Genomic DNA, 64,131 nt, shown 5'->3' with positions numbered 1-64,131 from the left:
CTCTTCAGATCTCACTTACGAGATTACATTGATTATATTATTATTATAAAATATTAAATTGCACGAATAATGATAAAGACTTTTAACACTAAACCACCTAAGATTAATTTTACTTGTCATGCCAAGTTGAGAACATCAATTTCATACACAGTTGGGGTGACTATATAGTAGTAATAATGTTTTTCATGGTTCGGTCCAGGCAATAGCAATAAAATAAAAATTTTATTTAACCAAACTTTATTTTTTTAGAAAACCAAATATTATCATGTCCAAGTTCATAAATATTTGTAGTTTTGACAAAAATTGATTAAATAAAGACAGTATTCAAGATTTGGAATTCATAAACTTTGATGATTCGTCATAAATTTTGCAATTAATTTTGATTTTACTGGATTTGCAATTCACTATATGTATATATTTAGTGGTTTCACTACGTATACGAAGATTGAATCAATTCTGAACTCGTACTATATATTGTGCATCCACCTTTTATCTTAAATTTTTTGTTCTTTAGAAAAGTGTCAACGCGTGTTAATAAGTAAGATGTTTAAGAGAGATAAATAGTACTTCTTTCGTTCACTTTTACTTGTCTATTATATTAAAATATATTTTTAATTTTACATCTCCACAATATTGGAAGTACATTATCACTTTTATTTATTATTTGAGCATATAAAACAATATATATTTTTCATGTTTTACCTTAAACATTAATTATTTATTTTCCAAATCATTTATCAAGTTTCGAGACTAAATATCAATTAATATATGTTGTGATAAAATATTTATATCAACTATTATTTTTTTAAAGAAAAAGTAAATTCCAAATTAAAATGAAAATAAAATAGGCTTAAGACCAATATTTTACATTTAATGCCATAAATAAGTTTTCCTCTCAAGTTGAGTAGCAACCACTCTTTATATTGATATGTATGTCCATAAATATGTATGGTTGGGACTCGGATCGTTTGGTTTGGAGTAAGTTATTTCGAAATAATTTATTTTGTGATAAATTAATTTATAATATATGTGAGATAATTTATTTCATTACAAAAACTAAAATAATGAGATAAATAATCTAAGGACTATCTAATACTTCTAACCAAATATGAGATAAAATAATTCTACATTTTATCATGTGATTATTATATTTTATAGGCATAATACATATATTGAACACTAAACTTGACTTCAATAGTAGAATATTCTATATTCTATTATTAATCTTTAATTTGATTGAAAAAGATATTATTAATCTTTTATTTGATTAAAAAACTATTATTATCTTCAGAAAATTTAAAGTTTATAAGTTCTTGTTGTTTCTCGTTTTGTAACTTCTATAATTAAGTTTGCAATTTATTTATTATATATATATATATATATATATATATATATATATATATATATATATATATAAAAACACATTTATATATATAAACACATTTTTTTGGGTCTAAGCGAGAGATACAAAGTTCAATCGAACTCGTATCATATATTAGATTTAAAAATTAAAAAAAAAACATTTTCAGAACTCTCATCCAATTTCAAATTATATATTATTTTATTTTGCAAAACATTAATTTTTAAAAAGTACTTCAATTTCAATTTTTCACCCCACCCCCAATCAGCCCCTTACCATCCCTACCCCTCCAAAAAAAAAAAATTCAATTTGTTTTTAAAAAATATTTTTAATTTCAAATTATTATTTTCACCCCAGCCTCTCCCCTCCCCGATCATCCCCCCTCCCCCAACACTCCCACCCAAAAAAAAATTAATTTTATTTTTAAAAAATATTTTCAACTTCAATTTTTTATTTTTCATGCCGACATCCCCCCCTACCATCACCCCCACCCAAAAAAAGAAATTGTTTTTAAAAATTATTTTCTATTCTAATAAATAAAAAATATTTCTTAAAAACATTATTCATTCATAAATCAAATACTAAAAATCATTAACGAAAAATATTTTCTACTCACAAATCAAAAATAAAAAAAATAAGTCAAAAATCTACTTGTTTTCTAGAAAAACCATTTTCCTAAAGTAGCATCAAGCTTCGCTTGGAAACCGACAAATTTCTAGTTTCCAAATAAGTGTTACCCTTTCTTTAGAGTCTGATAGGTCAATTAAGTTGCCTAAACCAAAAACACCCTTATTAAGTATTATTTTTAAAATCTAAAAAATCTCTCATTATCACATTATTGATGATGAAAAACACTTTCTCTACTCTAATTTAATTCTTTTTAATATAGTGAAAATTTTGACCCCAAAATATGATGTGTCTGTTTAGCACATGTTAATTGAGAGAGATATAAATATTGTTTGGCAAAAGTAGTAAAATATTTATTGCTATTAAATATGTGTACACTTTTGAAAGGACACATAATATTATGGGTTGAGCTAGAAGATAATTTATAGACTCACCTATTTTCAAACCTAAATTATATATTTGTATAGTAAAATTCATTAAATATATGTAATTTAAAATTTAGTTATTAGTATTGGAATTTATTTTTTTAAAATTTAAATTTTTAAATGTGTTTTTGGATAATATAAATTAGAAGTGTCTTTTTAAGGAGGCACGAAATATTTAAAGGACAGGATGAAGGAATGACAAAACTAACTCATAAAAATATGATCTCGCTAAAATGTCTAACACATTTTTATATTAAAAATAATTTAACTTTAGTCATGCCTCTTTTAGAAACATCTCTACTTCCACGAAATAGTAATAAAAATCAACATGTATTCAATCAGACTCCACTTGTGAGATTTCATTGAATATGTTGTATTTGTAATGATTTAACTTTAAAATATCAATTTTATCCTTAATAAGATGACTTGTAAACAAACAAATATTTATGATTTATTTTAGATTATAAATTTTTTTTTTCTTATATCAATCAAATGACCTTATAAATTGATGCAAGAGGAAGTATTTATTAACTCAACACATTTCGATTCATTCAAATTAAGCTTTACTCGTTCATTTTGACTCGTTCAAAATCATTCAAATTATTGGTTTTATGACTTTCTTTTTTATATATGGGAAATTCAAAATCTACATGTTCCATTTTATTTGATGAACAATTAATGTTGTCACCTACATCTTCATGAACATTAAATATTTCACAGCTAAGTTCAACATTCACCTGTTTCCAACTAACAACTAAATTAATTATACATTTTAATATTTTCGATCTTTAATTAATTGTCCATTTTTTTTTAATTATTTATTCATTTTAACAAATTAAAAAAGGACACGATACTTTACCTACTATATTTTCAATTAATTACTTTAAAAACATAACATTTTTTAAAAAATTTAATTTTTTAATTTATTCAGCTCATAATCAATAAAGGTAAAATGATAAATTTACTATGTCAATAATTGTTTTCTTAATAAATATTTCTAATTTTCAAAATAAACATGTAATTAAGGTTAGAGAAAAATAAAGATGTGTGTTGGACCCTCTTAGTACCAAGAATGGTGGGTTTTAAATAGCATTAAGTCAATCAAAGCTGACCCTGATAGGTCGTTTAATTGGCGAATAAGTTATATTTTCAATATAAAAATAACATATTGATGTGATATAAATAATTTTGAAATTACTAATCACGTAAACAAAAATTTAACCAAATTAAGTGAATGATCTTAACAATTATTTTAAAAATAATCCTGATAATTCAAAGCGAAGTTAAAAATCGTCTTTCTTTACTAAGAAAAAAGAAAGAAGAAGAAGCACATATTAGGAAATTATTTGGTTGATATACTATATATATAAGTAGATCAAAGGTTGAATAATTTATATAGAAAAGGATTGAATTTATCCTTTTATTATTCGAGTAAGGTTAATTGAACTAAAATAATATACACTTTGAATTAAAATTACTATATTAATTGAACATATACTTTACATACTAGCTCCATTTGCTTGTACAATTCATATTTTTGAAATAATCATGCATAATGCAATATAAAGATCCATAAAATAGATGTACTATACAGTACTATTTTCGTCTCATATTATAAGTCAATTTTTTTTAAAAAAATAATTGAATCACAATATATGTTATTTTATAAAATAACAAATTTTGCTTATTATAATCTTATTGATTAATTAATTAACTTTGAAAATATATTTACTTTGACTAACAATGAAAATCTACAGCAAATTAATTTCATTGTGAGAGTAATTCGTTTATTAATTAACTACTTTCTTTATTCATTACTTATTTTTATAAAATACGATTTTGAAAAAACATATCAACAAATAAATTGAAAATAATCTTGAAAGTTGAAGCTTTAACAAATTTTATCAAGCAAGATGACATCAAATGATTTGTCGAACTAGTAGGAAAATTGAGGTGGGAAAAACTTTTGAATTTTTAAAATTTTTTTTTGGATCAATTGGTGAAAAAACTTGGCTTCAAAAAGTAAATTTAAATAGTCATCCAAATGTATTTATATTTTTGAAATCTATCCTTTCATCATTTATTACAAAGTTGTCATAAACAAATATTAAATAAGAGCATAGGGTAAAATTATCTTATTTCTTAATGCAAGTGCAAATCAAAAAGATAATTTATAATATGGGACGGAGGGAGTACTATTTATGTCACTTTTAATTATTATAGTTTCTTTTTTTTTGAGTCAAACGATGATAATTTACAAATATTTTATAATATATTTTTTCATAGTATAGATATAAAATAAATAAAAATAAACAAAAGAAGTACTAAATTATATCAAAGAAACATTGTATTAAATGTTACAAAGTGCTCAATTTATGAAGAGACAACTACAATAACTAATGTTGTATAATTATTGCGAGGCGTTCGCAAAACAATAGTTGTATATTTATTTTTATTTTTTTAAAAAATATGAGTTTTAATTAACTATGTATAATAAGTTATTTGAAATAAGATGATTTTATTTTTTATTATCTTTTTGGTTTAAAAATATTTCCATCATAATGTTTTTACCTAACATATCCCCCAACTAACTAAATAACTAAAAATATTTTTCTAACAATTATTTTAAAAAAAGTATAATTTTTTTAGCTTTCGAAAAAAAGAAATAAAAGCTTAGGGTGCATTTGAACATGCAATTACATATATGTTTTGAAAAAATGATTTGAAATGCGTTTCGAAATAATGATTTCATATTTCAAACTTTTGGAAAAAGCTAATTTAGATTATAATTGTGATTTTAATTTCTTAAAATAATATTTAATTTGACTTACAAGTTTATATTATTGTATAAAAATACTTAATTTTTGCAATAAAAAAGTCATATTTGGTGAGAAAAAATTGTCTGTATCATTTAAACATACTATATTAAGGAATAACTATTGTTACCTAGAGATCTACATAAAATTATGTTTTTTAAAAATTTGTAAAAATAAATATTTAATTATAAAAAGGCACATAGAGAATTGTAATTTAACAATAGGGTGTTTTAGAATAGTTTGATATCTTGTTTATGAAGCACGATTCGCTCATTTATTAAGAGTGTATAATAATTAAAGAAATTTTGATAATTTTTACAACTTTAAACTTTTATTTTTGTGAAAAAATACAATCTAAAAATAATTTAAATTACATCCTAACACAATCTCAACTTTAAATCATAATTTCATTTAACACATGTTAAAAAAAAACTTGACCTAATTAACAAGCTACAAATATTATTACTACAATTATCTTTTGAGTAATTTAATTATATAAATAAATAATTTTACACTATTGCAACTTAGAATCCATTAAGTTGTTAAATAAATTATAACAAAACAAACAAAAAAAAAAATGTATTCGATTTTTAATTTATTTTCACATCTTCATGGTGAGTTTTATATTCAAAGTGGTGTGTCAAAATTATTATCTTATTTTTTTCTCCATAATAATTATTTTGTTTTACTTTTCCAGCACAACTTCTTAAATGATGTTAATTGTTAGGTACGAGAAAATAATTAATATATTTGTTCAAAATCTTTTGGATGATTCAATTTATGACAAAAAAAAAAAAAACAGGTTACCTACATTATTATCATTCACATTAATTTTATTTTATTTCTCTGTGTCTTTTCCCCATTCTTAAGAAAAAAAAATGAAAATTGTCCATTTATTAATTAATGATATTAGGTTAAGATAATTTACAAATTTCACACGTGTTAACACTTAAAACCATCATCTTTAAAAGTATTTTACTAATAATGATGTGTATTTTATATAAATTACTTATAAAAAATTTCATAACTTCATTTTTTTAAAAAAATTTAAAATTCATAAACTTTAAATTTCAATTTCCGCTTCAAAAATCAACGAACTCTCGTAAAACAGCAACGACATTATGCAAAGCTCAGACTCTTTTTACTTAAATAAAATTATTTACGCATATTAAATATTTTAAAATATATTTTAAATGCCAAATTTACATCAAAATCGACCCATAACTATAATGGTGAGTGGTGACTCTACCTGAGTTAAAATTTAACCAACTGTATTAACTATTTTTGGGTTACACAAAATATTAATATTAGATTAAAGAAAAACTATTTTTCTAAAAAAGTATCATACCTCATGTATATATTGAGCGTAGCACGAAAATTCACCACAAATAGAATGGAGATATTTTTTTTTAATTAATGATAAGCTTTTCCCTAGCTAGTATATCATCTTGTCTTATCACCATAAATATAGACGAAGGCAGGATAATGTGAAATTAGGTCTTACGTCTAACTAATTAATTATTAATGTGGACTTTTGTTATTCTTTAACATCTCACTTTACGCTTAGATTAACCACCGATGTGGAATTTTTGTCATTCTTTAACACTCCATCTCACGCTCAATCTTAGCATCTGGTGCGTGGACACTTTTGAACATCGGGTGAGTGAATCCTGCTATGATACCATGTGAAATTAGGTCAATTTTGAACATCGGGTGAGATGGGTCCTGCTATGATACCACGTGAAATTAGGTCTTACGCCTAACTCACACCTCAAAAGCTAGTTCAAAGGAAGAAGAATTGTTCAAGCCTTGTAAGGAGTCTACCCATCTCATTAACCACAGATGTGGAATTTTTGTCATTCTTTAACAGATAATCATTCATAATTAGAGGCTTCAAATTTGAGTATAAAATTTTATTATATCTAGCGTAAATTTGTAATCAAATAGATTTCAATACGAATATCAGATGATATCATATGTATATGGAAAACCAAAAAAAAGAAAAAAGAAAAAGAGAAAGGCAAGATAATCATTTATTTAGTGTGTCTCAATTTATGTGACACAATTTTTTTTATTTCATTAAAAAGAATATCACTTTTTTTTAATCAAAAGAAATTTAATTTTTAAAATTTAGCTATTATCCTTAATGAAATAATTATCAAGCCAAAAAGGATTTTTCCATATTTTATAACCACACAAAAATTTAAAATTTGTTTTAGTCCATAAATTTTAAAATTCATAAAGCCATAATTGTGTTTTTTTGGGGTGGGGGTGGGGGGTGTTGGTCCAATTTTCCTATATAAAGCCTAGTAATGTTACACAACAATATTCAAGTAATTTGAAAATGGCAACTAATTGCAATGGAAATGGAGCTCCATTTTTTTCTCCCAAGTTGCAAGTTGAAGCAATTCAAACTGTGATACCAATGAAGATAACCGATCCACGATTCTCGAGGCGAATCGCGATACCTGAGAATTTCCACTTAGGTAATTTGCAAAGGCGTTTTCACATGATTCTGTATTATAACAAGGCATCAGAAACAGATTCAGGATGGATAGTCGCTGGTTGGTTTAAGGAGTCATTGGGTAGTGCAATAGTTGAAAATCCAATATTTGCCGGAAGATTAAGAAAATTAGAGGATGATTATGAATTAGTTTCAAATGATTCTGGTGTTAGAATGCTTGAAGCTAATTTTCCAATGAATATGGTTGATTTTATTGATCACAAGAAGAATGAAAATATAGAAAATGAACTTGTTTATTGGGAAGATATTCATGAAACAAGTCCTCAATTTTCTCCCCTTTTCTTAATCCAGGTAAATACAAGAATAAAACTCAATATTTTTTTCGTTTCAATTTATGTAATATTTTTCACATTTCGAGATTTAAATAAATTTAATTTTTTTATTAGTAAATGATTTTTTTAATATTTTTTTAATTATAAATTACTGTGACTCATAATTATATTGTTTTATTCAGTTTTCAAATATATAATTTGTATTTTTGAAAACATAAAAGAAATTCACGAATTCATTTGATTCTCGAAATTTAAACAGGATCATATAAATTGGACAGAGGGAGTAATAATTTCTTGGAAAATATTCCTCATGTTTTAGTTTGTTTGCCTGATTTTGATTTGATACATAGTATAAATAAAATAATTTTTTATTTAAAAAAAAAAATTTGGTTTTAAACCAAGATATGTAAAATATAACCCAAATTACTTTTTATTTTTGACATTTTAAACATGTCATATGAAAAATTTAGATTAAATAATTATAAAAAACATGTTTTTTTTTTAAAAAAATCAGACCAATAAGGGCTTTCATTTGATTTAGGCCAATAGGACACACCACATATACGATAAGAATCACCCTTCTTTGAAAAAAAAATGATACTATGTAGATAGAATAATTAGAGTTTAGTGATCGAGCTAAAATTTTACTAATGACGTTTAAATATTTAAATATTTAATACACATACATATAATTTTACTAATGAAAATTCTGACTCGATTACTGTACTTTGATGACAAACTTTCCTATCTTAAAACTTTCTTTTCACTTACTTTTCAGGTAACAAATTTCAAGTGCGGAGGATACTCAATCGGAATAAGTTGTAGTCTATTTCTAGCAGACCCTTTTGCCATGACAAGTTTTTTAAAATCTTGGTCCAAAATCCACAACAACCTTGTCTCACAAATTGACTCACCAAAAATACCAGCATTTTACACACCAAATTTCACAAAAATTGGTTCTTCACCAACTCTATCTACTACTAGTCCAAAAACAAAAAATCAACTCACAAATACTTCAATTTTCAAGTATCCCAAAACCCCTTTGAAAATGAACAACAATGAATTCATCAAGAATCTTGCATCAAAATGTATTGGAGAAATAGAGGAAAAAATTGGTAAAAATATTTCTTCAAATTTCACTTTTTTAGTGAAAGAGAATTTTGAAAGTATTAAGGTGGAAAATTGTTCAAAAGAGGAGATAATTAAGGAGGAGAAAAGTGGATTATTATCTATAATTTCAACAAATTGGGGTGATTTGGGAGCTAATAAAGTAAGATTTACTGAAGGAAATGAGGCTATTCATATTTCATGTTGGATTATTAATGGAGAAAATAATCAAGATCTTGTGATGATTAGTCCAACTAATGATGAAGACAACTCTGAACTAAACATTATAATTACAATCTCTAATTAGATTCTTGAAAATTAAGGTCGATGAAAAATTTAAATTGTATTGATTTTTTCAATATGGTGCGATTCTTTTCTGAATCTCGTATGGAACTCTTTATTTTAATATATATATATATATATTCTTGGAAATGAAAACTAGCTTTTGTTTATTATGTATTTTATAAGCTTTTGTGAATTTGAATATCAATACATAAAAGTTAAACTTGTTTTTGGTATTATGAATTTGGGATGCATTTGACTTAATTTGTCTCAATCATGTACCTTTAAATGGATTAATGATCAATTCACTTATTAACTTATCTCATTTGATTTGTTCATATTTCAATTAGAGAGCTACTCATTTCACATTCTAATAGTTTTCATATTTGATATTCTAATTATTTGTATAAGAATTATATTATATATAAATTTGAAAAAAAATAATTTGATCTTAGCTCGAGATGAATCTTGATGAGATTAAGAATACCAATTAAAAGTGATAATAATAATAATAAATAAATAAATAAATAAATTGATTCTAGTCTTCATTTGTTAAATTTTTAATATGAGCTTATGATTAATTCATTTGTGGAGCTAAATATTGACTATGTCTATAGCAAAGATAATTCTGAAGGCTTCTTCTATGATTTCACTTCATAAGAGTAGTAACTTTTTTAATTTATCTATATATTTGAATTTTGAATTCATATTTAAATATTTAAAGTCATGTTATTTTTTAAAATTTGAATGTATATATAAATTCCATCTATATAAATATGAATTCTAATGAAACACTATATTAATCTGATAGTATATCAACAAAATATTATATTGATTAATGATACTTAGTAATAATTGAGGATAATCATTCAAGTGAAAGTTGAATGATATATATATAACGGTGATTATACTTTTGCACCAAATTGATACCAAGGTATTCCTTTACCTTAAAATTGTGAATTTTAAAATATTATCGAAAATTTATATAAGTCACAATTATAAAAATAAAATAAAATACGGACACAAGGAATTAAACCTAGGCATCATGTTCTAGGTGTCCAATAATAAGTGTTCAAATTAAATATAAGATTTAGGTAAGATTTAACCTAGATATAATGTAATTTTTCGAGACATTACTATAGCTCCACCTCTAATGATAGTAATAAGCAACGATGATCGTTATAGGTTATACATATCGATGATGATTATAATTGTTTAGTTGATAATGATGGGCGATAACAATAATTAAAATCGAATTAATTATACTTATTATAATTATAATCATTTGGTTGTGTTTGACAGATCAGCCCACTCCCTCCTAACTTCTCCTTTTGACTCGGACCTTTTTTTCTCTCTCCGCCACGTGTCACCTCTATAAAAACATCTCCACAACCGAAAATTTCATTTTTCGCTCTCTCTGCTCGGAAAATTTTGAGGTAATGCACTTTTTTTTCTTCCTAATTTCATTTACATTTCTCTGTAAATTTTTATTTGAAGCCTTTTTTTTGTTCTACTTTCGCGATTTTTCTGATCCTCAATTTTCGTTCAATTAAGGTGCATTTTTTTTTTAAATTTTGCGATTGATATCTGTGTTTGTTCGTTCGGAGATGCATTGTTGTGATTTAGTTATAGATTATTGATTTGATTGATTTAGTGATAAAAATTCTATTTCACTTCGGATAATTTGAAAATAAAAAAAATTCTCTGTTTTTGCTCGGGATATTGAATTTGAGGTAATGTATTTTTAACAGCCGAAGTTTCACTAAAAAGTTCTGTTAGTTTGATTCGTGGTTTCGTTATCTCCTTCCGCTGTTTGGTGATTATTCTGTTTAATGAATGTCTGATTTTTATTTTTTATTTTTTGCTTTTGATTAATGTTTTTGTTTGTTTTGAGATGCATTGTTGTGATTAATAGAGATGTTAGGGTTTGTGATTTGTATTGATTTGATTTGAGTGATTGGTTAGAATTTGGAGTCGGATTGGAAAATTTGACTATTTTAATTTGGTGTGAAGCTAAGTGAGTTTTGAGGTAATGCATTTTCACTTTAGTAAATTCAGAATGAGTTTGATTTTGAGTTTTTACCTCTCCTTATGCCATTCTCTGATACTGAGTTTTCGTTGGATTAAGGTCCAGTTTTTTTTGTTGCAATTGATATATGTTTTGTTTGTTTTGACATGCTTTGTTGTGATTAACATAGTTGTGCTAGAGTTATTGATTTGAGTGATTATCGTAGTGATTTGATATGATTGAGTGATTGATCAGGTTTTGGTTTCACAACGGAAATTTCTCTTTTTTTTTTCTCTGCTGAGAAATCGGAATAGCTAAGTGAGTTTTGAGGTAATGCATTTTCACCTATGAATTTCACTAGAAAAAATTCCATGAGTTTGATTTGACTTTTTTTTCCCTTGCACCCTTCCGTGATCATCAATTTTTGTTTAATCAAGATTCATTTTATCTTCTTTTTTCTTCGTGTGTGTGTTTTGTTATTGTGATTGATATCTGTTTGTTTGTTTGTTTTGAGATGCATTGTTCTGATTGATGTAGGTGCTAATGTTTGTGATTTGGTTATCGGTTTTTGTTGTAATTGATTTTGATTTGAGTGATTGATCAGGTTTCAGCTTTCATCATGAGTTCTGGTGCTACCAACCAGTTGATATCTGTTAGTCCTCCGGAGCTCAAATTCCAATGTAACCCCTCTCTCTCTCGTCATTGTTGATTTGTTGTTAAGAAAATGTGAATGTGTAAGAATTTCTGTTTAAGAATCTTGTTGTGTGGGTTTACAAGTTAAGATGTGTAAGTAGAACGGCGAAATGATTTTGCTTTCGGTTGGTCTTTTTCAAGATTAACCAGAAATGAGCTCTTTGGACAACTTATGAGAAAATCTTTTCGAGCCTGGTTTTTACAAACATTATTATATAATAGTATTTCTTTTGCGTGAAGATTTTGAGTGGGAAAACATTCTCAAACTCTTTAGTTCATTACAAAAAGAAAAGATTTTGCAGAATCTTAAGCAACCACATTTTGCAAGATTTTTGTATGATTTCAGTAACTTTCTGAAGGAAAAATGCTGCCTAGTATAATCTCTGTGCTATTTTTGTTATTCTCGTTAATAGGATTTTCTGTTATGTGGAAATTTGTAATTCTATTCATTTGATCGGAAGTGACTGCCTATTGCTTGAGAAGTTGGACAACTCTGATACTCACGGTGCTTAAGAGCTAATAGACATTGTGAAATAATCTCATTGTACAACATTAAGAATATGTTTGAGAAGTTGATATGGTGAAGGAACTGTTCAAAGTCATATTCTTTATCCTGTTTCATGCTATCTTGGCAATGTTGCTGTTTGGAGAATCAAGCGTCTTTGTCTCGCCTACAATTTTATCAAATACATTTTGAATGTTTTTACTCGTTATACACACTCATGTTTGGTTGTTGTTCTGGCATTTCCTGTCTCAGTTGAGTTGGACACAAAGCTACTACGATCTTAAAGACATAAACAGCACAGGTCTTAAATTGACTGCATATTGCTTGAGAAGTTGGATAATTCTGATACTCACTGTAGTTAAGAGTTAATAGACATTGTAAAATAATCTTATTTGTGCAAATTAAGAATATGATTGAGAAGTGAATATGGTGAAAGAACTGTTCAAAATTATATTTTTTATCCTGTTTCATTTTATATGGCAATGTTACTATTTGGAGAATCAAGCATCTTTGTCTTCACCTACAATTTTATCAAATACATTTTGAATATTTTTATTTGTCATACACACTCATGTTTGTTGTGGTTCTGCATTTCCTGTCTCAGTTGAGTTGGACAAACAAAGCTACTGTGATCTTAAAGTCACAAACAGCACAGATCAATGTGTTGCTTTTAAGGTTTGTTTCATCTCGATTGGAAGAAATTCCACAAATCCTTCATTTCTTCTGAAACTCATTCCCATGGTTCTATCTACCTATACTGCTTGTTTTTATTTGATAGGTGAAAACTACTTCTCCAAAGAAGTACTTTGTCCGACCAAACACTGGTATTATACAGCCATGGGATTCAGGTTTCATTCGAGGTGCCGTTCTTGAGCTTGAATGTCTTTGCAATTCACACATTTTTTTCTAAATTATAGATAGTGTTGTTTGTTGTAACAGAATATGTTTAAAGACACTGTTGGCCTTAAATTTTACAGAAACTGAACCAATGCATACCTCAATCCTAGAAATAAAGTGGGATATTGCATTAGATTATATACACCTAGAGTCTAGAGAAATGCCCAAATGTTGTGTGGTGGCTTAGATTTATTCATGTGAGTTGTTAATTGTCTCTCACTTAGGTAGACTACAAACCTTTATCTTTCAGGATTGTGACGAAGCGATGCTTCAATGGCTCTAAGTGTCACACTGCACAAGTTCTCTTTTGTAATATATTGATTTTCACAGAAATGTTACCATTATGGGGATTGTATACTAATTAACCAATAAAAAGGGAATGAATCAAGGATTATTTCACATACATTTTGTGCAGTGTGAAGTCATCTATAAAATGGGAAACATTATATGATATACCCCTCTTCGCTTTGACCAGATCAGTGCAGTTAGTCAAGAAGGGATGTCAACTAGACAGATCTTCTTTCACTGTCTGTGTCCTTTGGTCGTTTATTTTTTGGTAAAGTAACAGTTTTATTACAAAAAAGGGGATAGTTACAAAGTCAAATAGGGCTGACCACCTGTTTTTATAAGAACAGACTCAAACAATTTTATCGTGTTGTTTGTTACATCAAAATTGCTTCCGCAATCATCTACTATTGTAATCCTAAGATCGTTATCTTTTCAGTAGGTCGGATTGGCATTTTATATTTAGGTTAAGTTTTTGATGTGTCTGCAGTCACCCTTCAAGCTCAAAAGGAGTACCCAGCGGATATGCAATGCAAGGACAAATTCCTCCTACAGAGCGCAATTGTGAATAATGATACTGATGAACTTCCTCCTGATACTGTAAGTATTTTTTGTCGAGAGAATCTGTGTAATATGCTTACAGAGTGAATAACCTTCTTCCTATTGTATTATATTAGTATTATTTTATTTTTTATAAATGTTCTATACTTCTATTAATTTATCTTTCATGCATCCAGTTCAATAAGGATGGTGGAAGAACTGTAGAAGAGTGCAAGCTTAGGGTTGTTTACATGTCTTCTCATTCTTCTCCTGGACCTTATGAAGATGTATTTCGACAAAGTTCTGATTTCAGTTCAGTAAGTTCTAACTTTAGCTAGCATTTTTGTCTACCACTTCAAGTGCTTATTTGAACCTCACATTTTTCACTAGGGATAGGTATTTCTTACCAGATGTAATAATGCCGATCTTCTTGGGGCATGATGGCTAATGGCTGAGATTTATAAGCATGCAGCTAAAATTCTCTTAATTTTGGAAAACTAGGCTTATTTTGTGCACTGATAAATTTCTCATATTTGACTTTCTACTTTTCTCATCCTATATTGAAAAGCCAGAGACTGCTCACTTTTCTGATATAATTTGTGCTTTTTGTTGACTGTCAGTGTCTGGGAATTGATTTATAATGTAGAACACTTTCTTTAAGACCCATACGAAGATGTCCATACAAGACACATTGGGTAGCAAAAGGAGCACTATATAGGGCCCGTGCTTGAAGCAGGATTTATTTTTTGGAACATTTATCTAAGAAGTTCAGTCACTAAAAATTCCATTCACTCAGCTTACTTACTCTCTCATTCTCTCTCTCTCTCTCTGCCTCATTCGCAACAAAGAGTTTATCCTCTCTGAAGTCTGGGAAAACATGTGGAGCATGTAATGTATTGAGTAACTTTTCAAAAGAACCAGTTATTTATTTCCCCACTTATGCAATACAAAAACATAAAGAAGTACATTCAGTGACCTTTGTAAAGCAGTAATTACCTGATATCCTGATTTAATGATAAGATTCTGAAAACAGATGGTTTTGCCTCCCACTTTAAGGCAAATATGGAATACCATAGCCCAGAAACTGCTTACTTTAAGCACCGGTTATGTAATGTCATTGTGTTCAATTTTCCCCCACATATAGTCGGTCAACGAATATTCTGTTAGGCTTGATGAAATATCTAGATTGTGATGGTAGGGAAACTTTTATGCACATTTCTAGTTTGCAAGCACATGTCTGCGTCTTTTAATCATTTCTAATCATAACTGCGTATTCTAGTATGCTACAAGAGGATAAATTTAAGTGCCCTGGGTGTCTGACTGGGAAGAGTTCTGCTTGTATGCTAGTTCTATTCTGCAATGATCTCTTTTTTGTCAATATTCTGCAATGATCTTTTTTTGGTCAATATTCTGCAATGATCTATTACAACTATGTACATGAAGATAGAGGATAGACAGCAGCTAAGTGCCAATTAATGCTAAAAATTTCCCTTTGTTGGTATAGAATCAAGCGTTGCAGCGTATCAAAGATGAAAGGGATGCAGCTGTCCGACAAACACAACAGCTGATCCAGGATCTGGTTAGTTTACTTATTTATGTTTTCCCTTTAATTTGTATAGTTGCAACTTAATTCTTATAGGGCGTATGCTAGTCTAAATCAATAAATAATAGAACATAAGCTGGCTCAATCTGCAGAGCTTAACGACTTAGAGTAATCCTCATTAATACACGGTAAGTGGTCAATAATATATTCAAAGTTCTTTTGTTTGACTCAGTAATAGTTCATGTAAGCCACCTTATTTTGCAGTTAATAGGATTTCAAATGGTAAAAAAGATACGATAGTTTAATCTCGAAGTTGTGCTTTTAGCAGGGAAAGCATGATAGGTCTGGTGAATAGGAACTTTCTTATAGATACTTCTTTCTTTATTAGGAGCAGGCAGTAAATATATAAAAAAGAAGGGGATAGGAAATTAACTTGGCCACTAATTTATATAGGTATACAATAGTAAAAAAGTATCTAACGTTTTGATATTTCGTGTCTCTCGGGAAGCGAGAATGATGATGACTTGCACGTGCTTCAATTTTGAACTCATACCATCTTCAACGCGTTGCATGAATGTGGTGTAAAATAGGAAAGTCTACCCGCGTTATGGATGGATGAGGATAAAGAAGCTAGTCCATGAGAGTCTGGTTCGGATAGATGTAATTTGGAACATAAGCTCTTTGAGAAGAAAATGATGAATCAGTGAACAGTGAGGATACATAAAGTCTACCCAATCTCGCCTGGGTTGAGGCGTAGTTGTTGTATCAACTTCTACAGACGAATCTATCGCCCCCACCTTTCTCATATTTTTCTGCTTCTGTAACTTGCAGGAAATGATGAAGAGACGAAGAAGTCGGAATGATCCAGGCTTCTCTCTGAGGTTTGCAATTGTTGTGGGAGTCATTGGCCTAATGGTTGGCTTTCTGCTGAAATTGTTGTCTTCACCTTCCGTAGAATAGCTTGCATTTGGATAAGCTGTCTACATCATTACCCCTCGGGTACGTCTCCTGGCCCCTGCTAACGTGGGATTGCTTTGTGAACCGGACTGCCCTTTTTTTTTACCTTAGTAGAATATCTCAAGTTTCTTCGTTCTCGGATTTAACTGTATAATTTTCTATTTTTTGATGAAGCCTGAGAGGAAAAAAGCTTGCGTAGCTCTATGAATTTTGTGTAAATTGATTAATTTATAATTTACTTATAATCCTTTCCCCATTATATATTTTGTATATATATACTAGGGTGGCTCGAGGGCGAAGCTAGTAGTAAACCATTGGTTTATATTGAAGATTGTAAGTAAGTTCAAAATATTGTATCATATCGTATATTATTAAAAGTGGGAACAAAAAAAATTAAAAAATTGAAATACCATTTTGCCCCTTAACTTGATTAAAATATTATAAATATTTAGTTAATTACGTGTTTAAATATTAGTGATAATCAATTATTACATTGAGTAAATGGAGAGTTCAAAGGAGGATTATATACTCTTCTAGATTTTAATGGAGGTTCATTGCATATATTTAATATTCTTTAAGTTGTTCTCTTTTAGTATCTATTTTGGCGAGTTAATATGTTAAAAGGTCACTCAATTTTGAGAATCTATCTAGCAAAGTTATTAAACTTTGTTTTAGGCATAATACATATATTGGATTCTAAACTTGACTTCAAATTTTAACTTTGACTTTCAACTTTCATAATGCACAAACAGACACTTTAACTATCCAAATTTTAAATAAATAAACACATGAGTCCTATATGACAAAATACACGTAAGACACCACGTAGGACAAAAATGACATGTAGGATATGTGTCTATTTGTTCAACTTTATACAAGTTTAAGTGTCTACTTGTGCACACCCAAAGTTGAAGGGCATAAATGTGATTCGAAGCAAAGTTAAAGGATATATTTATGTATTATACGATATTTAAATGTGTCTTTTAACTTGGCTTCAAATTACATTTATGTCCTTCAACTTTGGATGTGCACAAATAGACACTTAAACTCACACTTCATGATTGTTGAGTAATAAAATCTTGACCGTGAAAGGTGTTCCATTTTTACTCAAATATATTGATGAAACAATTATTTAAGAGGAGAACAAATAATTTTGTGATAATTTATCATACGATTTTATGATTTTGTGTTTATTTGATAATATTGAATAAACAATTAGAGTTATTTTACTAGTTTAGAAGTTATGTGATTTTTATGTTTATGAGAAAATATACAACACCAGAATTACATATCGGATGTCCAAACAAAACTTCAATTTCATCTCATGATTCCATATACCATATCACGATACCATATCGCATGGTCAAACGGGCCCTTGGTGGAGTGATTTTAATGATATAAATGCATAAATTGACTGATTTTATTGATACAAAACAAATTTTAATGATTTTACTAGATAAATTCTCAAAGTTGAGTAATCTTTTAAGATATTAACTCCTATTTTAACCTTTAAAACCTTCAAATAGTATTCTTTTCATTTTAGGAAAAATTGTATATAATAGCAAACTATTAATTTACATTAAATGCTATAAATATACTTTAATTTAATTGTACCTATAGCAAACTTTTGCTATTTTCGCCACTCTCCCTGGTGGAATCTCGCTCCGCCACTCTTGTTTGGTGGAAGTCTCGCTCTCGTTTTTATACAAATGCAAATATATAAAATGCATTTATGTTTGTATAAAGCGAGAGAAAATTGTATGTATACATATACTTTCATTCCCCTCTCGCTCGCCACCCTCGCCTCTCTCGCTTATACAAATAAAAACAAAATTTATAAATTGCGTTTCTGTTTCTATAAAGCGAGAGAAAATTGTATATACACATACAAATACATATGTCTTCGTCCTATATACTTATAATTATACAATACAAATATTTTCTGCCCAATTTTCTTTTGTCTTCCTCCTTTTTCGTTTTATACATTTTTACAAATTATACAATTGATCTATTTATATATTATTATAAATAAATATTCACCATGTCTTTCATGGAGATAGAGTGGTTCTATTGTAAGTGTTAAGACTAATATAACTATATTGTCTAAATAAATTCACCTAGGCTTAGACAAGAGGGCATATCTGATATCTCTTACCTCTCATTAGCATATATATCAAAAGTTGTTTTATCAAATCTTTAGATATATGAAAAAAAAATCTCCCATCTATGTTGGGATTTTATTATTCATCTTTTATCCTGATATAAAATATTAAAATTTGTATATTTAATTTCAGATTTCTTGTTGACATTATAAAAAATCTCATGTCAGGTTTAATATCATAAATTAAATTTTATTATCATTCAAACAATATGTTCATATAAATTAAAACAAATAAAATATTACTCAAGTTAGTTATTTATCTTGTTTAAGTTTCATGACATGGAAAATGGATGTGTGAGTGAGTTTTAAAACCACTTGTTATAAAAATCGATTCGATTTTTTTAAATTGTTTCTCATTATTAAGAAAAGATAACAAAAATAAAAGTACGGATTTATTTTATAACAAGAATAATCAATTGTTGTTATTTAAAAATCAATCTTTTCACACGTTTTAATAATATTTTTCCTTATTTACTAATAAATCAACTAATTAAACCCATATTCCTATAATCACAATTCGATCTCCCATTGAATTTGGATTTGAGATTTCTAAAATAGTTTTTTTTTGTTAGGAGTGTTTAACCAAAAAAAAAAAGTTTTTATAAAAATTTTAATCGAACTTCAATACAGATATTAAACATCAAATCAAATGAAAAAAAAAATTCCGCCACAAACTTATGTCTTTTCATTGGTTTTCAATTAAAATTTCAATTATTCTAGCAACCCACTAATTAAGAAATTAGAGACATTTTTAGCCTAATAACTTATATTGTCCTTTTTCTACTACTTTGATATTTTGAATATAATTCAACACACAATAAGCTCGTCTCCATTATTTCCCCCAAAAAAATTCATTAGTCGTTTGAAAAATTATTTATGTAATATATTTTAAGATAATTATATTTAACTTTCTAAGAAAAATATTAAATATTAAATAACTTACACCAACATATTAACAAATTAAAAATACTTTATTTGTATAGTATTCTGGATTTATTGATATTGCACTTAAATTTTATATTTATTAAATTTAAAATGAGAAAAAATCATATATATTTTGATAATGGAATTGATTATTCTTAATTTCTTTAAGCCTTTGGGGTTAAGCAAACGTGTTTTACTTCAAACATTAATGGGGTACCCTTTTTTGACTTTAATTAATTATTATCTTCTTTACATACACGTCATGAGATATTGAAATGGCTATTTCATGACTTTTATAATTAATTAACACAAAATAAAAATAAAAATACCCATCTGGTTTTAAAGTTTATTTTAAATGTTTACAAAGTTTTAATATAGTTAAAATATTGTTTATTCCGTCAAACACACAATTATCATTTAACTTGGTGGTTCAAAAATCGATAACCCGAATTGAAAAAAAGTTAAATGATTTATCATTAATGAGTAGTTGCTTTAGCAGTTTTTGATTTTATAATTCTTATCGGGTTATCAGTTCTTAACAGTTTGAAATATTTTCTTAACGGGTTAATCGATAATCAGATATTAAATAATTATATATATATATATATATATATACTATTTTGTATATAATGTCCTTGCCAGAGTTTGGTCTCCCAAACTCTTGGTTATTCTACAATATCATATAAAGTGTTAGTTTTTTAGCAAGACGTAACTTATGAACTCATCTGCATAGTTTATTGGTGTGTCACTTTGTTTTTAAGTGATTTTCAATAATTTTTCTATGTCAAATCTAAATGGTTAAATCGAAACCGAACTGATAACAATCAATAATCTATAAGCCAGTATCTTAATGATTCTATAACAATTTAATATCTCTATAAATCAATAACCAAATAAGTCAAACTAGTAAACAAAATTAATATTTTTAGATGTTTATAGAATAAATCATCTCAAATATTTACTATTTATATTTCAATATGGAGTAATATCTTAATATTTGAAATATATCTTTAGATCCACGCATCATAATTTTAATATTTAAATATTTTTTTGAATTTAAACATCTTAACAAAAAAAACAATTAACCTTCCGATACTTAATTTTGGAAATAAATAAATAAATGAATGAGACAAACTAGTATAGTATATCTATCAGTGGTCTAATGTAAATTGTAATGAAAGTGAGATTTTAACAAATATAAATGATATAGAGAAAACCAATAATGCCACCTCCATGACTATTTTTATTTTCGGTGTATACGCGAAATTTGATTTATTTAAATTTATGTCTATTTTGAAAGTTATTATTCTTTTCGAGAATTTTTTACATCTAAAGTTCAAAATCAAAATATCTAATTAAGAAAAAGAAACAAATTATCCGTACTTCTACTCTTCCATAACCTTATTCATTACTCTCTCCGTTCGAAATTGTTTGTCATGTTACGCTCATCAAAAGTCAATTTTATTAATTTTCAAAGGTAAATTAGATCACATTAATTCGATATTTTAAACAAAAAAATTAGATATTCTAAAATTATATGAAAAATACTATAAATTACAATCTTTTGCATATTAATATGATGAAAAATACATCTTAAATTATTAATCAAAGTTTTTATAATTTGACTCTAAAAATAAAAACCATGACAAACGATCCCGGACGGAGGAAGTATATTTAAGTTAATATGAACATTATTCTAATGCTCGGATGATATTTCATCCATCTTATATTAGTTAATAATATTATTACAAATACTCGTCTTAAAAAAATATTTTGGATGCTCCGGCGCCACATCAAAAGGCTAAAACACACGAAAAATAAAGAAATTTGAGCGATTCTTAAAAAAAGACTTGTAAATACGAAAATGGGTGTGACAAAATAGTGAGAGTATATATAAAGGTCCCCAACCTCATTATGGAGGTCCTTATTAAGTTTTTTCAGAATTTTTTTTTGGGTTCTACGAGCACCAAATCCAATAAGCATGAAATATCGAGGAATTTGACAAATCTTAAGAAAGGCTTTAAATGCGGAAATAGACATTAAAAATGGTGAAGGTCCCAAATCATTATGGATGTCCTCATAAAGTTTTTTGAAAAAATTATTTTGAATGCTCCGTGCACCAGATTAATCTATTAATACACACGAAAAATTGAAAAAATTTGGCAATTCTTAAAAAAGTGTTTGTAAACGCGAAATGGGAATTAGAGAAATGGTGTGAGTATATGTGAAGGTTCCCCAACTCATTACATAGGTACTCGTAAAGTTTTTTGAGAAATTTTTTTGAGTGCTCTGGGCGTCAGATCAATGGCTAATGCTCATGAAAAAATATAAAATTTGAGATATTCATAAAAAAAGGATTTGCAAATGCAAAAATTGACACTAAAAATTGTATAAATATACATGAAGATTCCCTTACTTAATATAGAGGTACTCATAAAGTTTTGGAGAAAATTTTGTGGGTGCTTCGGGCGTAAGATCGATGGGCTAATACATACGAAAAAAAATCATAATTTAGACGATTATTAAAAAGGGCTTGTAAATGCGGAAATGAGTGTTAAAAAAATTGTGTGAATATACATGAAGGTTTTCCTACTCATTTCGGAGGTTCTCATAAAGTTTTTTGAGAAAAAAAATTTGAGTGCTCCGGCTCCAGATTCATTGGCTAATACACGACAAATCCAAAAATTTGAGGAATTTTTTTTAAAAAAACTGGTAAATTAGGAAACGGACGCTAAAAATAATGTGAATATACGTGAAGGTTCCCAACTCATCACGATGGTCATCATAAAATTTTCTAAATTTTTTTTTTGAATGCTCCGGGCGCCATATCCATGGGCTTATACAAAGGAAAACTTGAGAAATTTGGGCAATTTTTCTCAAAGGGCTTGTAAATTCAGAAATGTGCGTTAAAAATAATATGAATATACATGAAAATTACCAACTCATTATATCGGTCCCTTTAATAGTTTTTGAGAAAAAAAATTTAGGTGCTCTGGACGACAAATCCATGGGCTAGCTAATACACATAAAAAATTAGGGAATCATGACGATTCTTAAAAAAATGCTTGTAAATTTCAGAAATGGTCGTTAAAAAAATTGTGTAAGTATACGTGAAAGTTTTTCGACTCATTAGGAGATCCTCAATAAAAAATTTTAAGAAAATTATTTTAGATGCTAAGGGCGCCAAATCCATATACACAAGAAAATTAAATCGAGGATTTGAATGATACTTAAAAGATGACTTGTAAATGCGAAAATTGGTGTTAGAAGAATTGTCTGAGTATATGTTCAAATTCCCTAACACATTATAGAGGTCCTTGTGAAGTTTTTTTGAGAAAAAAATTGGGTGCTCTGAGTGTCATATACTAATCACACGAAAAATCGGAGAATAGAAGTGATTCTTAAAAAAGGAGCGTAAATGTGGAAATGGGCCTTAAAATGGTCTGAATATTCGTGAAGGTTCCCTTACTCATTATGTTCTTTATGAAATTATTTTCTGGTGCTTCGGGCACTAGATCCATAGCTTAATACACGCGACAAATTAGGAAATTTGAACGATTCTAAAAAAATGACATGTAAATACAAAAATTGACGTTGAAAAAATGATGTGAGTGTACATAAAGATTCTCCAACTCATTTCACAGGTCCTCATAAACTTTTTTGAGAATTTTTTTTAGATTCTCCAGGCGCCTGATCCATGGGCTATAGTACATACCAAAAATCAAAGAATTCAGGCAATTCTTAAAAAAATTCTTTGTAGATGTAGAATTGAGCATAAAAATTGAGTGAGTATACACAAGAGGAATCTCCGACCCATTAGGGAGGTCTTCATAAATTTTTTTGAGAATTTTTTTTTTAATGCTCCGAGTACCATATCAATATGCTAATACACAAGAAAAATCAAGAAATTCGAGTGATTCTTAAAAAAGGCTAGTAAATACAAAAATAGGCGTTAAAAATGGTGTGAGTATACGTGAAGGTTGTCCAACTCATTATGGAAGTACTCATAGAATTTTTTTTTTGAATTTTTTTTTTGGGTTCCCCGGGGCGTAAATTCCATGGGCTAATATACAGAAAAAATTAGGGAATTTGGGCAATTTCTTAAAATGGCTTACAAATGCGTTAATGAACATTAAAATAATGGCGTGAGTATACGTGAAAGTTCCTAAACTCATTATGGAGGTACTCATAACATTTATTTGAGAAAAAATATTGGATGCTCCTGGTGCCAATCCATAGGTTAATACACATGAAAAATCAGAAAATTTGAAAGATACTTAAAAAATGCATGTAAATGCGAAAATTGGCGTAAAAAATGATGTGATTATACGTGAAGGTTCCCCAAATCACTACATAGTCTTCATAAAAAATTTGAGAAATATTTTTGGGTGCACCAGGCGCTAAATCAATGCGATAATACGAACGAAAAATTGAGAAATTTGGGCGACTCTTAATAAAAAAACTTGTAAATTCGAAAATGGGCATTAAAAAAATGGTGTGAGTATACGTAAAGGTTCTCCAAGTCATTACAAAGGTCCTCATAAAGTTTTTTTTAAAAAAAATTTAGGTACTCCGGATACGAGATCCATAGGCACATACATACACACAAAAAATTGGAGAATTTGGGCGATTTTTAAAAAAGGGCTTGTAAATATGGAAATGAACGTTTAAAATGGTGTGCGTATACGTGAAAGTTTCCCAACTCATATGGAGTTCCTCATAAAGTTTTTTGAGAAAATTATTTTAGGTGCTCCGGGAGCGTGATCTATGGGTTAATATACACAAAAAAAATTGAGAAATTAGAGCGATTTTAAAAAAAGGCTTGTAAATGCATAAATGTGCATTAAAAAAATGGTGTAACTAGACGTGATGGTTCCTCAATTCATTACGGAGGTCCTCATCGCGCAAAGCGCGAACAAGTTTACTAGTTGGGAAATATTCCTGAAAGAAATAGCGGGAATGCATGTAACGCTTCCCCAACTCATTACGAAGGTCCGCATAAAGGTTTTTTTAGAAAAAAAATTGGGTGCTCCGAGACGCTAGATTCATGGGCTATTACACAGGAAAGACCTAGAAAGTCATTTAATTCCTAAAGTGGGTTTATAAAATGCAAAAATATGCATGTAAGAAATGGTGGGGTTGTATGTAACGCTTCCCGAACTCCTTACAGAAGTCCTCATAATGTTTTTTTTAGAAAAAAAATTGAGTGCTCCGAAAGGCCTGATTCATTGACCAATACACCCGAAACCAACAAAGTTGTGTAATTCCTAAAAGTGGCGTATATATGCGAAAATAAATTGTGGGACTGTATGTATCGTTTATCAACTTATTACTGAGGTTCTTACAAAACTTTTTCAAAAAAAATAAAATTGGGTGCTCTAAGGCGCCAGATCATGGGCTAATACACTCGAAAATCAAGAAAGTCGCGTAATTTTTAAAAGTTGGCTTGTAAATGCAAAAATATACTTAAAATGATGTGATTGTACATAACATTTTCCCAACTCATCACGATATCCTCATAAAGTTTTTTTTTAAAAAATATTGGGGTGCTCCGAGGTGCTAGATCCATAAGTTAATATACACGAAACAGAAAAGTCATGTAATTTCTAAAAATTGCTTATAAATGCAAAAATATTCCTTAAAAATAGTGAAAATATACATAATACTTCCCAAACTTATTAAAGCGATCCACATTAAGATTTTCTCGATTTTTTTTAATGCTCCTTGGCACACTATTATTCAGAGTATAAATAAATATAGTTTAAAACATTTTTGATCCCTCAGTTATTAGTAAAATCTAATTCTAGTCATTGTTTTAAAGCACATATTTTTTTGAATGTTATGTTATTGAATCATATATCATAAGAATCACAATAAAAATATTTCAATAATTGAAGGATCAAAGGTTCCATTATGATCCCATATTAAAAAAAAAAAAACCAATATTTTTGTATACATTATACCACATAAAAAAACTCTAGTATAAAAAATAATTAAAAAATCTCAAAAACATTAAGCAAGAGTGAATAAATATACTAACACGAGTATATCATATGGTCAATGAAAAATGCACAAGTACCTCCTCAATCTACGCCAGAATTCTCAGAGACATACTTATACAATGCTAAGGTTCTATTACTCCTGAACTTATTTTATAAATAATTTTCTACCTTTTTTCGACCTACGTGATACTAGCTTGAAAAAAAAAAGTCAATCAGCATTGGACCCACAAGATAGTGTCACGTAGGTTGAAAGAGGATAGAAAATTATTAATAAAATAAGTTTAAAAGGTAATAGGACCTTAGTATAGTATAAGTGTGTCTTTGAGATTCCGGACATAGATTTGTGCATTATCCTATGTTCAATCATAAATTGCATAATATTCTTTTTTTAGTAATTAAAAAAGATTAAATTCCAAAAATATATAAACATTTTGAGATAAACTTTTATTACAGATTAAATTAATTCCATGACACAAGTGATGTTGTTATGGAGACAAATGCCCCATGATCTATTCATCTACCACTCTTGACCACGTAGTAATCGTATTTTATTTTTTTTCTCTTTCTTTTTGTTCTATTTTTTTATTTGAAAATTTCTAGTTCAAAGTTTTTGAGAATGATGTTTATTTTGGTAGAGGGTGGTCCCTTTTTCGATGCGCTTTATGTAACATGATGTTTCTAATAAATTTTAAAGTGATGGAAAATAAATTATAATTTCAAAAAAATATGAAGAAACATAATTTTATTCATCTCGATACAATCTATTTCTCGTTTGATTCTACTCTCGTAATATTTATCCATGATTCGAGGGTCGTTACTGGCACGTATTTCTTAAACTAGGATGATTTGAATTTGACGTCTATATCTATATAAATATTCCATTAATTTGCGGAATATTCGGCATGTCTTTTAAGGAAATTTAGTGCCCTTCATATGGGCGTGAATTAGGGTTTAGGGTTGAGTAGCCTCCAAAAATTCTAATTGAACATGTCTTATAGAGTCCCACAAATTTCTACGCCTACAAAAGACCCCTACTTCAAAGTTTGCTAGAGTGTAGAGTCGATGAAACTCAAAGACGAGGCTTCAAGTACTCATTCCTCCACCTTTGCAGCTTTATATTTTCAAATTCAATTTATGAGAGAGGAGATGAAGGCAAATTTGGTCCCACTGGCGTGCCAGTTTGTTTGCAACAAATTTTAAAGTGACAGAAAAATAAATTGCAATCACAATAAAATAATAAGAAATATAACTTTATTCATCAAGATTGTGGTACAATACTGTTCCTCCTTTGATTCTCCTCTCATACGATTTATCCATAATTCAGAGATTGTTAATGGCGTATTTCTCGAATTAGGATGATTTAGATTTGAACTCTATATGAATAGAGCTGGAGTTTTGTGGAATATTCAAAATGTTGATCCTTAAAAATATCCAAGAGTTTATGGGTTATTTTGAAATGTCTTTTAAGGACTTTAGTACCATTTATATAGCTATACATGAATTAGGTTTTAAGATTGAGTAACCTCCATGAATTCTAGTTGAAACTGAACACACATTTTGTAGTGTCCCAAGTCGAATTGAACATGACTTGTAGAGTCTACAAAATTTTAATGTCTAAACACGAATTTAGATTATTCAAAGGTCTGAAATTGATATAGCACGTAAAGTGAATTTGAAGTCTATAAATTCTATTACTCCCTTCTTATCATTGAATCCATAACCTATTTATAATATTTTATTCACGATTTACTAGTATATGTAAATATTTATACAATATATGAAATAAAATTATTAAATTACGTTAAATTCATATTATATGAGAAATTTATGCGTTAATCAAAGCATTTGATGTATATGTTATGATAATTGCTAAAACACAAAATAGTGCAAAATCATTTATTTGGAATTTGGTTAATGAAGGATTTTTTAAGTATAAAGTTTTTTAAATTCTCGACAAATAAAAACATTTTACTCTCTGTAAAACACAAATACAATTAATCAAAGTAATAAATTTCAAATTTTACTACAAACTAGATAGAATTTTTAAAAGTTTCCACTATATAAGAAAAGTTTAAAGAGACTAATAATAATATTGAATTTAACATATGAAAAAATGCATTTGGTACTATTTTAAATTACTCTTTTAATATTTATAGATATTAAGTAAATTTTTTTAAATATATAAGGTGTTTGAATAAATATTACTAATTGTTTTTTTTTATAAATTTATAGACTGTGCTTTAGATTTGCCATGAATTATATAAATATATTTGCGCGATATTTGATTAGTTAAAGATTTATATAATCCTTTTTTCATAAAATATTACGAAGATAAAAATAGTACAAAATATAATAAAAAAAGACATAATCTTTTTGTATTTTTTTTCCAACTGACTCAATTTGTTTAAATCCCATATGATGTGTTTTAAGTGAAAATGACCAATACCATGATGAGAAGTAGGTGAATTTGTGCCACGTGGCACAATATAATTAAGTGATGAGATAAATAATTTTTTTTTGATGAAATTTAGTTAATTTTACTATTTTAGTACAAAACAATTCACAGAATTAATTGTCATCAATAATCAAATGCGAATAAAATATAATGATATTGTATTGTATCTCAAAATTATTAAATCTTGGTTCACCAACCAAATAACCCTTTTAAGGCACTAATCATCCAATCTAATAAAAAAAAATGTCTTTCTTTTTTCTCTTATTACAAGATCAAATATGTTTTTTTTTATTTTACAATAAGTTTAATTTTAGAATTACAATTCTCCTCATTTTATATTTATCTTCCAAAAAAATCTTGTAAAATCAAAGCTTAAATAATTGGAAACATGGCAATTATATTGGACATATGGAGTATCTCTTCATTTAAATTGCCCATTTATTTTACCATGGATATTGTACTTTACATAAATACATTTTTTTTGGCTAAACGTGAAGAAGTCGTAAATAAAATTTCTCAATTTCATTTAATACTCTGATGTATATTAATTAAATATATATAAAAATAAATGCACACAATATGAGCGTGAAATAAGGTGGCGTAAGAAACATATCTTGAATCTAATTTAACCTTCAATATCAGCTCACGAGGGATTGTCCAACGTTATTAAGGAGATCACTCGTTTCTTTTTTATTCGATATGAAATTCTTCAGTATGCCACCTTACGCTCAAAACTAGATATCTGAACTTTGAACAATTTAATATGGAGACCTAACCTCGATAAACAATAATTGGAATGAGTTGTGCTCTATAAATAAATAAATGAATCTTCAACGAAACGCAATCTTAAAAGATAGCTCACGAGGGAAAGATTGTTCAATATCATATAAGGAGACCAGTCACTCTTTCTTCATCGTATGTGAGACCCTTCATTATGTGGGGAATTGAGGAGGTTCGGTGGTGAGACGATCAAGAGGTGGGGACTGGGGTTGGTAGGTGGGTGGAAGGAGACAATTATTTTGAAATGTCTAAATTTATTTTACGCACTTCCACTTAGAAAGTCGTTTTTTTCATTATTAAATAAATTATTTTCGTAGAAAAAATATTTTGACCAACCAAATATACAGAAAAAAATATTATTATAATTTTTTTCATTTTTCCTTCCTATCAAACAAATCTATTGTATAAAGTATATAGATATTTATTTATTAATTTATACACTATATTTTCAACAAAGATATGTCAACATACTTGATGGAAAAAAATGTCTTTTGAGGAAGAAACCACTAAGGATAAAAATAAAAATAATCAAACATCATGTCATCATAATGCCTAAAAATTGGAAGTAGATCTACTCTTTAAATTAATTGATTTTATTTAGTTTTGATTTAATGCAAATTTAAGAAAAGTATTTAACACTAAATATAAATAAACTCAAATTTGGATCGTGGAAAGAGGAAAGGGTAAAATTGGAAATAATGCAATATTAGATGTGAAGAAAAAAAAAATGCCTCAAGTCAACAACAATATTAAGCAATAAAATAATAAATCTTTTAAAAAGTAAATAAATTTTTATATATGAATTCTTAATAAATTAGGACTTGGAACATTTCAAAATCTTTCAACAAAGAAAAAGAGAGAAACTCTATTATTTAGTTGAGATTAAAGAAAAGAAATTTTAAAATTCACATTTAAATTTAAAATAACTAAATTTTTTAAATTTTTTTTTTTAAATGTCATTTCAACTTTTGAAATCACATATTGTAAATAGACAAATCAAACAGAGCGTTATCTCCCTTAATGAGTATGAATCCGAATTAGTATATGAATTCTATGACATACCAATACGAACTCGTTAATAAATCCTAATATATAAATTCAGACTAATAAGATAATAAAATATCAACGTGATGCAATGAAGTGATTATTATATATTATATATTTTCCGATTGAATTACATATTTCTTTAAAAAACTTTTTATCATAAATAGAAAAATCAAATAGAGCATTATTTCCCTTAATGAGTATGAAACTGAATTAGTATATGGATCCTATGACACGTCAATGTGAACTCGTTAATAAACCCTAATATGATACGAATTAAGACTAATAAGATAATAAAATATCAAATTACGAACTGTGATGCAATAAAGTGATTATTATATATTATAATTTATATTTTCCTATTGAATTACATATTATTTTTTTAAAGAAAAAACTTTTTTTTAAATTTTTTTTTGAAAAGCATTAGTAAACAAATTTTACAATAGAACAAAGAAGGTCATACAGAAACAACTCCATCCTTTCCTTTTATTTTTCAACCATTTATTAGATTCCTTCAATGGGTCTTTCATTTGCCAATTAAAAAAAAAATATTGTACAAAATTTTCAGCTGATTTCTTCACAAAAAAAAAAAAAAGTAGAAAAAAGAAACCCCATCTCAATTTCTTGATAAATTTGTTCATATATTTTTGCTGTTTTTCAGTGGGGGGTTTTCTGGGACTTTAAGATACAGACTCCTCTGTGTTTTTTTAGAGTTTTTGTGTGTTTTCTGCAGAAGTTTATTTTGGGTCTGTTGCAGAAAAAAGTGTATAAATTTTGCTATTAAAAGAGTGAAGAGAATAATCAAAAACTTGTAAAGATTGTATTTTTATACTATTTTTTTTAAAAATTATTTTCTAAGGAAGACAAAAAAAAAAGTTTTTTTCTTCACAAGACTGGTTTTTTTTCCCTTCCCTTTTCAATTTAATTGTTTTTGTGAAATTTTAAGGAAAAAAATAGATTGGGAAGATGGGAAAGGAAGGACCTTGCTATCACTGTGGTGTTACAAGTGAGTTCTTTGTTCTTCAAATGTACTTTTTTTGTGAATTTTCAAGAAAGGTGGAGTCTTTTTTTTTTTGTGTGTGTGTCTGTAGAATTCTTGTTGTTTTATTCAAAAAAAGAAAATTCTAAGATGAGTTGTTTAATAATGAAACTGGATATCCATATGGTTGTTGCTTCAAAAATGAACAAACACCAACTCATTGAACAAATAAAGATTGATGTGTACTATTATGCATCCAGTGCATTTAGTTTTGAATTTTGTTTTGTTTGTACTGTTAGTGAAATCTCTGAATTTCAATACTGGGGTTTTGAGTTAGAATTCATTTCTGAAAATAGTCACTTTTTGCTTTAATTCAACCATTGACTCTCTTATAGTTTATTTGTGTGTAGGAATCTTGCTAAAACATCTAGGAGTTCATGTTATTCCCTTATTGTTTCCAACAGAATTTGGGATATTTTGATTGTGTAGAATTCTTGATTTCCCCTCTAAACTATGTGTGATGGATCCTTCATTTGCCTTGATATCAAACGGATTTCTTCGAATGCGTTAGACATGGTTATAGGGTACGCAAGCCCTTCAAAATATACTTAAAACTAGAAATGTTGTGCATACCAATACCATATGCTTACACACATACATATGGGATTCCTATAAGTAGTCCATGTAAGGTAGCTTCCTAAAGTTGAAATGTACTTCGTTAGGTGCTTGTATTTTAAGTTGCTATTGGTGGAAGCTGAATTCTTGCTCAATGTGGCATTGATATGGTCCTTTAGGGAGAAAATACCGCACAAAGATGAGAAGACTCATCTATTTCATGTTCCCTGAACTTTCTAATATGTAAAGTTCCTTCCTGGAACTAAAGTGCTTGATTACTAATTCATGCTTCCGTTACAGTAATTGAACCAAATAAGTTGTATGATGCACTTCCTTTGTCAGTGTCTCACTAAGCAAAACCTGAAGTTTTATCTTATATTTTTTGAATCATGTGATCAAGTTGCTTGTTTCCAGCTCCTGCTTGAGCTGGTTTCGAAATTGTGATAGGTGGCCCATTGTGACAAATTTTTAGGTTGCCTTTGAATTGGATACTCTCTCCAACATGTTATTACTTAAAGTCATCTTGGATATTGGAAATGCTTGTTTGCTTGATGTTGACTTGTGTGGCAAATTGTTCATGCACACAGAGGTGATAAACTGGTTTGTGCTGTAAAATGGCTCGAGTTCAAGTAGGTTTACAGGAGGTTGTTAAAGATATCATGTTGCCCCTTGGATTGAGGCTCTTCCTCGTATTTTATGTGAATGTGTGATGCTTCATGCGCCAGATGGCCCTTTTATTGTTCTTAGGAGTATAACTCTCTAAGCTTGGCTTTTTAAGTCATCCAATGCACGACTTCTGATGGAAAATTCTATGGAGTTCGTTGCTCCTTTATTTTATCCTACTCTTAGCTTAGTTGTTGAGTGGATGGCTTTCTTTTGCTTGTCTGATTGCTCCACTGGATAATAACTTCCTCAGCTTTCTCATGACAATGATTAATGAGTTACTTTCTTTAGCGGTGTACTTAATTTGTTATACTTCTATCATTTGTAGATCTTTCGTCTATTTTAGCTGCCAGTATTCTTTTACCTTCTGCAACTGAAAAGATGAGAAAGAAAGCTGGTGTATCATTTCGTTAATTTGCATAAGAAGTGACCATCATTGGCCAATCTTACTTCTTTCTATCTTTCGGTTCTCCTTACACATGAAATGTCAGCCTGCTAGTTAGTTTCTTCTTTCTTTTTCTTCGATGCTTCCATTGTGTCCAAAGTTTCAGGATTTTAGGTACCATTCATTCTTCCCGAGATCATTTACTTTGAGTACATTCTTAACCCTCAAAACCGTGCTGCAGGTACTCCACTTTGGCGTAATGGACCTCCAGAAAAGCCAATACTGTGCAACGCATGTGGATCTCGGTGGAGAACAAAAGGGACTTTGGCGAACTATACTCCTCTGCATGCAAGAGCAGAACCTTGTGACTTTGAGGAACACAGGGTTTCACGGTTCAAAAACATTTCAATGAAGAACAAAGAGGCAAAGATTTTGAAACGAAAGCAAAGTCATCATGATGCTGAAGTTGGAACTCCTGATTATAGTCTAGGTTTCCGTAAGGTCTTAGATGAAGATACTAGCAATAGATCAAGTTCTGGCTCTGCTATCTCAAACTCTGAGAGCTGTGCACAGTTTGGTAGTGCTGAAGCTAGTGATTTGACAGGTAAACAAAAGTCAAGAACTGCAAACATTAAACTGTGAACTACATTTCCCTTCTCCAGAAGAGGCGGGATTATTGTGTTACAGTTGAGGTCATTCTCTTTGATATTGAAACTGAGTTAGTTGTTAATCGAAGATACAGATATTACATGAGTAGATATTCTAATAGCTACTTGATAAATTGAACAGGGACTCATATTTGTTGATGCCTACTGTTTCTGTTTGACGTCTATTATTTGGTATGGAGGTAGCGGATTAGGGTAGATAGTTGAGTGTTGTCTTGCTTCTCAACGGGTTTAGAATTGGTGGTAGTCTAAAACCCGTCTCTGTCGTAGTAGTAGTTTTCTTGGTTTTGTTATCTGTTATTATGTTTAGGTGATCGCTCTATATTGCTGATGTTACTGTTCCTTGCTTGTATGCCCTGCACTACTTTTCTATTAGTTGTCATGTTTTCTTCACCGTCATTTTCCCTTTTCATTACTACTTTGATTTCATACACTCCACGAGGTAGGGGTAAGGTCTGAGTACTACCCCAGTTTGAGAGATTTCATTAAGTATGTCGTTGTTGTTCTCAGAATTATTTCACATTCTCCAATCTCCAGTATAGATATTTTTGGATAATAACTGGCCCTTCTCTAATATTACGGCTGCATTTTCTTCTAAAACTGAAAATTTTGGTGCCAAATCTTGAGCTTGATAGAGTATTTTGTTCTTAGCGTTTTCTTGTGTTTTAAGTTACTGTTTTGGAGTTCTCTTGCTCTCCATCCCTTTTGATTTCAATAGCTGCATGAAATATTTACACGTTATTTTGTTTTCAGGTCCAGCGCAATCCAATATATGGGATTCAACGGTGCCTTCAAGGAAGAGAACCTGTTTCAATCGTCCAAAGCCATCTTCAGTAGAAAAGCTCACTAAAGACCTATATACCATTTTACATGAACAACAAAGTTCATACTTGTCTGCATCCTCTGAGGAGGAGTTGCTTTTTGAGAGTGACAAGCCTATGGTTTCTGTTGAAATAGGACATGGAAGTGTACTAATGCGGTATCCTAGTACAATAGGTAGAGAAGAAGAATCGGAAGCCAGCTCTCTTTCCGTTGACAACAAGCACCGTTCTGTCAGTGATGCTTATTCACGATTGACTACCCCTCCTGTAAATATTAGTAAGGGTGTCAATTCACCAAATATGGGTACGGAGAGAATCAAGAAACCTACTGGTCCAGCTATAGAACAAGACCAGATTAAAAGGTGCTTTCTCTATTAGTCTTGATAGCATATAAAGTTCCTTTGAGAAAGGAAAATATGTGCTGCGCGTGTTCAGACAGAATATGAGGTGTTAAATGCATCATATCTGCTTAATTATCTTTCTGATTGTTTTATTTTATAATTCTTTTTTGTAGAAACAAGGATCACCTTGAGAAACTACAAATTCTTGGACATCATAATTCACCCCTTCGCTATTTAGACCTGAAGGTATTTTATTCTCTGTTGTATTCCTATGAAGAAATTTTGTTTTGCTTTCTATTAATACAACCAAAGCATGTCCCGACAATGCCAACTTGTCCGTGCTGCATGACTCCGTATCCACAATATGTCTCTATGTTCCAGTCCTTTTAGTTGAGTGTTCTTGTAGACTTAAACTGAACTTTATCTTTTGTGAACAACTTTGACCTGTGTGGGTTTGCTTCCTCTTCAACAATACATATCTTGGCCATTTCCAAAATTGATTCAGTTTTAGATGTTACTCGTATTAATCATAAGTTGAAAGATTATGTGAATACTTGGGTACAGGATGTACTTAATTATGAAGAATTCACGACTCATTTGTCAAGTGATGAACAACAGCAACTACTGAAGTACTTACCACCTGTTGATTCTTTTGCGCCTCCAGATAGGTTTGTGTGTCTTCTCTGTTGTTCAGTTTCTCCGTCATGTTTTGGCTTTATGTTGAACTCGAACAAGAAAGAAAATTCGATATAGGTGGCTCAACCAGCTAATTGTTTTTGTGTTCTTTTCTCTCTCTTTAGTCTTAGAAGCGTGTTCGAGAGCTCTCAATTCGAGGAGAACCTCTGTTCCTTCCAGAAACTTCTTGCAGAAGGTGTTTTTGATAACTCTTTTCCAGGAGTGACATTAGAAGATTGTAGAAACTTGAAGAGATTTATATTATGCTATTTAACAAAGTCAAAGTGGGTGCAACAATATAATTTACTCAAGGTTTGATTACTAACGATTCGCTGCATAGATATTGAACATGTCATTTTTTATGTGATATCTCCTAAATGTAAAGTGCAACTTTATTGAAGCTAATTTTGTTCTTTGGCAGGACACAAAATGTAAGAATAGTAGCAGCGGTTCTGAAGTTGCCGGAGAGCCAAATGCTGTTGGTACATGTCATTCAGCTAATGTGAAGAAACCACGGGAGGGGCAATATCCGAAGTGTTCAGGTTAGTTGTGTTCCTCGTTTACTTTTCCCGTTATGACATTTGACAATTATTCTGCCGTACACTTGTTTCTGTTGTAGACAATTTAACTTTGCATTTCAGCATTCACAACTAAATTTTTTTACTTGTTATTTGCTGAGCAATATAACTCGTAAGAATTAGAAAATGTTCCTAACGATGCAATGGCTTATTTCTTCACAAATGAGCAACCATGTAGCTTGACTTGTGATTTATAATGTGTTAGTGTAAATTGGCTTAAGAAGAGAGATGTTAGAAGCAAGGGATTCGTATGATAACAATCTACCTATATATATCTGTCTTCTATTTTTTCTACGTACAAGCCCCCTCCCTACTAGCGGATAGGCCAGTATACACGAAAATCATGGCTGTTTCAATAGGCAACCTGTAAGTGTAAGCATCACAACTTGTTTGCTAGGTAGATCGATAACCTTTGGCTTTCGACTAAATATTATATCCCACCCCTCCTCCCACCACCGCAAAAGGGTAAATTATTAAATGTGATGAAGGATAGGACATTCTAGTTTCTTGTAGTACATCAATTCTGTCTATCTGATATATTCTCAATAGACCTTTCTCAAATTAAACCATTGTTCAGATTATGGGCAAATATACATGAATCTCCTCCCATAGAGGCGGAGCCAAGATTTGAAGTTTATGGATCCGGATTCTAGCCCTTTTAAGTTATCGGGTTCTAAATTAATAATTTGTACATATTAAATGGTTTCCTAAGACAAGCATTGTTTGGATCAAAGTTACTAGGTTTGGCTGCACCTGTACCTTGAACTCTAGCTTTGCCCCTGCTTCCCCCCCACCTAGAAAGAATGAAAAAGTAACAAAAAGCTTTTACTCCATGTCCATGTGCAATGTGTTCTTTGATTATATATTTGCTAACTCCGACAAATTAAGATTTACGAGCTATTTTGCTTCAGGTGCAAAGACGACAATGAAGAGCCCCAAAAGGGTGGTGATGAAAAGCATCTATGAGCAGAAGGAACTAGTAGACAACGATGGCTCTTGCTTCAGTCCAAGAAGCTCGTTTGCCTTGCCTTCTGAGAATAGTTCTCTCGTTCTGGATTCTCTCCGTTCTGCAAATGAGAACTCCCATCAGGACTTGCTGCTGGACGTGCCATCCAATAGCTATTGTCCTCAGGCGGAACTACTCTTACCTACATCAAGTTTTACTACTCAAGCAAGTACCAGTAGTAGCTCAATGTACCCTCCACATTTCATCCGTCCCTAACAATACCATCATTACTTTGCTTGCTTTCAGGAGGATATCAGCAAGCTAGTTAGAAGTCAAAACAACATGGTAGTGTTGCATATCCCATGCAAACTTTATACTGGAAGTTGTCAAAGGGGTTCGGATGGTTTACCTATTACCTTTTCGCGGTTGACCTATATTGAAACCGGATTTTTTTAAATTACCATATGGATATGGTTGTTTTCCCCTTGATGAACACTGTATAATATAAGTTTGAATGAAGAGGTGATAATGAGTGGTTTAGAAATATTGTATGTTAGTGAAATTCATGGCTTATAGTGTGTTAGTTCTATAGGGGGTGAATTCTATCCTCTTAAAGACTTCATCAACTCTCCAAATGGAAGGAGTGGAGTTCCTTACTAATTTTAGGGGTGACAATGGGACGGGGTGGGTTAAGCATGAACTCGTAAAAAATTGTTTCAGACTCATCTTGCACTCGCCCTAGTAAGGTTAGAGCAAACCTAACCTTGCCTTGTTCATGTTGCTATCCTTACCTTCGGAACAATGACAAATTGACTTAACCAAAGGAGACCGAAAAGAAGGGGATTATCAAAGAAATAGTGCAAGGATATTAAGTAGACAGTTGATGTATCATACTCGATCCTTGTGTCGCAAATGATTACACCCAATCTCATCTTGTATAAGGTCATACTGACTCAATCATACTCAATCTCATCATGCATAAGGGCATGTCGGTTCTGATCAAACCCAATCTAATCTTGCATAAGATCATACCGGCTCTACTAGTCTTGTCCTGTTGTTATCCCTACCCTGATAGAACAATGGACTTGTGTAAAGTAAAAGATCGATCATAAGAATGGGATTGCTTAAGGAATCATACAACGATATTGAGTAGACAATTTATGTTTCAGACTCTTATCATATTTCTTGTAGCATGCATTTTTATTTGTGTCGCAACTGATTAGACCCAACATCACCATGTATAAGATTAAGCAAGCTTCGATGGATGTTTTAGTTTAATGGTCAATAAAGCGGGTGAAAGTCATAGAAAGGATTACACTATCAACAAAGAGATGTGGAGTGGTAAGTGTTGAGTCTTGAAAAATGATACTATGAAAATAGTATTTAATTCTAACGGACCGTTTGGTTTGAATACAAGTTTTTCTGAGATTAGTTAAGTTGGGATAAGTTATGGTGGAATAAGTTATACGGGGATTAGTTATGCTAGAAGCAGTTTTTAGTGCTTGTTTGGTTTGTCATATTCAAACTTATATCCATTGCTTAATTTTTAACGATAAGTTATTTTTTTTACAAAAATGTCCTCCGCCTTATTTAGTTTGTTTTTTTCTTTTACATTTTCTTTGCAAACTTTAGTTATTCATCCTCAAAAATCAAACTTTCATATTATTTAGCTTAAATATTTTTTTTATTTGCATTTCCATAATTGTGCAGAGTGATTTTAAAATTAAACTTACATCTTATTTAACTTAAAAATAAATTCCATCTTATTTAACTTAAAAATAAAATTTTTATCTTATTTAGATTAAAAATTAAACTTTCATCTTATTTAGCTTAAAAATAAAACTTTCGATCTTATTTAGATTAAAAATAAAACTTTCATTTTAAATTTATCAAAGTAAAAGAAATTTTATTATTAAAGTTATCTACATTTTAATGGATAGATAGAAAATAATTTTTAAGTGAGTAATAAACTATGTAATTCGAAATATGTAATTTAATAGTGGAGTAAATTTTTTAAGAGAAATCAAAATATAAATAAACATAAAACTAGGGGAAAAAATATACGTATAATATATTCATAAATAAAAAGTATATTTATAAAATGTAATTTTTTAATAGAAAAATATATCATTAAAATAACAATTAAGTAAGGTTGTGAATGTTATTCTAGTTGTTTAAAATTATATTACTTGAATGTTTAAGTGGTTTATAAAAGAAATTTATTGGGTAATTTTGTTAATTTACATACTTTATCACAAAATAAGTTATTATGAGATTACTATCTCACCGTTAGGGAGGGATAAATTATCCCAATACTATCTGTTAATTCTGAGATAAGTTATCACATTTGTCTAACCAAATAACGGATTAAGACACACAAAATTATTATTCCAGAATAACTTTTTCTCGTTCATCACACTAAATGATCCCTTAGAGTAAAAATCATTGAAAAAATAATTGTCTTTTCTTTATATATCAAATATGACAAATAAAAATAAAAACCTATTTTAAAAATAAGTGACAAGTAAAAATAAACAAACTAAGTAATATAATTAATCAATCCATTAATAATTTCTTAATCATATGTAAAGTGATTTCTTAATCGTGTATAAAATAAAAAGTGTTCTTCTAACATGAGATATATAGAGTAATTATTAAAAGTATATAATACGACAATCATATTAATAATTATTTTCCTTAATATTATAAATCAATATACATCAAATAAAAACAAAGAAGAGAAATATTTTTAATTTAACAACATTCGATATAAAAATGTCTCACTTTCTTAAAATCCGTGTCAAAACGAAAATAAGAGAAAAATAGTGTATACTTACAAAAGCTTATACAAAGTTCCCATTTTTGAGGCTGAGTTAAGTTCTTCTTCTTCTCTATCAAATTCACAGCTCCAACAACAATGTCTATGGCCTTGTTCTCATCTCCTCCACTCCATTTCCCATCTCTCTCTCCTCCAAAACCCCATTTAACCCATAAGCCATTTCTCCCTTTACCTCTCAAAAAACCCTTTTTTATTTCCCCTAAATCCATTGATGATGCTTCTTCTTCTGCTGCTGTCAGTATAGAGCAAGAAAAGGATGAGGGATCTAATGGGGTGCTGTTAAACTCAAATGGGTCGTCGCCAGCGGTGGTCGCCGGAGCTCCGGTGACGGAGACTGAGGAGGTGAGGAAGTTTCAGGATGCTAGATGGGTTGGAGGAACTTGGGATTTGAAGAAATTTGAGAAAGATGGGAAGGTTCATTGGGATTCTGTAATTGATGCAGGTGAGATAAGAGTTTTGTACATCATCTCCAATTTGATTCATTTTTATGACCAAGTAGAAGTAACTAAAAGTTCTAACATTTATTTTTTGGCCAATTTCAAGCTATGTTCTTGGTTGTTGGTACTAATTAACTCTACTTGCTTGACTTATTATCCTGTTAGGCCAAGCTCTAGGAAGTATTCGATTATTTGAGTTTTGTACCTGTACTATCAAATGTGAGATTTGAGTCTTGTTCATCTCCAATTTGATTTCTTTTGTTAAGTTTTTTCTTAAAGTTGATTCATTTATGACTAAGTATCTGCAAAACATAGGCATGTGTAGTTTTTAAAGTTACTGATAGGCTTCTAGGCTAGGAAACATCTGAAAAAGCGGTGCATACGATAATTTAAATGAATCCTACTTCGAAATGAGAGAAGAAAGTGAGGAGGTATATAAGGGGCACACAAGTTCACATATGCATGCTTTTAGTCTCAATGATGGCGTAGCTCAAGGGTCAAAAGTTTGTAAGTTTGTTTAGCTTGCAATCAACTAAACTATTTTGCCGAGTACCTAAAAAAGAAAGAGTGTCATTTAAAATGAAACAAAGAAATATATGTAAGTACTATAATTGGATTGTTTGGAACTGGGTGTGCATGCCATCCAGTATATATGACTTGATCATTTTCAATTTGATGTCATCCAGTGTTTCTGGAGATGGTGTAATGCTGAGTCTTGGTCTCCAAATGAAGAAGTCCAAAGGCATTAGTCCCTCCGTTTCATTTTAGGTGTCTTAGTTTGACTAGGCAAAGTTAAAGAAAATGAGGGGTATTTTTTGATCTTGTGGTCTTACCAAAGACTTGTCTAATATACTAATTTATCTTTGTCTAATATACTAATTTATTTTTTGGATCTTGTAGCCTTAAACATGTCATGTCAGATACGGAAACGTAAGAGTTACTAGATAGAGAAAGAGGCAGTCATTTTCAAAGAAAACTAAGAAGGAAAGTAAGACACAAAAATTGAACGAAAGGAGTAGTATTTTGTAAGAGAAGTGTCTCTTAAATGCTTTTGAACCTTAAGCAGGGTTAGAGATGAACTTTAAAAGATTGAAATGAGCATGAAATAAAGCAACTAAGAAATTGTGGAGCAGAATTGTTTATGAAGTTTGCTTGTGAAGGATTTGCGGCACACAACATGGGGGAGCCATGGACTAGAAGGTATTCATAGATGTGCTTTCTTGCACTTTGGCTGGATCAAACTCTTGAACTAAAATTATCTGTAAGTTTGATGTAATTTCAGACAGTACGAGAAGATGTTCATCGAAGATGCCTCTCAATCCAAAATATTACTCACATGAAATGATGACTTTCTTGAATTGATGGATTATGTTAGCTTATATGCAGTTGTTAGTTTTTAACTACGTGTTGTTGATCCCTTTCCTCCGCTATACTCATTTGCTAATACACTTCAAAAAGTTGCAACTTTCATCCTTCCTTGCAGTCATTTACCTACATTTGATGCCTTCTTGATAATTCATTGGCTCGCTTGATTTTAAGATTTAATCGGTTGTGCCTAGTGGTAGTAGACATTTTCAACAGTCTCCTTTTTTGGAAATAACCGCAATATAACAATTGATGGCTATTCATTTGCAGAGGTTAGGAGAAGGAAGTGGTTAGAAGATAACCCCGAGTCATCAAGTAATGAAGATCCTGTGCTTTTCGACACCTCAATTATTCCTTGGTGGGCATGGATGAAGAGGTTCCATCTTCCTGAAGCAGAACGTCTCAATGGTTTGCTTCATGTCCCTTTTCCTTTTTCTTGATAAGTAATTGAAGTTCCATTATTTGCGCCGAGCTGGTTGTGAATATGTAAAGCAAAAAGACTTGTCCCCTCAAATAGGCAGGGAATCCAAAAAGTTGATGAATTTACATCCAAAAGGAACTGCATATTACTCCAATATTAGAATATAACATTTTCAAGATCCTACTTTTTAAAACATACTCTGCTGACGACTTGTTTTCAAATTATCTTTTATTTCTTTCATGCCACAAGGACCAAAATATACATAACAACAACATACCTAGTATAATCGCACAAACTGAGGTCTAGGAAGGGTAGAGTGCGTAAACTTTAGCCCAACCGTAGGGGTAGAGAGGCTGTTTCTGATAGACCCTCAGCTCAAGGGAAAAATAGTCTTAAGCAGTCCAAAGAAAGAAGTAAAAGAAGTACAAGAAAATAGCAGATAGTAACAGGACTGTAGCAACAAAAATATACATTGATGGACACTATTTTAGTAATCATTACAACTGTTACTTTGTTTTCTGACCGTTCCAGCTTTGAACTGTCTCTTTTAGAGTTTAAGGAGGTCCATATCCTTTTTGCTCACTATTGTATCCTGTTCTCACACACAAAGCAGTACGTATATTAGGATTAAGCTGATCAACTAAGGGGTGACGTGAATCCTGTACAGGTCGTGCTGCAATGATTGGTTTCTTTATGGCCTACTTTGTGGATAGCTTGACCGATATAGGCCTCGTCGACCAAATGGGGAATTTCTTTTGCAAAACACTATTGTTTGTAGCCGTGGCTGGTGTCCTCCTAATCCGCAAGAATGAGGATTTAGAAACTATCAAAAAGTTGTTGGAAGAGACTACTTTCTATGACAAGCAATGGCAAGCATCTTGGAAAGATGAGACCTCAAGCAGTTCGAAGGATTCTTGAGATTGTTCCTCGTATAACATTAGTTTTTCATACTTACAGGAAGATGTAATCCAGGTAGTTCTTCTATGCTAATCGAAGGAGAATTCGTATTCTCCATTTTGTTGTAGTGCTTGGTCTGCCATGTAATTTTTATTTTTTTGGCCTTTTTCTGTTTCTGGGAAATGATTTTATATTTAGTTCTTTTGCCATTGTTGTAAAGTCTTTTTGCTGATCATGAGTATTGTTTTTCTAATCCTTTTAGTGCAAAAATAACTTCACAACTTTACTTGCTAGTGATGCTTTGATTTTCCAGGATCGAAGTCGAAAAATGGCCAGATTTACTCCATGTTGTTCAGACTCCAATATTGCCAAAATAATGTGTTTCTTTAAAAGCTATGCGTTTTTGATGGATTAGACACATAGTACAACAACATTATTGGAAAGTCCGAGCACAGAATTCACTAGTAGTTTAATTCCTATGATTATGGGTTACTATAAGATTATTGGTAGTCTAAGAGACTATGGTTTCAAGTCTGGCAACAGCCGTATCTGGATAGAAGTTATCACATTAACATTATTTGAGACTTATTAAACTAAATTAAGACCTTGACTATTCATCCAGTTGGCCTTCACGGCCATTCCGACCCATTTTAAAGGTCAAACAAGCTTCGAAGCGCATACTCCATCTCGACGATTTTCGTGTGTTATATAGCAACCTATTTTTTGGGTTATTCGGATTTCGACGTAAAAAATGACTAACTTTTTGGTGGACGTCCGTCAAGACCTTGGCTATGCAGCCGGTTGGCCCTCACGGCCAGTCCGACCCATTTTGAAGGTCAAACGAGCCCAAAAGCGAGCAAACCTCCCATTTCGACAATTTTCGTGTGCTATAGCAAACCATTTTTTGGGTGATCCGGATTAAGACGTCGAGAAATCCAAAAAAAATTGTGGACGTCCGTCACTACCTTTGCTATGCAGCCAGTTGGCCATCACGGTCAAATGAGCCCCGAAGCGCGCATACCCCCCATTTAGACGATTTTCGTGTTCTATAGCAAACCATTTTTTGGGTGATCCGGATTTCGACGTCAAAAATATCAAAAACTTTTGTGGACGTCCGTCAAGACCTTGGCTATGCATCTAATTGGCCTTCACAGCCAGTTCGACCAATTTTCAAGGTCAAACGAGCCCCGAAGCGCGCATACCATTTAGATGATTTTCGTGTGCTATAGCAAATCATTTTTTGGATTATCCACATTCCGACGTCAAAAATGTCAAACTTTTTTCTGGACGTCCGTCAAGACCTTCGCTATGCATCCGGTTGGCCTTCACGGCCAGTCCGACCGATTTTCAATGTCAAACGAGCTCCGAAGCGCGCATACCCCCATTTAGATGATTTTTGTGTGCTATAGCAAACCATTTTTTCGGTTATCCGGATTTTTACGTCAAAAATGCCAAACATTTTTGTGGACGTCCGTCAAGACCTTGTATTAGCAACCGGTTGGCCCTCACGGCCTGTCCGACCCATTTTGAAGGTCAAACAAGCCCCAATGCGAGCATACCCCCCATTTCGACGATTTTCATGTGCTATAGCAAATCATTTTTTGGGTTATCCGAATTAAGACGTCAAAAAATCCAAAAATTTTTGTGGACGTCCGTCAATACCTTGGCCATGCAGCCAGTTGGTCATCACGGCCAATCCGACCCATTTTCAAGGTCAAACGAGCCCCGAAGCACGCATACCCTCCATTTAGACGATTTTCGTGTTCTATAGTAAACAATTTTTTGGGTTATCCGGATCCTGACGTCAAAAATACCAAATTTTTTTGTGGACGTCCGTCCATAATCTCTCACATTAAGGATAACATGAGAGTTTAAAAGTGAACATTTGTAAGAATAGAAAGGTTCCATTACTTTTTAGCCAAAGCTTTGCTCAATTAATGAAGTGGGAGCTTTTAATTAATAAAATCTTGAAACTAGTTTAGTATAATGCACTTGTTTTTCCTTATTTGAAGCAAAGGATATTTTTCCTTATGAAAGTTTTTTTCCAAATAATAATTTCATCAGAAGCAAAGCAGTTAACCAATTAATTCGTAAATTATACCTTGCATTCATTATTTTTTCTTAATGGGCGTGGAATGAGCTAAAACACCACTTATTTTAGAACGGAGAGAGATATAAAACTAGTAGCTGTACACAATACTACATGTTATATATTGCCTGGAAAATGCCAACATACCTAAAAGGCTAAAACTTTGATCAATTATGATAATCACACAAAGTCAGAAATAGGCAACAAATGTAAAACACAGACAAAAATCAAGAACCTTCAGAACCAACATGATCCGACTTGTTTGGGATTGAAGCGTTTTCGTATTTGTTCAAATGCCCTCCAGAAGCAATGGAAATCAACATAAACTCACATCAAGTTCCACAAAGCCATAGTTTCAGACGACTAAATAAAATAACCGAGCAAATTTAAGGGTCCGCATATGAATATACAAAGCAAATACCAACAAAAGTGAAGTAGTCAAGCAATTGATAAAAGGCAAAAGAGTTGTAACATTTCTTTAAGAATCAGATCAACATGAATCCCTCATCACTTCTCATAATCCTACTACAACACAATACAATATTAATAACAACTACTACTACTAAAACTAGTAGCTGTACACATTACTATATGCTACAGATTGCCTGGAAAATGCAAACAGATCTAAAAGACTAAAACTTTGATGAACTATGATGATAACACAAGTCAGAAATAGACAGCAAATGTAAAGCAAAGAGCATACAAATCAAGAATCATCAAAACGAGCGTACTCCAACTTGTTTGGGATTGAGTTGTCGTCGTTGTTGTCAACATAAGGCCTTAGAGAGAGAGAGCTATGATTCAGGCTTTGCATTCTTGTTCTTGTGAACCTCGCCTAAGACCTTCACGAATGCTTCCACAATCTGCTTCTGTGATTCGAGTATCATCTCGTTACGTTTCATCTCCATCTCCATTCTCATTTGCTCTACTTCCTTTGCCATTTCCATCTTCATTTTCTCCATTTTCATGAACCCTTCGCCTAATAACTTAATCGATAAAACCATCTCTTCCACCGGATCCCTCCCCCTCTTCATCCCTAAACCACCACCACCTCCTCCCTTCTTCCCGAATTTCGACAAACCAGGACTGAACCTAGAATCAAGATTGGGTTGTTGTTCAACATTCCCGCTATTATAACTTCTTCTTGAGCTGGAAACACCCATATTCCTAATATGGAAACCATCACTAGCATTACTTCCATTATATTCACTTCCTTCATCACAATCAAAATTAGGATTCATTACAAAATTCCCCCCACCTCGATCAAATCCATTTACATCTCCAATAATCCTCCCTGTTCGCTTCGCTTTCATTGAAATTCCATTTTTCATCCTATACCCACTTGAAAACTCAACATCATGTGGAGGTTCTTGTTTGTTAGATCCCATATCCATGTATGAACAATACCCATTTGGAATCCTAGTAGCAAAGTTTATCTTTTCGGATTTTGTCGCAGCTAAAGCATGATTAAACATGAAATTTGGGGGTGAATCTATACCATTCTTTTGATTGATCTTCAATTTCAAAAAATTCTGATCCATCATTGTTTTTAAAGCATACCCATCACCAGAAACAGCAGTAACCGCTTGTTGTTTCTCGGCGATTTGTTGATTATTAGATCTGATTGCTGCAACAGTAGTACCATTTTCCATGGCGTCCATGTTATCAAAGAAGAACCAAGATGAGAAAAACCTACCGGTAGGACAGGAAAGGGATCTCTGTTTCTCAGCACGGTAGCGTTGCCGGAGTTTTTCCATTTTGTGTCGGCACTGAGCTGATGTTTTCGCCGGAGAAGCATCTGGGCAGCGGCTGGTCACGGTAGCTGCCACCGCATCCCAATCCGCCGTCCGTAGGTACCCGCGGCGGAGCGCGTACCATCGTTCACGGTAGGCTTCAATAAGAGCTAAAGTCTCTTCTTGGGTCCAACACGGCGGTGGAAATCTCCTCACCGGCGGCGGTGGCTTCTCCTCCGGGACGGCATCTTCTGCTACTACGACGGTAGAATCAACGTTAGACGACATCCTTTAATGGTGTGAGTGTGGTTTTGTTTATAGCAAAATTGAGTGGCTTTTAAATAAAAAAAAAAAAGGGGTGGAGGAATGGGTAGAACTAGAGTGGTGCAAGATAGCAAAGGTGGTGGGGTGGTGGAGATTGTTGTTGTATTGATGATATTGAGTGAAATATAAAAGTAGAGGAAAATAGGGTGGTGAGTGGTGATGGTGGGTGGGAAATGGGTGGGTAGTGCTAGATAGGTGCAAGATAGCATAGGTGGTGGGGTTGGTTGAGGTTGTTGTATGATTGATGTTGAGACATAAAGGGTGGTGTGAATGGTAGGGGTTGGGGGATGGGTTAGTGGCGCAAGTTAGCAAAAAATAATGAGGTGGTGGAGGTTGTATGATATAATGATGATGATGTCGAGTGAGATGTAAAATGAGTAAGGTGGGTAATAGGTAGTGTTAGAGAGGCTCAAGATAGCAAAGGTGGTAGGGTGGTTGATTTCGAGACATAATAAGTGATGTGAATAATGAGTAAATAATTTTTTAACTAACTTATCGTCCCTTGCAAATAAAAATATTCACATGTTATCTATCGACTAATGAATAAAAACGAGGCGATAAATGTTATTATATGATGATGTTGAATGAGTAGGAAAATAAGGTGGGGGAAATGGGTAGTGCTAGAGAGGCGCAAGATAGCAAAAGTTAAGGGGTGGTTGAGGTTGTTGTACTTGTACTTGTATATGATGATGTTCAGACATGGTGGGTAGGGGGGAGGAAGGTTGAGGTAGTTGAATGATGATGTTGAGAGGTAGGGGGGGTGGACATTGAATTTTGAGCAAGTTGTTTGGGTGGGGATTATGATGAATGATGACACACAAAAGGATAAGGGGGAGAGAGAGAGAGATAAAGAGTCTTTGATAATGCTAACATGCACATCCTACACCTACTCCACTAATCCTCCACCACCACCACCCCTACTAACTTTTCTAGATATTTTAGTGACCCAACCACCACCTTAACCCTACCCCTAGTGTTTTGAGGGTCTAGCAATTGTTGTGTGTCATTAAAAACAAGCCCATGAGGCCATGACACATAGCTTAGTGAAATGTCCAATATCACTCTAATACATGACTAATAGTATGGTGGGCAAATGAAGGTACCACAACCAATAAGATGGGTGGCTTCATTGACCAAAATTGCCCACATCTCATTATTCATTGTGTCCACACCTACTCCACCACTTCACCACCATTACACTTCACCACATCATATGCAACTTTTAAGTTGTGAAATAAGAAAAAATATACTAGTTTAGAGATTTCGAATTTGAATTTTGATAATAACAAGAATTATAATAGAAGTTGATCGAAGAAATATAGGGTGAAAGTGATTAATTAAACAAGATATAACATATTTTGATTTTATTGACGGTATGACTTTAGATAAGAGGGTTTGAAGATTTCGAATCAAAATAGAAGGTTGATTAGTTGCTGAGCGTTCTCTCACTTCCTTGCGAAATACGCTTGGTGGTTATATTTGGAATTTCCTTTATATAAGTAATATTAACATTATTCTTGAAGTTTCTAATTTTGCATTTTGGCTATCATTGGTGTTTTTTGTTCTTCGATTATTGTATTATTTTGTTGTTGTTATTGTTCTTTTTTCCTATTTGTTATGTAATAGTCTTCATTTCACATTATCTTCTTGTATTGTTTGATATATATATCTCAATTTTCAAATTGTTTGACAGACTTTATTTAAATTGAGAGTCTATCAAAATAATTTTTTTATTTCTACAAAATAGAAAATAAGATTTGTGTAGACCTCACTAATGGAATTATATTAAGTATGTTATTGAAAAAAATAGAAATTATATAACTAATTTTTTTTAAAATATAGGTTTTTAGAAAAAGAAGAAAACAAATTAATGTCCACATGGACCTTACTTGCAATTCCATGAAAAGAGAAATGAATACGATTTTTCTTATTTTATAGGAAATATTTAATAAGAAATTTTTAAATTTGAATTTTGTGAGTAAACAATTTATTTATGAAAAAGTGTTTTCTCCTTAAATGACTCCGAGTTAATCAAGAACCGGTATGACTATGTGAATCGAATGGAAAAAAATAATAATTAAAATAGTGGCGTGAGAATAACGTAATATTGATTTTATTTATAAACAAGTTAAAACAATGAATAATGTTAGAAAAAATATACTCGGACCGAGTGTTTACATAATGTTTCATGAATAAAGCACCGCACCTAATTTATGGACTTCTTTTCTTAAGAAAAAAAAACAATTTTGATATAAAATATTTATTAATCTGATTAATCTAAATTTATATCAATGACAACACCTGAATAATAAGAAATTCCCAACTCGCCTCTTAGCAATGATGTGTGTCTAGAGCTACTTTCTAAATAGATAAAATACTTTCAATTCAGATATTTAATTTTAGTCACGAGATTGCTTTTAAATACTTTTTTTTTTTTTGTGTGTTTATCAACTTTTACTATCAAAATATTCATTTTTGGATGCTATCAAATATGTTTAGATTAAAAGAGATTTTCTTTTATTTGAAATTATGAGATTCCTCTAATTTTCTAATATTGGTTTGATAATTTATTTATATACTTTGACTTTAAATAAGAACACATCAATTGATTTTCTAAATAAGCAAATTAGTAAATCGGATGTAACCAACGGATCCGTAACGCAATGGTAGCGTCTGACTCCAGATCAGAAGGTTGCGTGTTTGATTCACGTCGGGTTCAATCCCCCGGTCAAGTGGGTCCTTCTTTTTTTTTGTTTAATTTTTTAAAATTTTTAAATTAATTATTCTATTTGTGAAAGTGAGAATAAATATTTTTTTAATTTTGAAATTAACTATTCTATAAGTGAAAAAAAGTGAGATTAATATGTATTAAGAGGGTAATTCAAGTATCTTGGATATATACTCTTGGTATAAGGAGATTAATGTTTATAAATTTAACTTTTGTGTTTGACTTGTTATTATCCTATAAATGAAAGTGAGATTAATACACAAGTTATATTTAAGAGATATAGTTCAAGTATCGTGAGTGTATAATCTTAGAACGTAGGGAGATTAATGTTCATGTCGCATATCATATTAGAGCAGGCTGGATGAATTATTGACGACTTGCTTTGGGATACTGTGATAAGAATGTGTCACAGTTTTCTTATAGTGATATGATACTCCAATTATTTGAGTTCCAATATTGACTTCCAAGTAATATGTAAAATCAATAACTTTTGTAAATTTGTGATATTTTCATTTGTTAACAGCACATTATTATAATTATCATGACTAGTAGATTGATTTTTGGGGAAAGAGTCTGATATATTCCTAAACTTTGTTATTTAGAGTTGATATACCCCTTGTTATGAAAGTGACTCATATATATCCCTACATGTAAACAAATGTCTTACATATACCCTTTTCCTCTAACGGAAATGAAAAAAAAATTACTCTAAATTTTTATTTTTTTTCTAAAAAATATAATCCCATATGAGTAAATTTAATCTTCATAAAATATATTTTTTTGACTTTTTTTATTTTAATGACTAATTTATAATTATTATTTTGATAATGAAACTTATTTATGTTTCACTAATATTCTTGTAAAACTTATTGTAGATGACTAAATTTTTTCTTCGAATACGAAATTAAATTACAATTCACACAAAAAAAATAGTTTAAATTTTTTTCCTGTAAACTAAGGAATGAAAGAAAAAAACAAAATAAGAATAAGAAACTCAAATAATTATAATAAAAGAAGTCAAAAAATAATTTATGTATGAATAAAATTAAAATATACCTTGAACTTTGATAGAAAAATCATATATACCCCTAAATGTTTTTTTTAAAAAAAATTACAAGTAATAAATATAAATTTAAAACTAATTTTTTAACTTCCGTTAAATGAAGGGTATATATGATCCATTTTGTAACATCAGGGGTATATGTGAGCCGTTTGTATAACGGCAAGGGTATATATGTGTCACTTTTATAACGAGTAATATATCAGCTTCAAATGTCAACTTTTCAATCAATGAATATGAATTAATTTGACCAATAATTATAGATTTTTCATTTTGTTTTTTCTATATTGATTAAATGCATATTTTTAAGTATAATACTCACCATGATAAAATAAAAAGAATATTGTAATCTATACATTAATTTTTATGAAATAAAAAATATTATGAACCAATTATTTATAAGAAATACCGAAGTGATGATTGATTAATAATTTTAATAACTTGTCCTTTCGAAGATGGTGGGCCAACACTATGAGCGGCGTACCAAACATTTTGTAGGACATTACACTTTAATTTATTTTGTTTGATTTAAAATTTAACATTAAATTTTAAAATTTAAGAAAATAATAAGATTTTCAAATATTATATGTATTTTAATTTGGAGTATGTATATTTAGATATTTTTTTAAAATAGATACTTTCTAATTCTACAAACTTATATATTCTTTCTTTAATTTATTCAATTTATTCCTTTCCCTTTTGTTTTTTTATCTTGTATTTCTTTTTCTTTTCAAGCCAATTACTCGATTTCTTAGCTAACTATCCCTTTTAATCACATATCTTTAAATACGAAAGGCTTGTGAGTTATCGAGTTTTAAGGATGAAAAACAAGTGCATATGACCAAATATTTTTTTTTTGAATATTTGGTCGAAATAAATTAGCTGAGAATGTCCTCATTGATTTGCTTAGTTAAAAAAATTCATCGTTAAGTAAGATTAACGAAATTTGTCCACCGCTAAATTTTATTATTTTTTAACAATGATTTTCGAACCAAAATTTCAAAAAAAATTAATTAAAAGAAAATGAACCAAAGCATGACTTATCACATGGATTATTTCTCATGGGCCTTTATTTTGGAGTAATTGGGCTGCTACTTGTTGGGTTAAGATTGAACATGTAGCCCATATCTTAATCTGTTTTCTTATTTTAATTTTGCATATTCTTTGACTTTTAAGATTAATTGGCCTATAAAACATTAATGGATAATTACCTTTTGGGGTGTGACTAAAAAAATTAGGAATTTTTGTATTTGTATAAAATTCAAATATTCGAAAACAGGATGAAGATGAACTGTATAAAATGAAAGCATAATAGTTTCATACATGATATCAACGAATCTCATATCACATATACAATTTCAAGCACAAAAATTACTGTGAAATTAGCAAATCTTAGATCACAATTCGGTTTTTTGAACTGAATACAATGGATTTCTTTCGGTTGAAGGAGAGGAAGAAGGAACGAAATTCTACTGAAACATAGTCCGCGTGATTTATGGGATTTTTTTCCTTATTTGTTTGACATAAATTACCGCCCTTTTTAAATGTAAACAATAAAACGTATAAAATATACAAAACATCACATCCGTAGTAAACTACAATTTTTCTACAGAATGCACTTTTGACAAGTTTGTCATCGCATAAAATAAGAATTTTATATTTGCCATATACATGAAATTTACTCAAAAACTAATAGACGGAAAATGTATATTTTGAAAAAATTTGCTAAATATACATCTTATTTGACATAATCTTTAAAACTAACTGTTACTTTTAAAGTTCTAAAATTTCTCTCTCGTTGATACATCTTTACCTCCTCTTTAATACATTCCTCCCTTATGTATCTGGACGTCATATCCTCTCTCCGAAACATCCCTACACTATGTATTCGGATGTCTGGTGATGTATCCGAAAGTCTATTGATGTATCAAAATGAAAATCCATAAATTTTAAAGGATTTTTGTGATACTAAAAAAATAGAAAATAATGTAATTGATGCCCTTGATAAATGTTGGGAAAATTGTATATAATAGCAAACTAATAACATAAATTAAATGGAATAGCTAGGGTTTGATTTAATTGTGCTCCATAACAAACATTAGCTAAAATTTGCCAGCGTCTCTCTCCCAAAAATCTCGCTCGCCACTCTCCATTCTCGCTCGCTTCTCTCGCTTTATACACAGAAGTGTATAATTTTGTTTCTGTTTTGTATAAAGCGAGAGAAAATTGTATATACACATGCAAAAATGTATATCTTCATGTTATACATTTAATTATACAATTTACAAACATTTTACTTCAAATATTGCAGAGAAAAAGGCCAAGGAATTATACAATTGCAGTGAAATACAATTTTCTCTAGCTTTATACAACAGAAGTGTATACATTGTGTTTCTATTTTTATATAAAGCGAGAAAAACATATATCTTCTTGCTATACACTTATAATTATGCAATATACATACATTTTAATTCGATTCAACTGTATGCAAAACAAACTATACAATTGCAGCGAAATAGGCCAGCGAATTATACAATTTAGGCCAGCGAATTATACAATTTAGGCCAGTGAATTATACAATTGTATATGTATAGCAAATTATACAGTTTTATGTTTGCTATGGAGCGCAATTATGCAAAGTTTGTTATAGCATACAAATATGAATTTTTTGTTTGCTATATGTGAAAGTTGCCCATAAATGTTTGATGACTTGGCTGAAACGAAAAAGGCCCAACGATTAACTTATGGCCCAAGCCCATTGATCCATAAGTGAACAATGTATCGTATAAATTGAGATGGATAACTAAAACAATTTTTAGCCTACCACCTTTCCCTTTTAATTTTTGATAAAAATTCTAGAATATGTGGTTATGTTTGGTAAGTGTAAAAAAGAATATAGAATTTTTTTTTCATATCATATTAGCCATTACATTATTCTACATTTTTTTTTTAAAAAAAAATAACTTTTTCAATGAAAATAAAAAACAAGTCTAATAAGTAATATATCATTATGTTGTCTCCCGATCCTCCAACAATCCACTACCTTCTCGCCCTTCATATTTCGTTCTTATAAAATTCAATACAAAGTATTTATTAAATTGATAATATATTTTTGCTTGCTTATTAAGTATCAGGAAAATTGAAAATAAAGGAAAAATGAGGATAAAAAATTTATTCATTCTTATTATACATATATATATATATATATATATATATATATATATATATATATATATATATATATATATATATATATATATATATTAAGTAAATACATTTAAAATCTGATTATATTCGAATTAGTGTAGAAATGGTTTTTTTGTTGAGAACTTTTACATTGTTCATTAGCTCATTTTATGTGAACATGTTCTTTATATTGACCATAAACGATTGAATTCATTAGAAGAATATATATATATATATATATATAAATTATATATATAAAAAAAGGGACCAACTTTAGACTTTAATTAACCGTTTGTTTTGACCAAACTCAAGGTCGTTGAGTGGCTGTTAGAATACGTGTCTGTTTTTTTTATTTTTTATTTTTTGTATTTTTGTAAATTTGCAAGTCAAAAGGAATAAAAATCTCTGGTTGAATAGATATAGTTGGTTTTTTCTTTTTCAATTTAAGGGCGAAAAATAAAGATAAATAGTTAAATATTGATTCAGTATTTAAAGTTTGTTTATGCGTAGATATAACGATCTCAAATCAATTTTAAAGTAATTGTATTTAGACTCAAATATCTTGTAACGACCTGTTTAGTCGTTTTAAGCAGCAGATTTTATTTCTGGAAAAACAGGCTGAGGCGACGGACCTCTGAACTTAGAAAATCTGAAATTGGGTATTGAAAATCGACTCTCTGAACTTTGTGACGGAATGGCAGGACGGACCGTCACATGTGTGACGGACCGTCACAGACTCTTCAGAGAAATTGAGTCTCTGAACTCTGTGACGGGCAGCAGGACGAACCGTCACAGGCGCGACGGGCCGTCACAGACTGCGAAATCCCAGTCTGGGTCGGATTTCTTTACACGTTTTAAGGGACGTTTTGGACTATTCCTACTTTAATTATAAAGTTAGAGGGTTAATGTTAATAAGTCTAATTACTTGGGGGTTAAAAGAGGTAACCTTAAGTTAATTAGTGGGTTATTATTGTCATCTTTTATTCTTAATTATATACTAATTAGGGTAAAAAAAGAGGGTTTGAATAAAGAAAACAGAAAGAACAAGAGAAAGAGAGAGAAAGTCGAACGAGAAAGAGGATCGAACGAGAGGAAAAAACACAGCTTGGGAAATCACTTGCTTGATCACGAATCTTCGATGGAGGTAGGTTATGGTTTTCATGCTATTCGTAGTAAACTCTTAATAGCGAATGATATGTGTTAGTAGTATTGTGAACCTTCTATATGCTTAATTGTATGCTTGCATGAATGATGTGATTATGTAATTATGAATAAATAAGCATGATGAAGCTATTGAATCCCAAATCTTGAAAAGAAACTCTAATCTACTTTGTTAATGATGATGTCTTGGTATAAAAGAAGGCTTGATGAATGAAAGTAGTGAGATTAGGGGATCGGGTGTCACGTTCCGACACCAGGATAGTATATTGAGGAGCGGAGTGTCACGTACCGACACGAGGGGAATAAAGATAAGGAATCTTGAAAGATGTTAATATATTCAATTTAATGAACCGAATTCCCAAATGAGTGTGATGAGGAGGTGTGAGTCCTCATTGATGTGCTTGGTATTGTAACCAAGGGTTATGGTAACTGTAAATGCTGCATGCTAAGGATATTAGTTGATTTTATGATATTGCTTAATATATACTGTTTTCTATTCTGAGTTGGCCGATGATACCTACTCAGTACCCGTGTTTGTACTGACCTCCTACTTTTATGTTTTCTTCTTGTTATTTGTGGAGTGCAGCAAACGTGCCGTCGTCTTCAACTCAACAGTAATTCTAGCCAGTCTTCGTCACACCGAATCTTCAGGGTGAGCTAACGCTTCTAGCTTGGACTGGATCTTCTTCCTCATGTCTTGATACCTTGAAGTTCCGGCATGGACTAGGTTTTATTTGTTTTAGCTTCTTAGAATACTCTTAGTTTAGTAATTTGATCATAGATGTTCTTGTGGTGATGACTTCCAGATTTTGGGGATAATAATAGTTATTGATTTTATTAATGAGTTTAAGTCTTCCGCATTACTTTCTGTTGATATTATATTGAAATGTTAAGGTTTAGATTGGTTGGTTCGCTCACATAGGAGGGTAAGTGTGGGTGGCAATCGCGGCCCGGATTTGGATCGTGACATATCTATAAAAACACATAAGTTAAGGATTAAAATTCAAAAATTAAATGTAGAAAAAAAAATTGGCTAGAAAATTCGGTCAGAATGAGATCTTTTCTATGTAATTTTACTTTTTAAAAATATTTTTACCCTTTTATCTTTAATAACTTTTACTAAAAAAAAAAAAGATCAATTTATTTTAAAATAAAAAAGATATTATAATTTTAAAAATTTTCTGATCAAATTCTGGCCAAAATTTCTGACTATTTAGTACTCCTCTTAAATATATTACTTATACAGTTTACTGATTTCATATCTGAATTGTGAGATGTGTGAATTTTTAATTTAAACTATCACAAAATGCTTATCAAAGCGCATTTGAACTATTAGCTATTTACTTATCCTATCGAAAAAATGATGATATTCCATGTAAGAAAGTTAACTAACAATTCAGATATATTTTATTCAATGAACTATCACAAAATGCTAATTATTAGCTATTTACTTATCCTACCGAAATAATGATAATATTTCATGTAAGAAAGTTAACTAACAATTCAGATATATATTATTCAATAAATATTTAATGATAATTCAATTAGAAAATTCACTGCTAATTTAACATGAAACTCAAAATATCAAAATATTTTAATTTAGTCCTACAAATAAAATCTGAATATTAATTGATCATTAACATTGGTATATATAATTTAATTAAATAAAAATTATTAAATTTACGCAAATTTATTATCGAACTTCTAGATTCGCCTTTGCTAGGTGTCATCTCCTCCTATCGTCTCCGTGTGAATAAAATCATCAATAATAAATTGCCACGTTGGTGAAAAAGAAAAAAGTATACAACTATTTTAATCTTGCCTTTAATTAATTTAATCGAAAAAAATAAGACTAATGTCACAAGACTCACTCACAAAGTGTATTCGTGGATGTTTCTTGTAACGTTTGTTTACCTAAATTTTATTTTTTAAGAATATAACCAATTCAATTGATATTAATATTATCCAAATAACAAAAAAGTATTCATTTTATGACTTTTTTTATGATTAGATAAATGAATTAATCAACTCATCTTGCTCATGAATATTGAGATTAGCGAAATGAACAAAAGATGAAAAAGCAATTATTAAATTTGACTCATTAAATATGAGTTGAATAACTGATAATTTAAAAAAACATCAAATTAATATGGATAATATCCACTAAAATAGATATTCAGATAAATAATATAGATACTTATAGTACCAAGAGTTAATTAATAGTAAAATATATTTAAAATAATTTTTACGTAAATTTTATATTTTAACTATCAATTATTTCCATTTATTTACTTAACATATTCCTTTCTTTGTATTAAAAATATCTCAATATCAAATAATATTAAAATAATGTTTCCAGTTGAGAACATATATACACGTATAGTCTAACTTATCATCGAGGTGTATTATAATACAAATGGACTAATAATAATCAATATGAAACTCATGAAATATAGCTTAGATAAATAAAGAGAACAGTAAATTGTTATTATATATGAATATCACGAAATACGATTGGATATGTTTTTAGATATTAATTTTATTATCGATACATATATGTCTATATTTTTTAATATCAGTTTTAATTTTAGATGTTTAAACTAATTTTTATTTTTAACCCATACATGTTCAAAACTATGAATATCAATATTATCTATTGATCAACTCTCTTTTTTATTTAGTATAAAATATAAATAGATTAAATTTTTTATTTTATTTTTATTATTTCATTTTTTATTTGTTTATATTCAGTAAGACCCTACACGACCTTACAAAGCTAAAAGTATATAGAGCCTAAAATATTCATGCAATCGAGTCAAAAAGTTATACAAATACATTCACATGTGAAGATTAAAACCTAATTTTACTCGAAAATAAATGATAAAGAACATGTGATTGTTCTTCTTCTATGAAATTTTCAAATGCCTAAAATAGAATTAATGAGACTTCAATAAAATTATCTTTTTTCAAAGATAAATTATCAAAATTTGTAGGTGGCAAAGTATAACATATGAAATATTATTCTTGATTAAAAGTCTTTTGGTTTGAATTTTAATAATTGAATTGCCTTTGTTGAGAATTATTAGTGTGCTTAATTTTTTATATGAATTTGAATAAGTTGAACTCGTTTTAACTCAAATAACTTTTAGATACACATTCATTTGTTAATCTAATTTTAATCAATTTAAATTTAATCTTAACCATAAATGACCACTATACGAAAATGCGTTTTTTTACTATTTATCAAACGCGATATATATAAGTTTTTTTGCTTCCTGCGTTCTTACTAGTAAAAAAGGGGCTCTTCGACCAAGAAGGCATTCTAATAGGAATGCCGACCACTACATAAGTCGCCATCCGTCCAGGAGAGAAGCAATCTACCTTTCTTTGATCCCACTTTCCGGGCAGGGAAGAGAACGAAAATGAACCGCAGAGGGTAATCGTGATTGATTTTAATTCGAGTATCTTACGCGGCGGAGCGAACTCTTCGTATATATATATATATATATATATATAAAAGCCTACTTTAACTACCTACTAATGACTTTTCTCCAATTTCTTTAGTAATGGAAAAGCCATATGATTCCGATCCTTCATTATCTTGCTTCATTTCAATTTGTTTAACTTAATTCAATTTGATATTTTTAAAAAATATATATATTTTAAATATATTAAAATACTTTTTAATTTTTTAATTTTAAATACGTCGGATAAAAAGTTAAACTTAAAAAATAATTTTAAAAAATAGAATTATTTTTAAGAATACATTTAAAAGAAAAATTAATCAAACGAACATATAATTGCCATTCCTAATTAAGGATATATCATACGATAGAGGTGACAAAGCACGTAGAAAAATTATTGACAAAAATCTTTAACGACTATAGACATTGGATAAAATTCATTATATATATCTAATTAATAATGTTTTCATATATTTTATTTATAAAAATTACAATAATTATATGTTATTTATTCACGTTATAAATTATAATCATTATCATTCTTAATTTCATACCCTGATTTCATTTTTATAATGAATATATAACTTAAATTTTATTTTATATTTATCAATACATAAAAGTTAAACTTATATATAAAAAAAAATAGACATGTTAAATACTATACTCACAGAAATTTTATGGAAATGAATATATGGTCACAGTCAATCTTTGGAATTATTATGGAAGAGTCAAAATGCATGTTTTACAAATGCATATTCACATGTGAACACAAAATAATCTAGTAGTTACTTTACTTCAACAACAATCGGAAAGGACCTTTGATCGTGTAAAAATCTATCAAAAATAACAATCGAAAAGAATTTTTAATCGTGTGAGCATCTATCGAAAATAGTATTTTTATGAAATAAAAATACAAGTATTTAAACTTCATGTATATTTTATAACTTAGATAGCAATTGGATAATAAAGTGAAAAAGCCTAATCCTAACTATATATGGTATATAAACATAAAATATTCTAGAGTCCAGAGTTTAAAGAGTACAAAATATTAATAAAAATTTTAAAATGATATATAAAATTTTATATTAATCAAAATGATAAAATTGCTGGAACAACACGATTTACTTTATCAAAAAAAGCAAAATCGTTATCACCGCATAGGTAGCGATTTTCTATTATTTATTTTAAAATCGCTGCCTAGGCAGCGATTTCCATAATTAAAAAAAATTATAAAATCGTTGCCTACGCAGCGATTTAAATTTTTTAAAAAAAATTTCTGTCTAGGCAGCGATTTAAAATTTTGAAAAAAAAAGATTTTTTTTACAAAAATTTGAAAATCGCTGCCTAGTATTTCAATTTTTTTTAAAAAAAAATTTCACATTTTGCAAAATCGCTGCAGTGACAGTGATTTTACTTTTTTCGGTGGAGTAAATCGCTGTTGTTCCAATAATTTTGTCATTTTAATTAATATAAAATTTTATATATCATTTTACAATTTTTATTAATATTTTGTAACCTTTAGGTCCGGACTCAAATATTCTACGTGTCAAGAAGAGACCAATTTAAATTTAATAAAATTTGTTATGTAAAATTCGAAATTACGCCGTAATCTCAAACCGACAAAGGCATTTTATTTTAAAAGTTATCATTAAAAAAAAGGGAAAATCCTAAAGAAAGTAAAGTGCATATTTAATTACTAGCACATGCAATTATATAGTTAATTAACTATTAATTACTTTAATTTAAATTTCAAACGTAAAATTCTAGAAGCAAATATCAACAAGTTTTACTAGTAAAATTCGAAATAGGAATATGGTTATATAGTTTGAGCGAAAATTAAAATTTAATTAGTAAATTGAATTTGAAGCGTAATATTTTGAAGTTATTATCTGATTAAAAATTAAAATTATCTAGATAGCTATCCTTATTTGAATTTTCACCATATGGTTTATTTTTCAAATACAAGGCCAAAATATTGTCAATGTGTAATATTTTTATTATTCTATAAATTAAAATTAATCGAGTCAATATATTTTATATTTTTTTAACAAATAAATAAGTAAAAAGTGAGTATATTTCTCCCGTTGAATTCGGACATGACTTAATAAAAATCAAGCACACCAGCAGACATGCAAAACTACTATAATCATATTGAATTTATAGTCAAAGATGGAGTTAGAAATTTATCAAAAAATATATTTAAATTTTTTTCATATTAAAAATATGTGAAATTAAATATATAATTACTAACATTTAATTGATATACTTATGTAAAATAATTTTTCAATAAAAGATATGTATCGGACTATTCTGCGCCTAAGATAGTTACGCTAATCAGAAAACCTATTTTATTATATTTACTCATTAAACATCAACAACAACAATATATTCAGTATAATAGTAAAAGAGTAAAATATTATACTAACGTGTTATTCTTACCTCGTAAAAATAAAAAATTATTTAAAAATACCTATCAATTAAATACTTTGATTTACTCCAATAAAAATGGGTGAATGACTATGAAGTTTGCAATAAGTGCCTAAAATACACTATTAAGACTTGAACACACTATTTTGAATAATTGCATTGTGTTTAAGTTACCTAACTATATAGGTCGATCTTTTAAGTAAATATTCTTTCATACAATTTCGTCTTTTGGATGAGTTAATCTCACGCAAGGGTGTGTGTTCGATTTTTTGGTTTAGTTTTATATTATTTGGTTTGGATTTTTCGATTTTGGTTTGGGAAAAGGTATAAGTATCTCCTCAAGCTATGTTCGAAATTTCAGAGACACTTATACTATACTAAGGTCCTATTATCCCTTAAATTTATTTTATAAGTAATTTTCTACCCCTTTTTCGGTGATCTACGTGACACTAGCTTGAAAAAAAAGTCAACCAACGTTGGGCCCACAAGATAGTTTCACGTAGACCGAAAAGGGGTAAAAAATTATTAATAAAAATAAGTTCAGGGGGGTAATAGGACCTTAGTATAGTATAAGTGTGTCTCTGCGATTTTAGGCATAGGTTGAGGAGTACTTGTGTATTATTCCTTTTGGCTTTGTAAAAGTGTAACTGAATCTGATTCAAAATAATTTTGGTTTAATTTTCCTCTATTCGGTTTGGATTTTTTCGATTTGGTTATTCGGTTATATCAATAATTAATAACATAACCAAAGTAATAACATTGAATCCCTTAAAACATAATACTTATAAGTATACCTATTATAGACGTTCAAGCATAAAATATATAAATGTAATCATCGTGAAGGCAGCGCTAGAGAGAGATAATTCGGTCTTTCGGTTTTTATTTTTTTAAATTCGAAATCAAACCAAAAAATCAAACAAAGTAATTTATTAATCCAAAATCAATTCGAAAAAACAAAAAATCCGTCCAAATAAAATTCGATTTGATTTAATTTAATTTGATTATTCGATTTAACCCGAATAATATACAACCCTATTTCACGTATATTTTAGTATCTAATAATTTTCTAAACGTCAACCAAAATCAAATCTCGTCTAAACATCAATTTTCATATATTAATAAGTAAAACATTCGAAATATCTAGACAATTATCTAAAAGCTCAATCATTATCAATTCATTTCTAAACATCAATTTCATATATTAAGCAGAAAAATATTCAAAATATTTAACAATTGGACCATATCTATAGCTAGTTGCTAGGAATTTCCCAGTATTCTTGTCTCTTAAAGGTAATGCATAATTTGTCAAACTACTTGTAATAACGATCAACCAATATTGACCATGTCTAATTTCACTTCTATGTGTATTATTAAATTTATCGATATATACAAATTTAAGTTTTATGCCCTAACGATATATATGATAATATACTAATAATATATGTTTAATCTACTTTCACAAGCTGAATCGGAGAAGACGGTGTATAATTATCATATAATATCTTGAGAAGGTAGAAATGTTGTTTATAATTGACTTTCGCTACTCAAGCAAAATATATAAATATATAGCAACAAAAAAGATATGTTGAAAATAACGAAAAAGAGAACAATGCCTAAGCAACGACAAAAATATGATAACTATAACAAATATAATGAAACAACGCACGTCGTTATGGTGCTTTGGAACTCTGCCGATCGCCACCTCTTGCAAGCAACCGTCGATCACAAATGAGTGAAACAACATGTAATATACTAAAATAGAAGAATATGCTAGTAAGAGAGTAATAACATGATACTCGGATGACAGTAGACAATATTCGACTACCTTCTAATAACCTTCAACCCAAAATCGTTGGCCTTCATATATTGTTATATATCAGCTAGAATCACGTTCCTAGTAAGATTCTGCATGTCAGGTCTAATTGCTGATGACTTCATGGATATGTTATTATTGTGATTATATCAACCTCTCTAGAGAATAAAAACTAATATACACATTAAATACCATTTAAGTGGGATTCAACATATAAAACACGATTACTTATATCGCTTCGTTTAAAGTTCTCTCGTATTATAAAAAAAACAAAAAGTTCTCTAACATTAGAATTAAAATTACATTATTGTTCCTCACATCACAAGATACATTATTGGTATAATCGCTAATCTATCTAGATTACGCCGTGATCTCAAACCGACAAAGGCATTTTGTTCTAAAAGTAATCATTAAAAAAAATTATATTGCAAATCCAAGTTAATTAAACTAATAAAAGTGCTTAGAAGTTATTAGTTTTTTCCAAAGCCTTCTAACACAAGCATTAAAAAAGTTTAAAGAAGAACTAATTAGAAGAAACTAGGAACATGATCACTATACTTAGTTGACTAATTAACAACTAAAATTATTAATTTATAATATAGTAATTCTTAATGAGTTTATGTTTTGTGCACTGACAAATAAATATGTAATATTTTATCACGTAAATTTAATTTATCATAATAAATTTAATTTTTTATATCATGTCTGATATGAATTGAGTCATAACTTATTATAATCGATTAAATTTAATTTTTAGCAAATTATTTTTATGGGGTATATAGATTATAATTTATAAAAATCACCACATGCAATTTATGAATTTAGACGTTGAATTTTATGCCTTTATGTCCTTTTTCTCCAACTGCCGACAAATTATTGGACATTATTATTATGAATTATTATCCATTCAAGTTGACTTATATAATTTTAAAAAATGGACCAAATGAAATAAATAGATTTATTTATACAAAAATATTTCTCTGTCTATTAACTTAGATTTTCTCATATTTAATAGGATTCGATTAAATATAGATTCATTTACTACTGATTCTGAAGACAAAATTTTTAATAAAAATTTTTTATCCTTAAATTTTTGAACTAGAGTTTTAAATTATCCTATCATAATTTATAGGGCAACTTTCACATATAGCAAACAAAAAATTCATATTTGTATGCTATAACAAAGTTTGCATAACTGTGCTCCATAGCAAACATAAAACTTTATAATTTGCTATACATATACAATTGTATAATTCGCTGGCCAAAATTGTATAATTCGCTGGCCTATTTCGCTGCAATTGTATAATTCGCT

The 64,131-nt window shown here is 29.8% G+C and overlaps 5 protein-coding genes across 8 annotated transcripts; 4 read left to right on the top strand and 1 right to left on the bottom strand.

Moving 5' to 3' along the window:
• Positions 1-7,445: 7,445 nt before the first annotated feature.
• Positions 7,446-9,569, top strand: LOC101261250 (hydroxycinnamoyltransferase). Its single transcript, XM_004244510.5, has 2 exons — positions 7,446-8,043; positions 8,803-9,569. The coding sequence occupies exons 1-2, from the start codon at positions 7,573-7,575 to the stop codon at positions 9,436-9,438; spliced, it is 1,107 nt and encodes a 368-aa protein (XP_004244558.1). The 5' UTR covers positions 7,446-7,572; the 3' UTR covers positions 9,439-9,569.
• Positions 9,570-10,710: 1,141 nt separating this feature from the next.
• On the top strand, positions 10,711-17,100 carry LOC101260955 (vesicle-associated protein 2-1-like). 4 transcript variants are annotated; one of them, XM_010326274.4, is made up of 9 exons: positions 10,755-10,849; positions 11,677-11,751; positions 12,026-12,101; positions 13,224-13,294; positions 13,398-13,479; positions 14,292-14,401; positions 14,539-14,658; positions 15,846-15,920; positions 16,716-17,100. In XM_010326274.4, the coding sequence occupies exons 3-9, from the start codon at positions 12,041-12,043 to the stop codon at positions 16,842-16,844; spliced, it is 648 nt and encodes a 215-aa protein (XP_010324576.1). In that variant the 5' UTR covers positions 10,755-10,849; positions 11,677-11,751; positions 12,026-12,040; the 3' UTR covers positions 16,845-17,100. The 4 variants fall into 4 exon arrangements, with proteins under 4 accessions (XP_004244557.1, XP_010324576.1, XP_069143866.1 ...); XM_019215061.3 differs by lacking the exon at positions 10,755-10,849 and adding an exon at positions 10,948-10,967; XM_004244509.5 differs by lacking the exon at positions 11,677-11,751 and having other exon boundaries at positions 10,711-10,849.
• A 13,491-nt stretch (positions 17,101-30,591) lies between these two features.
• LOC101260660 (GATA transcription factor 26-like) lies at positions 30,592-37,419 on the top strand. Its single transcript, XM_004244508.5, has 8 exons — positions 30,592-31,213; positions 33,091-33,453; positions 34,268-34,697; positions 34,850-34,922; positions 35,241-35,344; positions 35,477-35,663; positions 35,773-35,893; positions 36,841-37,419. Exons 1-8 carry the CDS (start codon positions 31,174-31,176, stop codon positions 37,149-37,151), a joined length of 1,629 nt encoding a protein of 542 aa, XP_004244556.1. The 5' UTR covers positions 30,592-31,173; the 3' UTR covers positions 37,152-37,419.
• Positions 37,420-39,604: 2,185 nt separating this feature from the next.
• LOC101260362 (light-harvesting complex-like protein 3 isotype 1, chloroplastic) lies at positions 39,605-43,087 on the top strand. The gene is made up of 3 exons (XM_004244507.5): positions 39,605-40,156; positions 41,787-41,924; positions 42,605-43,087. Exons 1-3 carry the CDS (start codon positions 39,793-39,795, stop codon positions 42,853-42,855), a joined length of 753 nt encoding a protein of 250 aa, XP_004244555.1. The 5' UTR covers positions 39,605-39,792; the 3' UTR covers positions 42,856-43,087.
• A 2,630-nt stretch (positions 43,088-45,717) lies between these two features.
• On the bottom strand, positions 45,718-46,944 carry LOC104648628 (trihelix transcription factor ASIL2-like). Its single transcript, XM_010326372.1, has one exon. The coding sequence runs from the start codon at positions 46,942-46,944 to the stop codon at positions 45,718-45,720; it is 1,227 nt and encodes a 408-aa protein (XP_010324674.1).
• Positions 46,945-64,131: the final 17,187 nt, after the last annotated feature.

This window comes from Solanum lycopersicum, chromosome 8 (assembly GCF_036512215.1).
Source record: "Solanum lycopersicum chromosome 8, SLM_r2.1".
Taxonomy (NCBI): Eukaryota; Viridiplantae; Streptophyta; class Magnoliopsida; order Solanales; family Solanaceae; genus Solanum; species Solanum lycopersicum.
This window is presented reverse-complemented; position numbering and strand designations above follow the sequence as displayed.

What these genes read in the sequence shown, in the direction of transcription:
- LOC101261250 (XM_004244510.5), top strand. Translation starts at nt 7,573, where the DNA reads ATGGCAACTAATTGCAATGGAAATGGAGCTCCATTTTTTTCTCCCAAG. An exon ending in CTCCCCTTTTCTTAATCCAG is followed by an intron (nt 8,044 to 8,802) that starts GTAAATACAAGA and finishes CTTACTTTTCAG; the next exon opens with GTAACAAATTTCAAGTGCGG.
- LOC101260955 (XM_004244509.5), top strand. Translation starts at nt 12,041, where the DNA reads ATGAGTTCTGGTGCTACCAACCAGTTGATATCTGTTAGTCCTCCGGAG. An exon ending in TCCGGAGCTCAAATTCCAAT is followed by an intron (nt 12,102 to 13,223) that starts GTAACCCCTCTC and finishes TTCCTGTCTCAG; the next exon opens with TTGAGTTGGACAAACAAAGC. An exon ending in ATCAATGTGTTGCTTTTAAG is followed by an intron (nt 13,295 to 13,397) that starts GTTTGTTTCATC and finishes TTTATTTGATAG; the next exon opens with GTGAAAACTACTTCTCCAAA.
- LOC101260660 (XM_004244508.5), top strand. Translation starts at nt 31,174, where the DNA reads ATGGGAAAGGAAGGACCTTGCTATCACTGTGGTGTTACAA. An exon ending in GAACAAGACCAGATTAAAAG is followed by an intron (nt 34,698 to 34,849) that starts GTGCTTTCTCTA and finishes TCTTTTTTGTAG; the next exon opens with AAACAAGGATCACCTTGAGA. An exon ending in AACAATATAATTTACTCAAG is followed by an intron (nt 35,664 to 35,772) that starts GTTTGATTACTA and finishes GTTCTTTGGCAG; the next exon opens with GACACAAAATGTAAGAATAG.
- LOC101260362 (XM_004244507.5), top strand. Translation starts at nt 39,793, where the DNA reads ATGTCTATGGCCTTGTTCTCATCTCCTCCACTCCATTTCCCATCTCTC. An exon ending in GGATTCTGTAATTGATGCAG is followed by an intron (nt 40,157 to 41,786) that starts GTGAGATAAGAG and finishes ATTCATTTGCAG; the next exon opens with AGGTTAGGAGAAGGAAGTGG. An exon ending in TGAAGCAGAACGTCTCAATG is followed by an intron (nt 41,925 to 42,604) that starts GTTTGCTTCATG and finishes AATCCTGTACAG; the next exon opens with GTCGTGCTGCAATGATTGGT.
- LOC104648628 (XM_010326372.1), bottom strand. Translation starts at nt 46,944, where the DNA reads ATGTCGTCTAACGTTGATTCTACCGTCGTAGTAGCAGAAGATGCCGTC.